At 41.6% G+C, this 64,823-nt stretch overlaps 2 protein-coding genes across 3 annotated transcripts; both read left to right on the top strand.

Moving 5' to 3' along the window:
- The first annotated feature begins 11,643 nt into the window (after nt 1–11,643).
- Nucleotides 11,644–21,419, top strand: RABGGTA (Rab geranylgeranyltransferase subunit alpha). 2 transcript variants are annotated; one of them, XM_031955097.1, is made up of 17 exons: nt 11,644–11,925; nt 12,324–12,375; nt 12,649–12,759; nt 12,855–12,979; nt 13,926–14,113; nt 14,292–14,495; nt 15,153–15,236; nt 15,346–15,428; nt 15,526–15,627; nt 15,755–15,854; nt 16,250–16,301; nt 16,490–16,578; nt 16,754–16,842; nt 16,970–17,086; nt 20,330–20,443; nt 20,664–20,751; nt 21,169–21,419. In XM_031955097.1, exons 2-17 carry the CDS (start codon nt 12,373–12,375, stop codon nt 21,315–21,317), a joined length of 1,698 nt encoding a protein of 565 aa, XP_031810957.1. In that variant the 5' UTR covers nt 11,644–11,925; nt 12,324–12,372; the 3' UTR covers nt 21,318–21,419. The 2 variants fall into 2 exon arrangements, with proteins under 2 accessions (XP_031810957.1, XP_023355362.2); XM_023499594.2 differs by lacking the exons at nt 11,644–11,925; nt 12,324–12,375 and having other exon boundaries at nt 12,492–12,759.
- A 2,754-nt stretch (nt 21,420–24,173) lies between these two features.
- On the top strand, nt 24,174–41,271 carry TGM1 (transglutaminase 1). Its single transcript, XM_003755897.4, has 15 exons — nt 24,174–24,604; nt 25,368–25,682; nt 26,212–26,400; nt 27,197–27,445; nt 28,156–28,274; nt 28,619–28,726; nt 29,133–29,307; nt 29,605–29,743; nt 29,917–30,020; nt 31,975–32,063; nt 33,968–34,121; nt 34,601–34,882; nt 35,678–35,838; nt 36,490–36,626; nt 40,855–41,271. Exons 2-15 carry the CDS (start codon nt 25,373–25,375, stop codon nt 41,078–41,080), a joined length of 2,442 nt encoding a protein of 813 aa, XP_003755945.1. The 5' UTR covers nt 24,174–24,604; nt 25,368–25,372; the 3' UTR covers nt 41,081–41,271.
- Nucleotides 41,272–64,823: the final 23,552 nt, after the last annotated feature.

The following is a 64,823-nucleotide window of genomic DNA, read 5'->3' as shown; positions in this document are numbered from 1 at the left end:
TAACAATGTTTCAGTGTCCCAGTTTTCCCACATTACCTCTAACATTCATCTTATCTTTTCCTGTCATCGTAGCCAATCTGAGAGTTGTATAGTGGTTATCTCAGAGTTCTCTTAATTTGCATTTTTCTGATCAATAGTGATTTAGAGCACCTTTTCATATGACTAGAAATGGTTTTAATTTCTTCATCTGAAAATGTCTGTTCATATCCTATGACCATTTATCAATTGGAGAATGGCTTGAATTCTTATACATTTGGTTCAATTCTCTCTATATATTAGAAATTAATAAGAAAACAAATGCTTTCAGAACCCTTAAATATAAAAATGTTTTCCCAATATATTGCTTCTCTTCTAATCTTGTCTGTATTAGTTTTGTTTGTACAAAAACTTTTTTAGCTTAATATAATCAAAATTATCTACCTGGTGTTCAATTACGAGTTCTAGTTCTTTGATAACAAATTCCTTCTTTCTCCACAGATCTGAATGTTAAACTATATTATGTTCTTCTAATTTGCTTATAATATCACTATGTTTAAATCATGAACCCATTTTGACTTTATGTTGGTATATGGTGTTAGATGTGGGTCAAGGCCTATAAACTCATTATTTTTCACACCAAAGTCTTTTTCCCCTTTCTGAACATCCCTATTACTCTTGTATCACCCTCCTCCCAATCACATAGACTCACCACTTAGGAGTCATCCTTGAATCCTCACTCTGTCTTACAAATCATATCCGAATTATTTCAAAGTCCTATAGATTTTACTTTCACAACAATTCTTTCATATAACCCCTTTTCGACTCTGAGAGTGCTATTACCTTGGTGCAGGCCTTCATCACATCAAATCTTGGACCATTACAATAGACTTTTGGTTGGTCTCCCTGAGTCACATCTCCCTCCATTCCAATTCATTCTTCACTGAGCTGTCAAATTAATCTTCCTAAAGTACAAGTCTCTGGTTCAAGTCAACTAAGTGACTCTCATTGCCTCCAGGATGAAATATAAAATCCTCTGTTTGACTTTTAAAGTTCTTCAGATCTTAGCCTCTTCCTTTCCAATCTTCTTATACCTTACTCCCTCTGACATTCTCTGGGATCCAGTGACACTGGTCTCTGCTGCTCTTCAAAAAAGACCAAGTCTTTTCCCAAGTCCCAAGCATTTTCACTGGCTCTCCAAGGTGCCTAAAATTCCCTCCCTCTTTATCTCTACCTCAAACAATTCCTGGTTTGCTTCAAATTCCAGCTAAAAAAATCCTACCTTCTACCAGAAGCCTTAACCACCTTAATCCTAGTGACTTTTTCTGATGATTTGTCTAATTTATTCAGATTATCTTATTTGTATATAGTTGTTTGCATGTTGTCTTCCCCATCAGACCATGAGCTTTTTTTTTTTTTACGTAGTCATCCAGTTTTTATTTGAATATCTTCAATCTCCACAACTCTCAGATTAAAATGATTATAGCCCAAGATAGGGAAAGGGGAGGGAGAAAGGAGATAAAGTAGCATAAACAAGAAAATATCAGTCATTAACACTTCAATATACATTATTAAAAGGAATCAAAAGATTACATTAATAACAGTATTTCTTGAAAGAATTTCTAAGAATTAAAAGAGATCTCAATAGTTATACCTAAATAAGAATCCCTCTACAGCCTACTCTATACATGGTTGTCCACTCATGATGAAAAATGCTATCTACCTCAAGTGAAAGAATAATGAATTCTGAATGTAAATTGAAGTATAACTTTTCACTTTATCATTCTTTTTTTTACAATATGATTAATGTGAAAATGTTTTGCATGATTTCACATACATGACTTATATTATCTTATCTGTTTACCTACTAGGTGGAAGAAGGACTAGAAGGGAGAGAATTTGGAACTCAAAAAAAAAAGTTTTGAAAGCATATTAGAAAATAAATAAATCATAAACTGCAGACAGTAAAGAGTTGGATTAGTCCCTGTTTTGTCACCAGGAGCCAAAAAGAATGAGTCTAGTCCCTTTTCCATGCAATAACATAGAAATACTTGAAGACAGCTCTTGAATGCCACCTGAATTTTTCTTCATTGAACTAGACTTTCTCAGTTTCTTTTTTAAAAATTAATTTATTTAATATTTTCCCCAGTTACATTCAAAACTTTTTTTTACATTTGTTTTTAAAATTTTTGAGTTCTAGGTTTTCTCCCTTATCCCCACCCACAATTAAGAAACCACATGTGAAATTATACAAAACATTTCCATAAAAGTCAAGTTGTGAAAGAAAACATAAATCTCCCATCTTAATGAAAATAAGAACTCTCAAAAAATTAAGTTAGAAATAGAGATAGAGAAATGAGGAATAGTTCGATCTATATTCAGGACACAATCAATTCCTTCTCTGGATGATCATGAACTCTTTGATAGCAACAAATGTCTTTTTACTTTTATCTGTATCCCCCAATTTAGCAAAATACCTGGCATATAGTTGGAGCTTAATATTTATGGCCTTGACTTAGCAATTCAGTCCTCAGAAAGCAGAAAATGAAGAGGCTCAAATATATGACCATGTGCTATAAGATAAACAGCCCTTTGTGGAAAAGAGAACTTGGATGGAAGAGAATGGGTCTTCTTGCTCAATTCATCTGTTCCTTTCTGTCCACTCACAAGGTCACCACCCTATGCCCTTCTCTTGTTCCTCAATCACTGTAACTTTCTCATTACTCTTTTGACATCCTCCACCAGTTTCCTGATTGTCAAGAATTAAACTTTCTCCTAATCCCTCAGCGTTCTCTCTTAAGGGCTCCTTTAAACACCGATTATGTGATCTTCTGGAAAATCAAAACCATCAGGTTGAAGCTCCCCAATTTGCTTCTTTTTCCATTTAGACATAAGCCTTCTTGCTGCCTCATCCTGTTTCCTAGAAATTTCAGAGAGGTCTCCTTTCTACTCTATCTCCCTACTCCTTTATCCCATAGCTCTATATATTTTTTTAATGTCCTGGTTTATAAAACACCATCTTACTTTTTGCCTCTCTGGCATCACCAACTCTTTTCTCTCTCTCTCTCTCTCTCTCTCTCTCTCTCTCTCTCTCTCTCTCTCTCTCTCTCTCTCTCTAAATATATCCAATTCTGAAGAAAGCATCATTTGACTCCATTGTTCCTATGGCCATGACTCAGGTTTCCTTCTAATGGAGGGGTTATTGACCTATTGGGGTCATGGATCCCTCTGCCAGTCTATTGAACTCTATGGACCCCCTTCCTTTGAGTAATGTTTTAAAATGCATAAAACAAATCACATAGGATGGTATAGAAATACATTATACTGAAATAATTAACAAAGTATTAAAAAAACAAGTTCAGGGACCCCAGCTTACAAACTCTTGCTCTGAATTTGCTGGCAGAAATGATAAGAGATTGGATTAGGGGACAGAACATAGCTAAGTTCAAATCCCCTTTACTATGTGACCATGGACAAGCTGATCTAATTTTCCTTAGTCTGAATTTTCTTATATGTAAAATGGGAATTATACTATTTATAGTACCTGCCTCTCCGTACTACTGTGAGGACTGAATGAAATAATGTATGTAAAATACTTTACACATTTAAAAGCAATTAATAATTAATAAACATTTATTAAGTGCCTACTATATGCCAGGCATTGTGTTAACAGCTAATGCCCTAATTATTACTAGCTGCCTCTTTGATTTCCTGGACCTAATATTGATCTATCCTTATCATGCCATTGCAATTTCTCTTGGAATGGTCACTTATGCTCTTTTCCTAGAAAAAATCTAGTTGCCCCTTCATATCCTTCTCTTTGTAGATCTTGGAGAGTAAGAAAAGTATAGTAGAGGAAAAGTGGCATGCTGAGAGTCAAGAAATCTGATCTGTAATCTCAGCTCTACTTCTGACTATCCTTTACACACAGTAGGCACCTAATAAATCCTTGTTCAATGTCTAAATAGATTGAATGAATGAATTAGCTAGAATGTGGCTAGTCATTTAGTTCTTCTGACACTCAATTTCCTTGGAGGAGAAAGTGGAATGGCTAAAGAAGCTAGGGTTGTTTAGTCCAGAAAACAGAAAAATCCTCTTTTCTACAGATGAGAAAATTTCATTTCATAGATGAAAATGTTTTTCTTTTTTCCAGTTGAGTACATTGTCTTCAAATATTTGAATGATTGTCATGTGAAAGAAGGATTAAATTTGTTTTGCTAGCTCATACTACTCTCACAATTCTTCATATGATCTGGGTTTAGAAATAGGTAGGGAAGTTATCATTTATAAACAACTCAGACAAAACTGACCACAGGGCAAGGATGAGTGTTGAAGGCAGTAGGGACTGAAACCCTGCCTAAAGCTCATCTCCAATGGCATTCTACAAGGAATGTTCAATCAGCCCAGAGTTCCCTGGGCTAGTGGGTGACTCAGATTTCTCAACATCAGTTCAGACCTGATATTACCACTCTCCATGCCAGGATTGTAAGCTCTGTGAAAGCAGGACCTATGTTATATCTGTCTTTGAATCCTCAGCACTTAGCAAAGGGCCCTGCACAGAGAATATCATTAATATTTGTTGAGCTGAATTAAATTTTACATATCTCCAGAGGATAAAACTAGGAACAATGGGTTGAATAATGGGGCAGATCTGATAAGTTATAATTTAAGAGGAATAAACGTTAACTTCTCTTATTAGTCAAAAGGAAAAAAAAAATTCATTAAACACAGGAGGGAAGAACTGCAGTTCATATGAAAGACATTCTGAGGATTTGCAAGGCCAATGAAAATCACCAATATGACAGAGAGGCTGAAAAAAGGTTAAACCATCTTAGGTTGCATTAATAGTGGGAAAATATCTAAATTATGGAGGGTTATTGTCCTACTTTGCTCTTGTTAGATTCCTCAGATAAGTAAGCATTTCATTCTGGAAGACTGTATTTTGGAAGTCATATTTTAGGAAGGGCACTGACAAATATCTAGAAAGAGGGAAATCAGGATCGTGAAGAATTTAAAACCATTTATTTACTAATTAATTGGGTTAAAGAAACAGTGTGTGTAAAGCCAAAAAAGCCTTAGCAAAGACAAAAGTAAACTTCAAGTATGCAAAAAGTTGTCAAATGTCTATATGTAAAAACAACTAGTTAGTGCAGTGCATAGAGTCTGAGACATGAAGTCTGGAAGACCTGGGCCCAAGCTCCACCTCAGACATTTACTTAGGCATATAACAATCGGCAAGTCATTTAACCTTTCTCATTTGTTAAACAGGGATTATAATAGCATCTATCCCCCAAGGGACCCAATGAGATAATATCTGTAAATATATAATCTCATAAAATCTGTAAATAAAATCTGCACACCTTAAGTTGTTATATAATTAATAGTATAATACATATATGATATATAATATTATTATATTATTTATGACATTATAGTGTTATATGTAATAATAGTTATATACTATAATAATAACTATTATCACTTGGAATAAGGATAAAATATGTTTTAATTGGCTCCAGAGGCCAGAGCTAGGATCAAGAGTTGGAAATTATTAAGGAAGGGGGAAATTTCAGATAAGCAAAGAACTTCTTAACAATTAGAATTGCACCAAAGGGAGATGGGATGCCTCAGGTAGGAGGGAGGCAGTTCCATCTGTGGAGATCACTAGGCAAAAGCTAGGAAGTACTTAACCAGGGATGTATGGAAAACATTCATGTACCAGATTAAAAGATGGCTGAGTTGGAGTCCTAGAACTCTAGTGTGAATCCTGGCTCTGCTACTTGTTACCCGTATGAATGTGACAAAGTTATTTCACCTCTGAAAATCTATTTCCTGTAAATGAGATGACCAGGCTAGGTGCCCTCTGAAGTCATTTTCATCTCGATACCTGTGATCCTATAACTTATAGACACTTCATGGCCTGAGATCTTTGGGATTCTAAGTTGCAGGACAGCCAATAAACAGCTCAAGAGAAGGAAGAACTTCCTAAAACTGAGAGCTATCAAAATCACAAAGGGCTGCCTAATGCTGGATTCGTCAGGGAGGAAATCCTATTACAGGGTAAATCCTATAATGGGGTAGGATGTGGGGTCCAATTAATTGTGGGTCCATTTCTAACTCCAGCTAGCTGTCGACAACTGTGGCTTCAGCTCTAAGATTCCCTGTCTTTGCTGCCTTTAATACGGATGACCAACCTCTTCTTTATGAACCTTTAGCTTTGGTGCCTGCTTCAAAGCATTTATGTAATTCTCACACTTACTCCCTACATACTCTGTTTATTTTTCTTGACATCTCTTTCCTTTATTCAGTGAGAAATCCCTATGGTTCAATACCATACTCTCTATCTCACAGATACATTTCCAGCTCTGACCTCTCAACTCTTTTCTCTAGACCTGGATTTCTTACCATCTCTAGGTTATCTTCCCTTAAAAGGAAATATGCCCAAACTGGCCCATTCTTCTACCCCTCCCCCCCCCAATGCTTGCTACTTTTGAAAGTCCCCATCAGGACCACCTTTTTTCCCCTCACCTGTGCAACCTGGCATTTATCTTCAAAGATTTCCTTTCCTTTGCTCTCATATCTGTTCTGTGATTTCTCCTCTGTAATATTCCTCAGATTAATTCTTTTCTCTTCATTTTATGAACAGAACTTCTGTCTAATCTTCCACCTTACATCTCAATTCAAAACCATGCTGGGTATATACCAATAAGATAAAAGTTGTCAAGTGCTCATAAAGTACCAAATACATATAAGCAATTATGAGGATTATTATTTCTATGTTCCTTCTTCCACCCCATAATCAATTCAATGATCATTCATTATTCTTGATCCAGTTTAGCTTCCCTGGCTCTCTGTTCCTTCACCATCTTCTCTCTATTCCTTTTAATCCAGCCCTCCCCCAGTCTCCCACATATCTCACTATCACAATAGCCAAAAATGTTTTATAACTGAGCAACTGAAAACTTGAGAAGAAAAAAATCTCAACAAGCAATTTATCCATGGTATATTAATGTTCTCCTCCAATACCTTATACCAATGGTATGGAATATGGGCTCTCAAATGCTAGGCCAGAGATAATACTGAATGGAAAACGCTTGGCAGGATTGGCCTGGAGAGATGGGTTCCAGGACCTTGGTTGAAGGGTAGGGATTCATCACCAAACGGACAGTAAAGTAGTGAGTTTTTCAGTCACAAGAACTCATGATAATTTCTCTGAAGTCAGGGAGGGGTTGTGATCTATGTCAGAGAAGGTAGAAGCTGAAGCCAATAAAACTACCCTGGGTCCTTAAAGTACTAGAGGAGTGGAAAGAGCTCTGGACTTGGGGGTGAGAGGACCTCAGTTTGGATGGATCCCGGCTACACAGCTTACTAATGTGTTGATCCTGGACCTGAAGAGATGGCTCTAAGATCCTTTCCAGCTTCAAATCCTAGGATCCTAATCATAGTCCTACAGCTTCGGAATTAGTTCTCTTTCCTCTTAACACACAACTGTGATCACATTGGCAATAAGTGAAACATAGCCCTCCTCCATGGGATTTCCTCAGGTTTCCTAAGGGACCTCAGTGCAACCTTTATCTTTCTCCCTCTTCTTCTTCTAATATACAACAGTACAGCTTATCAGCCTTATGCATTATTTTAATCACTGTATTCTTCAGAAGTCAGCATTAGATCCAAATTGGCTCATGCTGGACAATATTATTCCTGTTAACTCCTTTTGCCTTTAAGCAAATGATATGTCATGAATTCCACTCCTCCTGCCTCCCAGGACACCTGATTCAGTGATAAGCAGTTAAAACTTATTTTTGCCTTCTCTCGCCCACTTTCAAATCATAACATGCTTTGAATTCCCTTTCTACTGATCCTTTCCACACTATAAAACAAACTCTACCTCCTCTCCAACATTCACATTATCTCCGGAGCCTTCTCTGACTAAACCTTTCCAGTTACAATAATGCTAATTATTCCAAAAAATCAATGCCATTCATATTTGACATCCTTTTCTCTTTCACCATCCTTCATCACTCTAAGTGTGTGGCTCTTCAGAAGTATAGTCATGGGCATCTGTGTAAATATATATTTATTTATCTCTTTCCATTATGGGCAAGCAGCAGCATCTTCAGATAGGAGTAGTATAGTGAATAAATGAATGAATGAAAAAGCATTTAAGTGCTTATGATAGACCAAGCACTATGCCAAGTACTGAGGAAACAAATACAAAAACAGACAGTTCCTACCTTCAAGACATTTACATTGTAATGGGGAAAACGACACACAGAGGTTAAAGCACTTTGATTTAGAAAGTTACTGGGATGGTGAGACTCACAGGGGAGTAGACTGACACGCTTCATTCAGGGACAATAGCAGAGTTGATTTAATTCATGGTTCATGGTTCTAGAACTGAAAATTTGGTTGGGGGAGGGAAGGGAAGGTACAGAGCAAAGCAGTTGTAGAAACTTAGAGAAGACAGATGGCCACAGAATAAGGAGTAAAGAAAAATATAATGGTTTGGCCTTTCCTGAAATTATAGTCTGAAAGAGGCAGGAGTTTCTATTAGTTGATTTTACAGGATGTCAAGGTAGTTGACAAACTATCAAGAAAATGGCTGGAGTATAAGAAGCAGAGCAGCCCAACTACTGGATTTTGAGTTATAGGACCCAGGTTTGAAAGTCCCTGTTTTACTATTTACTTGTTATATGACTCTGGGCAAGTTAACTTCCCTGAGTCTCAGTCTCCCTATCTGCTCCCTATCTGTTGGAAGTGGGTACTTCCAACAACTATGTCATATGGCTGCTATGGAGATCAAATGACATTAGGTACATAAAGTGCTTTGTAAATTGTAAAAGCTGACGTGGATCTAGTGGTAGAGAATTGATGAGAGAATCCCCTCTGGTCAGAGAGACATAGGTCCAACGTGAAAGAATTCACAAACCCAAAAAGTATGAATAGCAAAAGGGATTTTTATTGGCACTGAGAAGCCAGCTTTGCTAGGAAGACAGACTCCTCAGTGGCAAAGTCCTGTCAGCAAAATAACGGTTATCACTGAGAAGAGAATGTCTTCACAGCGGGCAGAAGTCCTGGCAGGCAGCTGTGCCAAGAAGAGAGGTCCCTTGGCAAAGCACAATCCTGCTTTGGACTTCTGCAAAGATTTGGGGTTCAGAATTGTCCTTTATAGCAGTCTGAGGCTAGGACTTCCATTGAATGAGAGTTCTTCAATGTTGTCAATGGCCCCCAGGCCTAGTACTTATCTTAGAGTTTCAAGCCACTCCCCAGGCACAGATCTCTAACTGAATAAAATCATTTTGAAGGCTTTCTTTTTCCTCAGAATCTGGAATTTACTGAAGGGATCAGGCTACTCCCAAAAGATCAATGGAGGGTATCTCCAATTGAATGAAGCCACTTAACTTGTCTGAGAACATCTGCTTTCCCAGACTTTTCCCAAATCTCCTTTCTTTGGCAGATCAAAGGGGACAATTTCAGAGTTCAATATATGTGTAATTATTATTAGGACTCCTCAAGGTATCTAAAATAAGGTTACGTGATCTAGTGGTTGGATTCAAAGGAATAGATTGAACAGTAGTACTAGGATTTTGGGACACATTTCCAGTATATATATTTATACAGATACATATTATATGTATATGCATATAAACTTACATATACATTATATATGTCTTTGTTATATATTTGATGGTATTTGAAAGGCAGTCTACTCTGAGCAAAAATTTTTGACTAAAATGAATATATGAGAAAAATCTATGCGTATAGATCAGCCATACCCTGGTATCTCAGGGAATTTATACTCTGAAGTAGAGAAAATAGGCAAGCATTGGTAATAAACATGAAGACAGTGAATACATACCCAACAGTCATACAACATAAACTTGGTGAATCATAGTCACTCATAACAAAAGAATGTATATATATACACAAGTATGAAGGCTAATGAGGAACAGTGGAAATCAATCAACCAAAAAACATTTATTAAATGCCTACTATATGCCAAAAGGCTATTGTCCTTCATACTTGGAGAGGACCACATCCTCATACATGATGTCATGTCCCTCCATGATGACATCAGGGAGATAAGCCATGACATGTAAGTGAATTGAATTTAAGTGAGGAAGGACTGTGCAAGGTCACCTGCCTCATTTTCCTTCCAAAGACATCTGGGTCCGGTGGCCAGATATAGATCCAGCAGACTAGAAATGGCCCTGGATACAGTAGGAGACCTTGGCTTTTTTAAGCTACGGTCTTTAACAGGCCTCTGTTTGACTGAGGTTGGGCCCATTCAGTGATGAAGGCTAGGTATCATTTGAGGCAAAGAATCTCCTCTTTCACCTAATAAAAAAATTTTTTTTTTAAATCAGTCAATCAATCTGGGAAGGGAAGACCCTCAGGGTTTCTGGCCAAAGCAGAATATTCAATCTGAGTGGATCAGAACCCAAACAAAGACCAAATGGGATTTGGCCTAGGACCTCCTGGTAGCCAATCAATGAGAATCAGAGTGGTTTGGGTTCAAGACAAGGTTTTTAAGAAAGTCTTTGCTACTATGTGCCAAAAACTTTGCTAAGCACTGGCAATACAAAGAGTTCCCCCCAAGGGGGGGCTCACAATATGAAGAAACAAACACATATACAAACAAGCTATAGAGGAGAAACAAGAAATAATTAACAGAGGGAAGGTACCAGAATTAAAAAGGGTTAGGAAAAGCTTCCCATGGAAGATGAGATTTTAGTTGGCACTTAAGTAGGAGATGAGAAGTGAGGGCATTTCAGGTATTCAGGACAGACTAAAATCGTTTGGAGCCGAGAGATGAAATCTCTTTTGAATGGAACAGCAAGAAGATTGGGGACACTTGCCTTGGTGAAACATGTCACCTCATTTTATGCTGACAACAACCTTAATAGTTAAGGTACTATTATATGATTATATTAATTAATATTATTATAAGGTACTTTTGCAGGTGAAAGAAATTGAAGCTAGATTAAGTGCCTTACTGGGGTCCTACCTAATAATAAGGATCATAGTTGAGGAGGGACTTGGAACACATTGTGTTAGTGTTCCTGACTCTAGGTTGGGTGCTTTCACCAACTGTGTCACCCAACAACAGCTCATAAGATTAAGAATTGGAATGGGCGGATAAATGGGAAGAGCACAGAAAGACCTGAGTTCAAATCCCACCTCAAACCCTTACTCGTGGCATGACCTGAGCAACTCACTTAATCTCATAGTTTCCTATTCTGTAAAATGGGGGTAATAACAGCACCTATCTCCCAAGGTCAAATTTACTCATTGTAAAACGCTTACCACTCCGAAACCCCGACATAAATGTTAGCTGCTCTTAGGTTCACTTTACTGGTAGGGAACCAGAGGCGGGGGCGCGGAGGGAAGTGGTGTCCCCAACATCACAAAGCTATCAATAGCGCCAATATTCTTGGACCTTACGCTCGTCCACAATCCCCATGCCTGCGGTTCCAAGGATGGAGGGGGCGGGGGCGGGGGCGGGGGCCGCTCCAGCCGAAAGTGATCCCACAGGGCGGGAAGGGCTATAAAAAGGGGGGATGGAGGTGGATGGAGCCGACCTGGGGGCCCCGGTTCGAATCCAGACTCTGATGCTCGCTACAGGTCTTCGGCCGTGACCCCGAGCCTCCCCAAAGTGTCGGCGGGCACACAACGCCGGTGCTCCCGCAAGCCCTCCCCGGGTGTGGAGGGAAGCAGAAAATGCAGCCTTAGCATCTTGCTCCCGAGCCAAAAGGCCAACCGTCCGGCGCTACCCCTTTAAGAGATCCCCACCCGCTCCAAAAAGGAGGGGCGCCGTCCTACCGGCGGCTCCTCCCCTTCTCCTGGCGAGCTCCTCCCGGGCTCGTTCCGCCGCCGCCGCCGCCGCCGCCGCCGCCGCCGCCCCCTGCTGCCGGGCGTTGCCTGCGCCTCCCTGCGGACGCCCCACAGGTGGGTAACTTGGTCTCGCCCATGCACCTGCGTCCGAGGACCCCAGCCTCCCTCCCCTGGGGCTGGCTGTGGCTTCGCCCGGCGGAGCACGCTAGCTGCTGGGCTAGTCCATGTGACCCAGCCCCGGCGGGGGGGGGGGGGGGGGGGCGGGGATGGGCCGAGTTCGGGTGGGAGACCGGGGCGGCAGCACGATCGCCCTCTTCCCCCCACCCCCCTGGCACTGTGCTGAGGTCTGACCCAGCCAACCCTTTCCCTTCGCTCTCAGTCTCGTTCCTGCCTCCAGGCCCGAGCCACTTCCGGGAGAAGACCGGAGGGGGCGGGGAGGGGGAAACCTAGCCCAGGGGCGTGTCTGGACGATGGGACTGCACCTCCAGATGGTTGTCTCCTTTTGCACTCAGGTTTTACTTGGTCACCTGACCCTGAGCCCCACCCAGATCCCCGAGCATCATGGTGAGACTTGCCCCTCCCCATTTTCCCCTTCTTTCCCCTCCCTCTCCGATGGACCGCCCCCCTGACCTTTCCCCTGACCTCTGACCTTTAAGCCAACTTTCTTCTCTGACCCCTGACCTAAACCCCTCGGGCTTCTACTGAACGGCTGAAGCTCGGAGGGGAGCCTGAAGTCCCTGGGTCCAGCCCTGGCCATTTGGGACCATGGATGGCACGGGGGACCCGGGGGGCTTCAAGATCAGGGCTGTGCTATCACCCCCCTTCATTTATTTCCAGCACGGCCGCCTGAAGGTGAAGACTACGGAGGAGCAAGCTGAGGCCAAGCGGGCCGAGCGGGAGCAGAAGCTGAAGCTGTACCGAGAGGCCACCGAGGCCATCTTCCAGAAGGTGGAAGCGCCGCTGGGGCGGGGGCGCATCCGAGAGCGCGGCGGGGGGTGGGGGGCGCGGGACAGGGCCACTGAACCAGCTCCCCTTGGTTGCAGCGACAGGAGGGCCAGTTGGACGAATCGGTCTTGGAGCTGACCAGCCAGATCCTGGGGGCCAACCCCGACTTTGCCACCCTGTGGAATTGCCGGCGGGAAGTTCTGATGCGGCTGGAGACTCAGAAGTGCGTGCCTTGTCCCTGCCCGGGGACCCAGAGCGGGCGGCGCCAGGCGGCCAGGATGCTCGTGGAGGGAGGAGCACACCCGGGGGCAGCGCCAGGGGGCAGACGGGGACCCTACCTCCTGAGGGAGGAGCACACCCGGGGGCGGGGCAGCGCCAGGGGGCAGACGGGGACCCTACCTCCTGAGGGAGGAGCACACCCGGGGGCAGCGCCAGGGGGCAGACCGGAGGGGCTGTCCCTCCCGGAGCACACCCGGGGGCAGCGCCAGGGGGCAGACGGGGACCCTACCTCCTGAGGGAGGAGCACACCCGGGCGGGCAGCCAGGGGCAGACGGGACCCTACCTCCTGAGGGAGGAGCACACCAAGGGCAGCCAGGGGGCAGACGGGGACCCTACTCTCCTGAGGGAGGAGCACACCCGGGGGCAGCGCCAGGGGGCAGACGGGGACCCTACCTCCTGAGGGAGGAGCACACCCGGGGGCGGGGCAGCGCCAGGGGGCAGACGGGGACCCTACCTCCTGAGGGAGGAGCCCACCCGGGGGGGGCAGCGCCAGGGGGCAGACCGGAGGGGCTGTCCCTCCCGGAGCACACCCGGGGGCAGCGCCAGGGGCAGACGGGACCCTACCTCCTGAGGGAGGAGCACACCCGGGGGGCAGCCAGGGGCAGACGGGGACCCTACCTCCTGAGGGAGGAGCACACCCGGGCAGCGCCAGGGGCAGACCGGAGGGCTGTCCCTCCGGAGCAACCGGGGCAGCCAGGGGCAGACGGGGACCTACCTCCGGAGCACACCCGGGGGCAGGCGTGGGATGCTCGGGGACAGGAGACAGGGGGGGCGGTGGCGCCCGGAGCTGAAGTGCAGAACGGGGATTAGCGTTATCAGCAGCGGGGTCTCAGGATGGGGGATTTAGGGGGAAACTTGGCGTTCGCTGATTGTCACCCTTCCGGGCGTAGGCCCCCCGAGGAGTTTGCGGCCCTTGTGGCAGCTGAACTAGGGTTTTTGGAGAGCTGCTTACGGGTGAACCCCAAGTCCTACGGGACCTGGCACCATCGCTGCTGGCTGCTGGGCCGCCTGCCCGAACCCAACTGGGCCCGGGAGCTGGAGCTGTGCGCCAAGTTTCTGGAAGCGGACGAGCGGAATTGTACGTGCCCCACAAATCCCCCCCCTCCCTCAAACACGAGTTGGGTTGGAGCGCGCCAGCTGGTGGGGAAAAGATTCTCACTCCCTTAAGAGCAAGTGACGCGGCGCGGGGGACAGTTCTGGGAGCGAGGAGTAGGGCCGTCCCAGAGCCCGCATCTGACCCGCGTTGCCGTTCACAGTCCATTGCTGGGATTACCGGCGGTTTGTGGCCCAAAGAGCGGCGGTCCCTCCTGCAGAGGAACTGGCCTTCACGGACAGCCTCATTACTCGAAATTTCTCCAACTACTCCTCTTGGCACTACCGGTCTTGCCTCCTGCCCAAGCTGCAGCCCCTGCCGGATGCTCAGCCCCCAGGACGCCTTCCGGAAGATATCCTACTCCGTGGTGAGCAGGCCCGTGGGGGGCAGGGGGCTAAGAGTCGGATGGAAGGAAAGGAGGAGTAAAGAATGGTGGGTCCTAAGATGCAGGCCCTACTTCGACATCCTTTGGTTTATATTTAAGAGAAGTTATAGGTAACAGAGAAGGATAGACAGAAACCTGGAGTCTAGTGCTTCAGCGACTGCTGAATCAGCGCAGGGAAGAATGGAATTCTGAGGTAGGTCAGACAGTCAGTAGTTATTGATACCTGCTAGAAGATTTAGCAGTGGCTAAGTATTGGAGGGTGATAATGTGTAGGAACAGAAAAACTTTTTTTTTTAAATAGCTTTTTATTTACAAAATATCTTCATAGGTAATTTTTCAATATTGACCTTTGCAAAACCTTCGGAACAGAAAAACTCGTGAGATTACCATTTAACTTGAGAGAGAAAACCAACGTGAAATAATATTGAATGATCCCAAACAACATATATCTTAAGTGCTGAATGGTGTGATACAGACCCTAAAACTGTTAAAGGAAGAGGGAGGTCATTAACTCGATTCTCAAAGGCCAGTGAGCTAGATGAGGGAAGTTGGGGAGAAGAGCGGCAGTAGAACTATTAGGTGAATATAGTGAGACCCCTGGGTTTTAACTGAAGTTTCCTTTTCTTTTGTCCCCTGGAGAGCTGGAGCTGGTACAGAATGCCTTCTTCACGGATCCCAATGACCAGAGTGCCTGGTTCTATCACAGATGGCTCCTGGGTCGAGGTGAGGGTATGATACAGAGAAAGTTATGAACTATTTAGGCATCAAGGGAAGTGAGTTGGAACTAAGTGCTACTTCTTTACCTTCCTGCCTTTTTACCCCCTACCCACAGCTGACCCTCAGGATGCCATTCGCTGCCTCCATGTAAGCCGGAACGAGGCTTGTTTGACTGTCTGTTTCTCTCGGCCCATAATTGTGAGTCCTCAGTATATATATGAGGGAAGAGAGAAAGGTAAAAAGTGTGTGTGTCTAGGAGGGAGAGATGGAGCCCATCTTGTGTTTTCTCATATAGGTGGGCCCTGGCATAGAGACTGTGATGCTCTTAGTTGATGAGTCTCCCCTACCTGTGGAGTGGAGGACACCTGATGGCAAAAAGCGGCCCAACCATGTCTGGGTATCCCCTTTCTCCCCCTCCCCCCCAGCTGCAACACACACAAACACATCCATGAGGGTCTGGGATTGGGTTGGGGGCTGAAAAATTGTTGAATTGTACAGAATTTCCTTGACCTAGCTCATTCTAGCTGTGTGACCTGCCAGCTGATTCCTTTAATGACCAGGACTCTCAACATTCATTTTTCCTGATGTGGGGTGATGTCCAGAAGGAATGTGTGCTTTACAAAGGTGATGTAGATCTTCTTAGTCCCACTCTCCCTTCTCTTCCGCCATCATTTCTCCAAAACTTATTCTACCTGAAAAATAATTGAGTATTCTACAAAATAATCTTTCCCTCTACAGACTTTCCTGGAGCATTTTGTTTGACTCTCATTTGCCCATATTATACTCTCCCTCTTTTGTATCCGTCTTAATTCTTTACTCTCTTCCTATTATATTGTAAATTCCTTGAGACTGTGCTCTTTTTCATTTCCTTTTCTTATTTCTAGCTTCTAGGAAAATTCCCTGCATATGATGGATTTTTAATAAATGTGTAGCCACGTGTACTGCACCCCTACCAAATTCTTTCATTCTTTCAACCCCTTCCTCACAGATTCCCTTCTCTTGTCCAATCTATACCCCAGGTCGAAAAGAAAGTTGGTGTCGAGACTCTGCCACAGATGAACAACTGTTCAGGTGATGGGAGAGATTAAAAAGGGTCATGTCTGGGGGAATTTGTGTTCTGGAAGATAAAGCTAGAGTAAAGGCCTAAAAACTTTGGGGCTGACATCCTCTAGGATATTTGAGGTTCTGGGGTACAAGAAGGTAAGAAAAAAAAAGCAGGTTTATGGTCCTCATCCCTCACTACTCTGCCTGCCTATCAGAACGGAGCTATCAGTGGAGAAGTCAACTGTGTTACAGTCGGAGCTGGAGTCCTGTAAGGAGCTGCAGGACCTGGAACCAGACAACAAATGTGAGGTCCCTTTCTACCCCCAAGAGCCTGTCCCTTCAGGGAGCTCCCTCTCCTGGAGACCTTGCTTCTCCTGATCGATGGATCTTGGGCAGTGGGAAGAGTTAGACCGGAGGAGGAACTAGGGATAGACTATCTGCCCTATTCCCTCCCCCACCACCGCCATCCTCACTCTCAGGGTGTCTGTTGACCATCATCCTACTGATGCGGGCACTGGATCCCCTGGTGTATGAGAAGGATACTCTGAAATATTTTCAGACCCTCAAGGTAATAATACAAAAAAAGAAAGCCTGGGATTTAGGATTAGGGCTCATTTAGGGCCCTAAGACAGGACATGGAAGGGTGAGGAATAGGGGCAGTTAGTTGATCCCCATCCTTCCACCTCTCTGGCAAGGTAGCGGACCCAATGCGAGCTTCATATTTGGATGATCTTCGAAGCAAGTTCTTGATGGAGAACCACATCCTCAAGATGGAGTATGCTGAAGTGCGAGTGCTGGACCTATCTTACAAGGTACAACTGTCCCATCCCCAACAGTTTTACTCCTCCCTATTGCTCATGTTTCCTTTGGTATAGCCCCTGCTCTTGCTCTTACTGACTTAGTCCTCAATGACACTCAGAAAGCTCATGTATGCTTTCATATTTTCTTTTTTAAATTCTCTTTTTTTATTATGAATGAATTATTTAGCAGTCACTAACAAACACAAACGTCAATATACAAAGAATATAACGTAAAGTTAACAAATCATTCTTAAGCACCTAAGACCCTAAGGATTGCCTATGAAGCCATGAATCTCTTACTTTACTTTTTAAAAATAGATATTAACAAGTGAGTAACAAAATGATTCTGTTCAAGTTCCCTTTTGAACTTTTTTCCTGTGTGTATTCTTTCTTTCTCTCTTTTTCTTTTTTGTATTTGTCATTATCCACTAAATCACTCTTTCTTGTAAATACATTAGTGCAATTAAATCAATATATTGATCATATATGAAAATGTATGTGTCAGTTGGGGTCTCTAATCCAGCACTTCTTTGCTCAGAAAGGGGGGGTGGGGGGAGAGAGGGGAAGGATGCTTTATTCTCAGGTATCTGAAGTCATGATTAGTTTTACTGGATCTTCAAAGTTGTGAAGTATTTCAGAGTTGTTTTCCCTTAAGTTAATGTGGTCATTGTGGAAATTGTTTTCCTGGTTCTTCATATTTCACTCTTCATAAGTTCAAGTTTTCTCAAGATTCCCTGAATACTTCGTTTTGTTATTTCTATGATGTAGTAATATTCCATTATTTGCATAATACAGTTTTTTCAGCTACATCCCAATTGATGGGCACCTACTTTGTTTCTTGTTCTTTGCTACAACAAAAAGTACTGCTTTAATATTTTTGTATAAAGCTCTTTGCTTTTCTTCTAACCTCAATTGACCCTGGAATCAGAAGAACCAGAGTTCAAATATGATCTCAAACACTTGACACTAGCGTAGCCCTGGGCAAGTCACTTAACCCTGATTGCCTCCCTTTCCCCCCAAAAAAAATATCGGGGAAAGGACAGATGTAAGATAATTCAGAGTAAGACCTGACACAATCATTGGATGATTGAGAGGACTTTGTTTGTGAAGAGAGAATATAAGAGAGAGAGGAGTTAAAATGATGCTAAAATCTTAAAACTGGGCAGAAGAATAATCATTGACAGAAACAGGAAATTCAGGGGGGAAATGACTTGAGTAGAAAGATGATAAATTCACTCTTAGACTAATGAAAATGTCTAATCAGTAGTTACAGATTCATAATTAGAGCTCAGTCACCATCACACAAGCATTAAGTACTTACTTTGTGCTAGAGAAATTGCTGTTCTTTGAGGATACAAAGAAAAAGTAAAAATAGGCCCTTATCCTCAGAGAGCTTAAATATTAATCAGATGCCATCATGTATATAAGAGAATTCAGAAATAAAAAAGTACTCTATCTACTGAGCTACTTAACTGCTTCCTTCCCCTATCATTAAAACTTTCATTCAGACCCTTTTTGCCTAGATTATAGTAATAACCTCTTAACTGCTCTCTTAGGGTCCTCCCCATCAGAAGTGTCATATTCACAGCAGAAAGGCAGCAAAACTGCTGTGTATGCTTAAATCAGATTAAAATGTAATCTGAAGATATCTAACAAAATATGTACAAATTCAGTATAGTATAGATAATGTTAATTTGTGATTATCATAGGCCTAGCAGAATCTGAGTTTGATTCCATTGCTCCACATTACTGCTGGATTAACCTCCTGAAAATGCTGTTTTAATCATGTTACTTTGTGGTTATTCAAACCTGTTATTTCATAAGTGTTATTTAGCAAGTTATTAATTAAATGTGGGATGCTGGAGATACAAGCACCATGAATGAAACAATCTCTGTTTTAAGGAGCTTCTATTTTAGTGAAGAGATAACAAGAATGAATATATAGATATATATAGAATTGATATAAAGAGAATAAATGCAAAGTAGTTCCATTGAAGGTGGTTTGAGAGGTGGGAGGGCCCCAGGAAAGGTTTCAGGGGAATGCAGTGCCTGAGCTGTGTCTTAAAGGAAGAGGAGGAGGTAGCACATTCCAGGTATGAGGAACATACAGAGACAGCGGTGAGACAGGAACTAACAAGGCCGGCTTGACTGATTACAGAGTGTAGAAGCTTGGAAAGAGGCATTTCACGTTTGTGAAAGACATGCAAGCTAAAGAGAGGAGGAAGTGTTTTATTGCAGAGGCAGTTAGAGCCACTGGAGTTAGAAAGTGTTGTGGTCAGATGTGTACTTCAGGAAAATCTCTTGGGCATCCCTGTGGAGGATGGACTAGCGGTGGAGAGCCTTGAGACAGGGAGGCTGGGAGCAAGCCATTGCCGCAAGCTTAGGGGGAGGGGGATGAAAGTCTGAACTAGTCTGGGAGGGTGTGTGGGTAGAGAAAAGGGATGGGATTCAAGAAATGTGGAGGAAGAAGTGACATCCTTTGCAGCTGTTTTGATTGACTTGGGGGAAGAGGAGGAAGAAGTGTGTAGTTGAGAATAATACCAGAGTTATGAAACTTAAGAGACAGGGAAGAGTGTTGGAAGAGACAGAAATAGACAAATATTGGAGTGGAGTGGCGATTTTTTTGGATGGAGGGAAGATGATGACTTGTTTTTTGAATGTCCAGTTAGTGAAATCTACATGCCATATGTAATTTCAAAGTTTCCCCATTACTTATAAGGTGAAGTTTGTGCTGCCTTTCTTGGCGTTTAAGATTTGCCCAGCCTACATTTCCAACTTTTATCTGCAGCTAATTCCCAATATGAACCTTTTGCTCCAACCAAACCAGTCTTCTCACCATTCTTCAAACCCATACTGGGCCTGTTATAGCTACTGTACAATTTTGGTTTTGATGTTTTCCCTGCTTACAATTCCTTCCTCCTCTCTTCTCCACCTGTCTAAATCTCACCTCCTCCAGCTAATCCAACCTTCCTACCCTTGAATTTCTTGTATCACTTGAATTGTATCACTGTCTGAGCATTGAACATGCACTGCCTTGTATTGTTTAAATGAGTGTGCAGGTGGCCTTCTGATAGCCTCCCTCTACTTGGCTTCATATCACTTTCAGTCTTTGGTATAGTTCTATGTATCTAGTATATTGATAAAATTCTGAAAGAATGACCCAGAAATCAGGCCTTCCCATCTTGGAACACTCTCCACTAAGGTCTTCCTGGGTGATACTTCCTATCTGTCCTCTAGCTTCACTTCTCTCCTTAGGATTTGACTGTGCTGTGCCACCTGGACCAGCTGCTGTTGGTCACTCATCTTAACCTCTCCCACAATCTGCTCAGAAGTTTGCCTCCTGCCTTGGCTATGCTGCGCTGCCTTGAGGTAAGAGATATTCTGCTCACTCCTTTGCCTTTTTCTCCTTTGCTTCTTCTGAGGAATCTCCTCTAACTCTTTGGCCTCCCCTGCTGACCCCAGTGGTCCCCTATCTCTCTAATGCCCCAACTGAAGCTTGCTTTCTGGTCAACAGGAACTCCCTTGCTATGGCCCTCACAAATGCCACAATAAAGCTGTGTTTGCTTATATCCATTTCCTCTCTTTCTAGGTCTTGCAGGCAGATGGAAATGCCATAGAGACTGTGGAGGGTGTTGTGAATTTGCCCAGACTACGAGAGCTTTCCCTGTGTGATAATTGTATCCTAACCCCATGGTACTGAAGTCAGAAAGTGGAGGAGGGTTGGCACAAAGAAGGGATCCACAATGGATAAAATAGAGTATGTTGTGACTTTCTGGGAGTATTCTTCCCAAAGAACAAAGCAGGAGTTAAATGGGTGGCCTGGAGAATTAATTATACAGATGTTAGAAATGGTTTTACTTTATATGTACATTATTTTCATTGATTTGGTCAAGTCATATCTTCATGTGAAAGTAGTTATATTAAGCCCAGTTCCCCCACCGCAGACAAGAGACAAAGGGAAGGGTGTGAAAGAGGTCACTGGAGTTACCTCTGTGACATCCCTCCCTTTGTCTCTGAAATCTGTATCACACAATTGATTCTGATCACATGCAAGTGTCCAGCCATCTCCGTTTTCCTTGACTTTTCCACTTTAGGTCTTCAACATCCCTCGGTGCTTCAGCCTCTGGCCTCTTGTCCGAAGCTGTCCCTCCTCAGCCTGGAGCGCAACCCCCTCTGCCAGCTAGAGGCAGCTCCAGAAGAGCTGAGGGTCCTGCTGCCTGATGTAGACAGAATCCTGACTTAAGGGACTCTCCTAGTACATACCCTGCGTACCCTTTCCACCCTTGACCTTTAATTTATTTGAACTGAATAAAGAACCGAAAAGCCTCCATTTGGGCTGATAAGATGTGGCTGCCACCACTGCTGCCATCCTTCAGTTTCTGGAGGAATGCAAAAAAGAGGGGAGGGATTGGCCTAAAATGTTATCTGGGCTAAAGAAGAAGTGAAAATGGGGGGAAAGGATGATGACACGTGTCTGTCTCCCTGTCCCTTGAAACCAGCCTCCCTCTGTTTGTGTCAGTGCCCCTATCTCACCCACCTTCATTTCTCGTTTGGCTTTTCTTTGCTTACTACTAGAGGCAGTGAGGAGTTTCCTCATCTATAAAGTGTTGATACTACTTCCATCCATTTCCCAGAGTTGTGAGGATGAAATAAGTAACTGTATTTGGAACTCTTAGAAAACTTTTAAAGTGCTACACAATATCCCTAATTGTTGGTGGAAGTGAACCCCAGTCACCGGAACTACATTTGAAGATAGCTCATCTCTACCCCAGCTTCACTGTGGTGTAGAGGTCCCAACTGGGGCTGGGTATTTCTCTATTTCTGTTCCTCTCCACATACATACCCTTCTTTTCTCTTTATCTTCTCTCTGGACATACTTTTTTTTTTCCTTAATAGTATTTTATTTCTTCAATTACATCAATCTTACAAGTATGAATGTTGAAAACTATCTAAGATTGTGAGTTCCAATTTTTTTCTTTCTCCCCTCTCTCTTCCTCTTCTTCAAGACAGCAAGCAATTTGCCTACTTTCTACTTGTGACTGTCATGTCCCCTTATCCACAACCTCTTCAGGGTGGAATGACATGATCTCTAATATCTGGTCCACTTCTAAAATTATATGATTTAATCCAGAATGACTTCAGAAGGAGAGAGAGGAGGAACTCAGGCCAGAGCTCTAAGTTCAAACTTGTCATAGAGTAACAAAAAAAAAAAATAATAAATTCATTGAAATGGGTGGGAAGACTGAAAGACTAATAAAGCCTGCTAACCTGGGAAATGTCCCTGAGCTCACCTGCATACACGCCCTGATGCTCACTGACACTGCCCAGCCTCTTCCTGTCTCCATGGCATTGTACAAACACCTACCCTTGCTATGCTCAATGCAGGTCTAGTGCTTCTGACCCTTGCTTATCTTTCCAGTACCATATCTTCTCCAGCCCCAGTCTATGACCAGCAGTTAAGAGTTATAGGGACCAGCAATTATCTGCTTGTGGTCCGAGTTGAGTTGTCTCACTTCTTAGGGTCCCAGTTTTATGCTGGGGATGTGGGAACTGGTTGGACAGATGATTTCTGGCTGGTCCACAAAAACATGACAACACATCCCCATTCTTTTTGGATTTTTTCTGCTTGCTGCCAGGATCCGTTGCCCCCTGCCTTTCTGGGTTCTTAGTCATTGACCTTAGGGCTTCATCCCAGGGGAAGTGGAATGAGGCAATTAGCCAAGAAAATGAAGAACTTTCACCAAAAGTATCTACATAATTATGTAGAGCATCTCTGAGTCTCACAGGAAATATCTAGCCTTGCTTTCTGTCTCTTCCTCTGCCTTCAGGTCTTGGGGAGGGAGAATTGGGTGCATATATAGGCAGGTGTCTGGAGCTGGTTGGTCAGCATTCCCTGGAAGAATTCCAAAGACTAGGAAAGGAACAGCCCTCATAGCCAATCTTTCAAATCTTATCTTTAAAAAAAAAAAACCCAAAGAACCTTTTGTTTAACTTTGGAGTAAAAGCTAAAAGGAATCAACATCGATAATCCTGTAACCTCTTTCAGGTTTTAACAATTGTGGGTGTCTGTGCATAGATAACTGTCCCTGTTATATTTATGTTATTTATGTTATATTTTACCAGAATTGAATCCAGTGTTTAACCACTTTTGTCATGGGGGAAGAGCAGGGTGTATAATGTATCCTGTTGAGGAAGAACTAGCTGTTACTCAAGACAGTCGCTCAGGAAAACATCCACACACCCTTTCTTGGTCTGGAGACACTATAGAAATGCTTCTTCCCATTCCATGACTAGACCTGGGGAAGAAAGGGCGAAGACCTCACCAACCAAGAGGGTGAAACAGGTGTGGCTGGTGTGAGTAGAACAGTTTTGGGGCCCAGCAGGCCGGGTGGAAGACAGCTGAGCTGGTGGAACAGGGCAAGGAAGAAGGATAGCCGGTGTAGCCAGTCTGAGTGTTAGGCCTATGATGTCACCTAGCCCGCACATTTGGGACTCCTGAGACGTGGCAATGCAAACTCCACCCCAGACCTGCCAAATTGAATCTTTTCAGTGAAACATTTTCATCTTTTCCTGCCTCAATCCCTCATTTTTCTTATTAGTCAAAAGTTCTTAGGATAGAGGGAAATATACATAGAGAGAAGATGTCTAAGGATATTGGAGGAAATAGGAGAGGAGTGGCCCACTAGAGTTGCATATAATTGCTCAGGAAAATGAAAGATATCAACTTACCTGATTACAAGTGTGAGGGGTTCTGGACTCGAATTCATGGCCCCCTCCTTTAAGGGCATTAGACTTCACATATCCTACCCACCATGTCCCAAATCGAAGCCCTTATGCATCTCCAAAGAGTTGAAGGCCACTGCTGTTAGTGATCCCCGCATTTGCTTTGGTTTCTGCCATAATATCTTAATGTGGGTTTCAGGTGAGAGCTATGAATGTAAGGGATCAGGAGAGCACTAGGGAGAGGGGAACAGATTAATAAAAAGTGCTACTTTTTTGTGACATTCTCATTTAGGACTGAGAAATCCTTTAGAGTCGAGGATTACAGTTCAAGATCCAAACTAAAAGGTTCCTGGTACTGTCTTGTTGGGGGCAGGGGGGGGGGGGTCCTAGGTCTTAGGATCCCTTGCCCAGATGCAAAAAAGGGACAGACACTGCGGCCCCTGAGAACATCATGGACTTCGCTGGACCCTGACTCCCCTTTTCTAACTCTTGCCCTCACCCTTCACATTCCATATCCAGATGCTGCTCCTGTATTTCCCAGAAAAGGTAGAGCCAGAGGTGAGGGGGCCCGTGCCCCTTCTTCCTTTCCCTCTTAGGCACCCTGCATTACTCAAGTATTTTGGTTTCCTCTTCCCAGCAGCCCCGCCCCTCTCTACTGCCGGCCACCCCGCCCCAAGCTTTAAACAGGAGCTGTCCGTCCCGTCGGTCCGTAGGTCCCTATCTGGTCCCGTGTCCGGGACTCAGCGCTAGCGCTGCTGCTGCTGCTGCTGCTGCCGCCGCCGCCGCCGCCGCCACCGCCACCGCCAGGTGAGACTGAGGGTTGGAAGCCTGCGCCGACCCAGGCATCGGGACGGGAGGGAGTTTTTGCCCCCTCCTCAATTAAGGTCCAGGACTTTCTCCATAATCTCCAGAGGCTGCGCTTTGCCTCAGACCGTACTTTTTTCTCCAGCCCATTACCCCCCTGTTCTCCCCTGCGGCATCCCAGTTCCAGCTCCCTCCCCTTTTGCCTCCCTGAAATTCACCTCACTACACCTTCCAGGCATTTTAGACAACTTGTGTGAAAATGGACAGGAAATAAATGGGCGCTCTGTCCCGAACAACCCAGCTCCCCGCCGACCACAGCCCACCTTGCCTCCTTGGGAAAGGGGGAGAGTGTCTTAAGGATTATTTTAGAAATAAGGCAAATCTTTAATTTATTATCTGGGCGCCTCACAGGAGAAGAGGAATAGGCAGATATTAAGAAAGGCAGCTTCTCAGAATGGATTTGTCCTTTAGGGGTCTACGTGGAGTGGAGTGTCTTTTGGACCGGGGAGGAAATTATGGACATTATTGAATATTAGGGTCCCTGGATGTATCTGGTGAGAGGGAAGTTCCAGGACTCCAATTGGGGTCTGGATCTAAAGTAGGATCTCTGAAGAGGTTTAGCTATAAGGAAGCGATTCCTAGGTAGCTCTGATTGGAGTGGGGGTGGAGGCTGGGGGTCAGTCTCCTCGGAGTCTTGGTTCTTGGGAAGGTCAGATTAGGAGATACTTGACTGTTTTTACCATAATTTATCCCTGCTTCTTGGCAGCCACTATGACTGACGGGTCACGATCGGATGTGGGGCGATGGGGTGGGAGCTCCTGGCAGCCCAGCGTCACACCTTCTCCTGAGCCAGAACCAGATACTCGCTCCCGGGGGTCAGGTCGCTCTTTCTGGGCCCGATGCTGCAGCTGTTGTTCCTGCCGAGGTGGAGCTGATGATGACTGGGGCCCAGAACCTGCAGGCCCCCGAGGTTCAGGTTCTCGGGGTTCGGGTCGCCCCGGATCCCGAGGATCTCGGGGTTCCGGTCGTCCTGGCTCCAGAGGCAGTGGGGTCAATGCAGCAGGCGATGGTGTTGTCCGAGGTGAGCTTTCAAACATGTCTCATTCAAGAAGGGGAATTCTCAGGAACCCCTTGACCTTTAACATGTAGAGGGGGGAAGAATGGGTTTGCCCTTTGCCATTAGACATTCAGGTCCCATTAAGATGCAACTGCCATTCTAAGACTCCTGAGGTCATCCAAAGGGCTAGGTTTAGGATTCTGGGATCCTTTGAGCAGGGAAGGGGAACAAAATAAGCATTTGTTAAGGGCCAATGTATGCCAGTCTCGGTGCTAAGCACTGTAGGATTATTATCTCACTTGATCCTTACATCCACCCTGCAAAGCAGGTCCTATTATTTATTATCCCCATTTTACAATTGGGAAAACAGAAGCAGAGAGAAAGAGAGGTTAAGGTCCAAGCTGACCACCAGCTAAGTAAATATCTGAGACTGGGTCAGCTGACTCCAGGGTCAATCCTTTCCAGTGGATCACCCAGCTGTCTCAGGGGCCTTGGGTTCTTTGGCCTGAGCCAGAGTGGGGCTCTGAACTGTAACCAACGGTGGTCCTTCCAGATGGCATGCTGGTAGTGACTGGAGTGGATCTGATGAGCGGGCGCTCTGATCAGAACCGGCGGGAGCATCACACAGAGGACTATGAATATGATGACCTCATCATTCGCCGAGGACAACCTTTCCTCGTCACGGTCAGCCTGTCTCGGCCCTACTCCTCTTCAGACCGCATGGCCCTGGAGCTGCTTATCGGTCAGTGCCGAGGGACAGGAACCGAGAGAAAGAGGGAAGCCCTCCTCAGTCTCCCAGCTGTGCTCCTCTGCAGCATTAGGACCAATGATAGCATCCTCTCCATCTTGCCTGTGTCCTCTCACTGAGGTCCCAGGTGTTTGTGCACATTTCTACCTGAGCTTCTCTCCAGTCCTGTCCCTTTCTCGGGATGCTCTCTCCTAAATGCTGAGTGTCTGTCCCTTGTCAACAGGTGGATGATGGGTGTGTCTTTCCGTGTTTCTCTTTCTGGACTTTTTTCCCCCGAGCGTGTGGGTGTCTCTGACTCTCCTCTTGACTCTACATGCCTCAGTGTCTCTGTCCCTTCTGCCTGGGGCTGGGTGCGTTGTTCTTTGGCTGCTAAGGCCAGTCATTATGCAGCTACTGGGGGCGGAAGACTCCTTGTAGCCTCTGATTAGAGCCTCACTTGCCCACCTCGGCCTCTAATTTCCTGGGCCCTCTCCTGGGTGTCCTGGATTCTGTTGCAAGCCTGGGGAACTGATGAGGTGAAGGCTTGGGGTCAGGCTGATCCTTCCTCTCGGTGAGCAGTGACCTTAGGGACTCTCCTGGCCTCATTCTGGCTGAGTGGCAGGGGGCAGAACAAGGGCTTTGCCCCAATGCACAGACCTCTAGAGCCAGTTGAGATGGGAATAGTCATTGATTAAAATTACCAGAATAAAACTGAAAAGGGACTACAAATGCCCAGGGATGCCACCCAGTTTGGATCTTTGCCACCCAGATCTCACCTCTTTAACTCCCTTTCTTCATCTGCTCCCATTAGGTGCAAACCCTGAAATAGGCAAGGGGACCCATGTGATCATTCCTGTGGGCAAGGGAGGGAGTGGGGGCTGGAAGGCCCAGGTGATCAAGTCGAACGGGCAGCACGTGGACCTAAAAGTCCACGTCTCCGCCAACGCCATCGTGGGCAAGTTCCGCTTTACCGTCCGAACACGAACTGACGCAGGAGAGTTCCAGTTGCCTTTTGATCCCCGAAATGAAATCTACATCCTCTTCAACCCTTGGTGTTCTGGTGAGCCTGTGGTTGGTAAGGGTTGGATGGTAGGGCAGGAAGGCTGAGAGATAAGGGAACAGAATGATCACCACAAGTCAAATTGAGTAGATTCCCATGGGAATCCCATTACAGATGTTAGGATTTTGTGAGGTCTAAATTGTGAAACACTTTATAGGGCCTCTCATCCAACTCCTTTCTTTTACATATGAGGAAACTCAAATTCAGAGAAGTCACTCAGCTAAAAAAAAAAAATTCAGAATTTGTACTTGTCTTCAGACCCCAAATCTACTTGTCTTTCCATTTCCCCAGTCTCTTTGTCTGTTCCATTTCCCCATGTCCTTCACCCCCTGGCTCCCCTCTGCTTCAAACCAATGGTAGAGGGAAATGTTGGACCACCTAATGGAGACCCTGACCTGGCAGCAAGCTGTGATGGCTCAATGGCAACGCTTTCTGGTTGCTAACATCCACACCCCTTTCCCAGCCTTGATATTTATATTGAGATCGGGTTGTGCTGTCCACCACATGGCTTTTTTAAGCTGCTTATGCCCACGCCCCAGAGCAAGATTTGCCCCACTACTTTTACCCTGACCTACAGCTCAACTATAAACTCCACAGGCCTAGTCTCCAATAGAAAAGCAGAGTGTTTGGGGAAGGGTAGAGAACATCAGGATTGGGAGACCCAGGCTATGCCCCTGACAGGCCTATATGTTTATCCTGGGGGCTGACAGATGATCCTGTGTATGTGGAACATGAAAGCTGGCGTCAAGAATATGTACTCAATGAGTCTGGTCGAATTTACTATGGCACAGAGGCACAGATCGGAGAGCGAACCTGGAACTATGGCCAAGTATGGGGCAAGGAAAGAGAACAGGACGAGAATATGAAGGGAGAACTGGGCAGGAGAGAGTAGCTGAGAGGGGACATGGAAGTCAGGAAGACAGGGGCAGGGGGAGATGAGGGAGAGGGGAGGGCTGGGGCAGGGGGAGATGAGTGAGAAGGAAGATTTAGGGCAGGGAGAGATAAGGGGAAAAAAATTGGAGGGGAGAAATCAGAAGAGATGAATGGTATTAGAAATAGAATGGGAGGAGAGAGCTTGAGTCAAGGGATACTGGGAAGGAAGGGAAGCCTGGAGAGCGTGTGAGGAGGAGAGATCTCTGAGGTAATCAGGAGCGGTGTTCTCTCCCCTCCCAGTTTGACCACGGTGTCCTGGATGCCTGTCTCTACATCTTGGACCGGCGGGGAATGCCATACGCAGGGCGGGGGGACCCTGTCAGTGTCTCCCGTGTCATCTCTGCTATGGTATGCTCCCCACACACCCCATCACGAGCCAAGGGGCTTCTCCTGCTTCCCACCAGATCTGACTTCTCAAGCTGCCTTCACTTCTCGTCCCCCGCCCCTTTCCTGTTTCCCTCCACACCTTCTTTGGGCAAAGAAACCCTCTGCCCCCTCCCAGCTTCTGGTATACCCCCATACACACCCATCCTGGCTCCTGTTCCAACTCTTCTGGAATGTGTAGCCAAACCCAAAACTTGGCACACCCAGGAATTACATTGCTATGTCAAAACTTGGGTGGTAAAGGGTGGAGGGGCAGCTGAGCCTTGGGGGGGAGGAAGAGCCAGCAGAGAGACACATGGAGGGGGGAGGCTGTGCACTCTGGACAGGAAGGGGCTGAGGGGACAGCCCTCAGCCTTCCCCCTCCCCCCAGGTGAATTCTCTAGATGACAATGGGGTTCTGATCGGAAACTGGTCGGGAGATTACTCCAGAGGCACGAACCCTTCAGCTTGGGTGGGCAGCGTGGAGATCCTCCTGAGCTACCTTCGAACAGGCTACTCGGTTCCCTATGGCCAGTGCTGGGTTTTTGCTGGTGTCACCACCACAGGTAAGGGAGGACAGTCCAACTCTGACCCCACAGGAGGCCATGACCTCTAAATTCTCAGATCCAGGGATCCCCTGTATCCCCGCCCTAGATTCCTTTAACCCCACGACTCCACAACACCTGTGGCACCAGGGCAGGGCTTAGGCGGGGGTGCCCTGGCAGGCTGGCATTAATTATTCGTAATTAGCCTTAACAAGGGAAGTGGGGGTAGGAAGAGGGGAAGGGCAGGGAGCCGAGGCAGGCAGGGGGCCTGACCTCCGGGCCCTCGCCCCCCCCATGCACTGACTCTTCCTCCCCCAGTGCTCCGGTGCCTCGGGATCGCCACCAGGACCGTCACCAACTATAACTCGGCCCACGACACGGATACTTCACTCACCATGGACATTTATTTTGATGAGAACATGAAGCCGCTGGAGCACCTGAACCGTGATTCTGTGTGGTGAGGAAGGAGGGAGTGGAGGGGGCAGGTCGCAGCCTTCTGTACGGGGTGACGGAGGGTGCGGTGGGAAAGCCCGGCCCGCTCCTTTTCTGACCCCGCCCTGCCAGAAGCGGGGAGTTGGTGGGTGAAAGGAGGGGTAGAATCAGTGAAGGGGAGTACTCTCTGTGTCCCAGGAACTTCCACGTCTGGAACGACTGTTGGATGAGGCGGTCAGATCTGCAGTCGGGTTTTGACGGCTGGCAGGTGGTGGATGCCACCCCCCAAGAAACCAGTAGTGGTAAGGGAGCCCCAATTCCACATTTCTTCTTCCCGGCCCATCTACTCCCACCTCTTGCCAAGAGGATACTCTTGCTTGCCTCTCAGCTCTATTCCCTTCCAGCCCTTTTTTTGCTACTGATCCTATGTCTTTCAGCTCTTGGGATCTCCTTCCTTTTCCCATCCTGAATTTCAGAAAGGACTTCCATATTTCTAATCTAACCATCTTGTCCAAACTATTCTGAAAAAGAATCTTTACTAAAATTAAACCAAAATATAACATATATACATAATATATATACACGGGTGTATAAGGTTAAACCTAGCCTTTGCCTAAAGATCTCCAGGGAAGGGGAAACAACTACCTTCTCAAAGCAGTCCATTCAACTTCTTGGTATTTTTAATTATTAGGTAGGTGTCAAAAAAAGCTATTTAAATTTGTCTCTTTGCAACGTCTACGTATAATTCCTAATTCTGCCCTCTAATTTTCCTCCTTCCCCATCCTTTCTGCTCTTTCCCCCTATTATTCTATCCAGTCTGTGGATTATTTCTCTCTGTCTCTAGACAAACCTCCTTTCAATGTTCCATCTGGTTTCCTACTCCACCATCCTGCATCCTTTAACAACCCCATTTCTGGATGCTCATTTGTCAACCCCTACCTTCACCCCAGTTCCTTCAAGTAATCTGGATTTCAGCAGAATTAGAACCAAGAGACTTAGCTTGAAGTTCTTCTCCTCTCAGGGTTTTTATTTCCTCATGCACAAAAAGAGAGGATGTTGATCAAATCATCTCCAGGGTCCCTTTGGCCCCCCAACTTTTCTTTGATTTTTGTGGAGGTACAGCCAATCTTTTACCTCTGTTGCAGGATCTTCTTGTGATCTTTCCTGCCCAAAACCTGATGGGTTATTTTGTTTGGAGAAATAACATCATGGTTCTAGTGGTCAGAGAGCATCTGACCCTTGTAAGGTAGAAGCACAATTTCAGCCAATCAAATTAGAATACACAAATGACCTAGATATCATCTATCCTTCCCAGTAGGAGATTCATCCTAAACCCCAAATCAGAAGAATGGAAACAATAGGAAAATCCATGAGTTCTCTCAAAAACACATAGAATCCACTACACCACACCTTTCTGGCTTTTTTTTCCCCAGTGTTTCTTTTGGATGGGACCCCATGTCTTGTTTGGGGGGAATCCTTAATTTGTTATTAAAAGACAGGCACAAATTTCCTCTATCATTATATAGTGGGGCTAGGGAAGAAGGAGAGAATGGTTGAATAAATATGTGACGGGTTGTCAGTTTAGCTCTTACACTAAAATCTCAATATAACATATGTGACTGTGAACAGGTCGGTCTATTTTTCCATCTATGGACAAATCAGTCAGTTTCTTCATCTATAAAAGGGTATTATAATACCCCTAATAATGCCATTTATAATAAGGCTTATGGTGAGGAAAGTATTTTTGTAAACTGTGAAACATTCAACAAACAAATAATTTTTATCATTATTATTATTTGCTACCCTGAGATTTCTGAGAGTTTCTTCAGTGATTGTGGCTGAGCCATAGTCACAGTCTACTCCAGAGAAGAACCAGAAAGATTACTGTTCATCCAGAGATGTGCTGGAGCCAGCTTGTACTGGCATGAGAGCTGGTTGTTAAATTGTTAGCATACATAATCAAGCAAATGCTACAAACCATGGCTTGATTTCTTGTTTTATTGGTTTTTTAGACTTAAGAAAGTGATAGAGAAAATGTTAATAATATAGAATAAGCTTTAAAGTGTGTTGTGTATTTTTTTCTCTCAGAGAGCTAGTCATTAAACATTTACAAGCACATTCTATGCTCAAATTTGTCTCTTTACAATGTCTACCTATGATTCCTAATCCTGCCCTCTAAGATCCTCCTTCCCCATCCTCTCTGCTCCCTGCATCCCAGGGAACAAAACACCTTACCAGTATTCCATGATTCTCCAGGCATCTTCTGTTGTGGTCCCTGCTCAGTGGAGTCTATTAAGAATGGCCTGGTCTATATGAAGTATGATACACCCTTCATCTTTGCTGAGGTAAAAGAACTTCATCGGAATAGATGCATTTGTTTATATTTCATGCCCTGATCCATTCCCTTTATTATCAAATTGTATTGAAATGTAGACCACCTCTTATCCCCTATTGCATCTCTGGCCCCATCCTGTGTAATGGGAGTGATCCCATTGGAGCATGAATTATGGGTGTATGGGGGATGAGACACGGGGTTCAGTCTCTGCTAAAGAACAAGAACAACTAGAAGCTTCTGGTTGGACCCTCTGTGCCTCCTCCCAGTCCTGTGATGAGGCACAGCATCAGAGGGAAAGAGCTACCCACTAAAGAAATGATAAAGGGAGAAACAACTTATGTTCTTACATTCTTCTTCCTCTTTTACAAATCTTTGAACTTTCTATGAAAGTATGGTAGGGGCTTCCTTCTCCCAGGTAGGGATGGTCATTGCTCACATATAGCAACTGGAGAATGTGCTCAGACAGACTGGATATCAGAAGTCTTTCACCCAGCATAGCTGACCAAAAAGTGATCCTGAGATAGAAATCATTTCTCTAAAGTCTACAGAGGGTGCTTGCTGCTCATTGGCCAGACTTTACCATAAGTCATGGAGAAAAGGGCTGTGGTTTTATTTTTTAATAGTATTTTTTTTCTAAATGCATGTAAAGATTGTTTTCAGCATTCACTCTTACAAAATCTTGTGTTCCATATTTTTCTCCCTCTCCCCTCTCCCCTTCCCAAGATAACAAGCAATCCAATATAGGTTAAATGTGCATATTCTTTAGCAAGAGACCAAATCCTCATCCCATCATCCCACATTGCCAAAGCACATAGCCCAGGGGGCTCTTTGTCACAGGTACCTAATTGGGTTGGCCCAAATTCAGCAAACAACAAATTATGCAACTACTAGGTTCTGGGAATACAAAGATTAAAAAAAAAAAAAAAAAGCCACAGATTATGTCTGCAGGTTTACAATTTAATAGCAGAGTTAAGGCATATACTTGGGGACAGTGGAAAAGTGAATACAGAGCTGACCCAGAATGAGGAAGGTCTGGATTCAAGTCCGGACTCTGACTCATACTGCCTGCAGAAGTCACCATCCTGATACCCCAAACGACTATAAGCTATAATATAAGGCTATTACAAATTTCATTGATAGGGGAAATTTTCTCATTGGAACTTCCTACATCAATGAAATCATAGTTCTAGACCAAAAAAAAAAAATTACATAAATAAGTATCATACAAAAAAGACTGTAAGGGGAAGGGGAAAGGAATAGTCTTGATTATAAGGGATATAAGATATAGTATTTAGGGATAAGGAGATATAAGAAATAGGAATAAAAAATCACTCAGAGTGAGGTGTCAGGAAAGGCTTAAGAGAAAATTGTTGTTGGTTAGTTGTTTTAATCATGTCCAATTTTTCAAGACCCCATTTGGGGCTTTCTTGGCAAAGATATTAGAATGGTTTGTCATTTCATTTCCCATTTCCATTTCCATTTACAGATGAACTGAGGCAAATAAGGTTAAATGACTTGCCCAGAGTCACACAGCTAGTAAGTGTCTGAAGTAGGATATGAACTCAGAAGATGAGTCTTCCTGACTCCAGATCCTTATTCTATTTATTGTACCCCCAAGCTGCCCTCATAAGACTGATAGGTTTTTTAAGGAAGAGAAGAATTTTAATTGTAGAAGAAGTACACCCCAGGCATAGACTGGAGAACAGCCTGTGTTATAAGAATATATGCAAGAAAAGATTGACAGAATAACTTACTAGTAGTTCAAGGTGGTTGAACATAAATGCCTTAAAAGGAGTACTAATGAAATGAAGTTGGAAAGGTAGGTTGGAAGCAAGTTGTGTAGTATAGGTCTGTTCTCCACAATATCACAGAAGGTCTTACTCACTAACTCCTTACCTCCTTCACCATTCCCAGGTCAACAGTGACAAGGTCTACTGGCAACGGCAGGATGACGGCAGCTTCAAGATTGTCTATGTGGAGGAGAAAGCAATTGGGACCCTCATCTGCACCAAAGCTGTTGGCTCTAACATGAGGGAGGATATTACTCATATCTATAAACACCCTGAAGGTACCTGCTCTGGGTGCTGGAAAATTCTTTCTCTTCGGGACTATCCATTTGAGCACCTCCCTGACTCTGTGGCTCCATGCTTTATCTCTGAGGTCCCGCTGCATGGTTTCCTGAACTTGCACTATTCAGCTTACATTTGTCAGGCATCTATCACATGCAAAGCCCCATGATCTTTGGCTGCCCAGAATATATAATCTAGTAGAAGAGATAAAAACTTCTACTCAACTATAAAACCAGATATGATACGTACATTTGGGGTGCAAAGTGCCTTGGGAATTCAGATGAGGAAGAGGTCTCTTCCAACTTGGAACACTCAGGGAAGGCTTAATGGGATGGCAGCTTTTGGACCCGATCTTTAAAAAGAGATGATATTTCAATAAGCATCATTAGGATGGAGGACTCTTTTCCTGGCCTTCTCTTGTAAGCATGGCCTCTGGCACCATCTTTTCCCATTTGTACCCTCTCCTGCTGGTCAACAGGGTCTGATGCAGAGAGGAAGGCAGTAGAGACGGCAGCAGCCCACGGCAGCAAACCCAACATATACTCAAACCGGGATTCAGCCGAAGATGTGTCGGTTCAGGTGGAAGCCCAGGATGCAGTGATGGGACAAGACCTAGTAGTCAACGTGGTGCTGACCAACCGTGGAAGCAGTCGGCGTACTGTAAAATTACACCTCTACCTCTCCGTCACCTTCTACACTGGGGTCACTGGCCCCGTCTTCAAAGACAGCAAGAAGGAGGTGGCATTGTCCCCTGGAAGCTGTAAGACCTCCTTCTTCTCTAGCTTTTGCTACTCCCGGCCATTTGGGTATAGTCTCTTTATTCATGCTCCCACCCCTGGTTAGGCCCTTGTCCCCTACTGACTGAACCATCTGCCTATCTCAAGTCTTTCCTTTCTCCACACAGACACCAAATGATTTTCCTAAAGCACAGGTATGACCGTGTCTCACTGCCCTGCTCAATAAAACTCAGTGGCTCTCTATTCCCTCCAGGATCAAATACAAATTTCTCTGTTTGAAACTTAAAGCCTTTTATAACCCGATTCAGGTAACTTCTCCATCTTAAATATACATTATTCATCTTCATGTACTATAGTTTCCAGGCAAATTGGACTTCTCTATCTCCAATCTGCGTGTCTTTTCACAAGCTGTCCCCACGTTTCCAGCACATTTTTTCCCCCCATCTCTCTGGTTTCTGGCAAAATTCAGCTCAAAGACCACCTTCTACAGGAGACCTTTTCTGATTTCCACCTACCTCTAGCTGCAAGTATTTCCACTATAAAAATGACCTTGTATTTATGCTGTATGTATTTAGTATATTTTTATACATGTACATGTTTTCCCCAACAAACTATAAATTCCCAGAGGGTAGGAATTGTTTCATTTTTGTCTCTGCATCTCCAGCATCTGGCACATTGTTTGGTGAATGTTTGAGTGCTTGATTATCCCCTTTTGGCCAGCCAGGAGAAAGCTTAGAACCAGACGGGCAGAAGCAGGGGGAGGGGCGTGGTTAAGGATGCACATGCTCTCTCTGATACCTCTCCTTCTCCCACTCCAGCTGAGCGAGTGGCTCTGCCTGTGGCCTACTCAGAGTACCGGCCACATCTGGTGGATCAGGGAGCTATGCTGCTGAACGTGTCAGGTCACGTCAAAGAGAATGGGCAGGTGATCGCCAAGCAACACACCTTCCGCCTTCGGACCCCTGACCTCTCCCTCACGGTATGGGCAATAGAAACTAACCTTACATGGGGAGAAAGGGGAGCTGGTCAGAAGAGACAGCTGAGGGGTGTTAAGGACCATGCCTAAGTGTGAAGGGGCAGGTCAGTTCTCCAAGAGCCACCACAGCTGAATCACAATACCCCTGAAGGAATTGCAAACCAGCCTTTCCTGACTCAGATGCTGCTTGTGAACTGGGAATGCAATAAATCAGAGGCAAGAGGAGAGAGGTCAGAATGCACCTGCCTCTCAGCCTCCTTGTATCATTTCTTCCTCTCACACGAAGGGACCTATTCTGCTGGCCAGAATTAGATCCCCAGCAGCCACTGGCAGGTTGTTCCCGAAACACAAGGGCAACACAGAACAGGAGGAACAGGGACCCCAAAGGGTTAGCCTGAATTCTAACAAGAAATCTAAGAGGGAAGGGTTGGACTTGAAAGTCATTAGGTTAGAGCTGAAAGAGACCCTATCTGGATGGCCAGGGGCAGCTTGGTAGCATCCCTCTGTCTCTGCTGGTTGGAAAGTCTTGGGTGATGAGATCTTTATGGAGGGTAGGATCATTGCTGAGTCTCTAACTCGGCAAAGTTATCTTAGATGGTGGTAAAGAAGTCATTACATGCAATCAGAAAGTCCTCATTTTTTCCTTTGTCTCAGGTGCTGGGGGCAGCTGTAGTCGGCCAGGAGACAGAAGTACAGATTATCTTCAGGAACCCACTGCCTGTCACTCTCACCAAAGTGGTCTTCCGACTGGAGGGCTCTGGGCTCCAGAGGCCCAAGGTTCTCAATGTTGGGTGAGTCTCACCCCGTTGCTCTGACTCTCCTTTCCCTCACTCCAGGTTTGTTAAGTAGGGAGACATTTAAACAACTCAGGAAGGAACTCGACATCCTCGCCATTCAATTCGTGTTTCCTGAGGCCAAATGTGTGCAGAGAAGTCTATATGGAACATGCTCTTCTTTGAGACCTTCATAGGGAGATCAGACATAAACATTAAGCCGTTAGAGAAAAATCCAAGACAGGCTGCAGCTTAGTGGCTCATTTAAGCATTACAGGAGCTCAGAGAAGGGAGCCAGTGTAGGCTAGAAAGGCTTAAGGAGCTCATGTAGAGGCTTAGGTTGAGAGCTGGAAGGGACGTTGAAGTTCCTCATCTGGGGCCCACTGTCACAGAGGGTCTGATGGTTCAAACCTTTTACTAAAAATATTCCAGTGTACCCAGGCAGAAGCAGATTCCAAGGCAGAGGTTAGGAAAATAAAAGTACTGGCAAAGAGGTTAAAAAGGCTAAGCAAAGAAGTCCTTGGTCCCAAGTTCTCCACTAGCATCCTGACAGCCATCTTTCTTACACAGGGCCCACAGTTAGTTCCCAGATCAATGCACCCCATGGCAAAGTTAACACGAACTCTTCCTTCATCTGCCTTACAACTTCCTTGCTTGCAACAGTCCTGGCTGTATTATGAGGAAGGGAATATTGTCTTATTTCCCCAAATCCCAGTATCTTGACTCACAACACTTGGAGGACATACTAGTCAAACCTCATTATTTCACAGATGGGGAAATCAAGTCCAGAGAAATTTAATGATCTTCCAAAGATAATACAGGACAGCGAGTTGCAGAGGAGAATTGGAACTCAATTCTTCTGACCCCAAATCCATTGCCCACCATTGCATCGTATCATACTGCCTGTATTAATATACCATAGCTTGTTCTAAGGTTCTCCATGTGATGGACCCCTGTTTTGTTTCCAGTTCAGTCTAACTCTTCATGTCCATAATCTCTAAGAGATTGGTTGTTTGGGGTTTTTTTTGGCAAAAATATTGAAGTGGTTTGCCTGTTCCTTCTCCAGTGAACTGAGGCAAACAGATTAAATGACTTTTCAGACTCACACAGCTCATATTTGAGGGCAGATTGGAATTCAGGTCTTTCTGACTCCAGTCCCAGGGCTCTATCCACTAAGCGACCTAGCTGCTCCTTCTTTATCATCACTCAAAAAATACTATTATGGATATTTTGATATAAATTATAGACTTTGGTTTTCTCACAGTATATTCCCAGTATTGACCTTACGGGGCCAAAGGATATAAAGACTTTGGTCACTTTTCTCAATAATATGGCTAGCCTGTTGGTCTTAAAGTCAGAAGCACCTGAGTTTGAATAAAGCCTCTTCAGACTCTGGTAAGCTCCCTAAGTGTTGGTTTTCACCTGTGTAAAATGAACCTTCCTTCAAGGGTTATAATGAGAATCATGGAAGATGATATCAGTCACAATGATAATCATGGTGATTTGGAGGAGGCTGGGCGTGAGCTGGATACTGTCCCATCATCATCACATCTATGTGGCAGAAACTAGCTGGTGTGGTGAATAAAGTGTTGCACTTTATTCAGGAAGACCTGATCAGCACTTAGCTATGTGATTCTACTCAGGTCACTTACCTTCCTCTACTTCAATTTCTTCCTGTGTAAAATCAAGATAATAACAGCACCTATCTCATAGGGTTGTTGTGAGGCTCAATGAGTTCACATATGTAGAGAGCTTTGTGAACCTGATGACACTAGGATTGGACTCCCTGCTCTCTGTGGTGTTAGAGATGTTTCCTATCCCCAAGATATAAATGTGACCTCCACTCTGATCCTGGATCCTATCTCTAGCCTTAGAACTACTGAGGTTTAACTCTAAAGACTGCTCTCTGCCTGGACTGTAATGAGAATGACTTAGCTCACAGGGAGGCAAGTTACATTCTCAGAGGGACGCTTGGGCTCACCCTTCCCTTAGTCATCTCACTCATCCCCATTTCTTGGCAGTCCCTTCTCTTACTCATAATAGTTGGGGAGGAGGAATGCCTTTTATTCCTAAATCTCTAAATCCCATAACCTCAATTTCTTCAACTCTCCTTTCTTCTACTTCTTTCTCTTTCCTTTCGCCCCCTCTAAATTTGCGCCCACCCCCTCTAACCCGAATGGGTTTAGCCTATAGCCCCTCCCTGTATTCACTTCCTCCCTTGGGAATTTCCATGTCTGATTATGTATCTAATGTAGTCCAGAGTATAGAGCCTGGAAGAAAAAGCCCCTCAGCTACTGACTCAGAAAAATTAGAATCCAATATACACCCTACTCTCTCAATTGCATATAAAAATACTTGTATTATATTGTAAACGTTTGAAGAAGTAACAACTGATTAATTTTTTTAATGGCAGCATCCAAACGAGTACTGTCCCTTTTAATTTTAGGATAGTGCAAACTTATTGCAATGATTCGCCATTACTCAAAACATTTTTTTTGAATGCCACTTTTGGAAGTACTTATAAATGTCTCATATGGTAGCAGTCTATTAACCTTTGAGGGTGTACTTGACTTTGGTAAATAGCCAATAGTCATTTGGAGCCACATCTAGCACATAAGGCAGTTGATTAAGTTGAGCAATATCATTCTGGGTCAACAAGTAGGTATGACTGACAGGGTTTTGAGACAGATTTTCTTGTGTGAGTCCAATTAGCTCTAGTGGTAATTTCAAAAGGTATGCCCCTAAGCTCTGTAGTAATGGCAGTATGAATGGAATAAGTGTGGGGTCTCCCAGGGGCTACTTTAAAGGGACAATATTCTTTTAAATGGACAAATTCTGATGTGTTTATTGAGTAATGATATAATCTAATCAAAATCATTTTAGCCACATCATGTAATCTAAGGCAGATCCCTATTTAGAAATACCTGAATTACAAATTATAATCAGTATGTACACACCTATTTCCTCTTAAAGCCCTGATATAGCTACTATGAGAAATCACAGCTGAATCCAAAGGAAGTCCCATAGAAACCGTGTTTTCAATGAAGGTACTTCGGTACAGTGGAAAAAACATGGGAATGAGAGGCTCTGAGTTCAAATTTTACCTCTGCTAGTTCCTCTTTCTGTGACCTTGAGGAAAATGACCTTAGCCGCTTTTGATACATTAGTTATCTCTAAAGTGAGAGGATTGGATTCAGTGATCTATTTCTAAGGCCCTTTCAAGTATGATCCTATTATGTTGGCAATATAATTAAGTAATAGTAAAAACTTTAAAGCTTTATATGAGTTATTACTAGTTAGGAAAACATTTAAGGACTAGTCTTGGCATCTCACTAGCCCTCAAAACATTGTTTCTATGGGAAAGTACAAACTTTTTAAATAGCATTCTTAGTCTGAGTCTTGCATCACAATTTCTAAATGCACAGAACACCTCAACAGTCCCTTGAAACCTTCCATCAAAAAATCTTAGCACTAGAAGGGATCTTAAAGATTGTCTAATCCAGCCCCTTTATTTTTATAAATCAGGAAACTAAGGCTCAAAAAGATGTTCAGGGAATTCTTATTACATCAATATCCAAGTCAAATGCTATTTCCCAAAGTTACAGCGGGGAATAGTTTTAGAAAAAGAAAATATTCTCCAGGAGCTTTGGAATCAACCTATTTTTCCTTAAGATAATATTTGCGTCTTTGGAAATGAACTCTATTAAGAGTGTATTTCTCCAAGAAGGCTCTAGTTTTGGATAGAGATGAGATAATACACCCAGCAGCAGGAAGGATCTGGTTTAAGGTGAAAGTTGGATCAAGAGAAGAAAATAGAATATGCTTAATAGAAAGATCATTAGGGAAAAGGCATTGGTAGGTGGTAAACTGATAGAAAAGATAGAAAAGCATAGGAGCTGAGAGATGAGAAGGGAAAGACTGGAAAGGAAAGGAACCTAAACCAGAAAAAAGAAATGCTATTATAGGATAAGACCATCCTTGGAAGGCCACAAGCTCCTAGCTCTTCTTTCACCAGGATATGATCCAGAAAGACTTTCATTGACATAGGGCATCTGCCATTTCCTGGTGCGTCCAGGTGTCCAGACTTAGCTGGAAAAATTGCTGGTGAAGTTCTACCTCAAATTGTGCCTGAGACCTTATGCTCGGCTTCCTGCCTTTCTCTAGGCAGTGTCTTTACCCCAGTCTTTACCCTTCTCTGGTGTAGCTCTTCCAAACCTCATCTCTTGGTCCTAATCTTTCCCTACAGAGACATTGGAGGAAATGAAACAGTGACACTACGTCAAACATTTGTGCCTGTGCGGCCAGGTCGACGGCAGCTCATTGCCAGCTTGGACAGCCCTCAGCTCTCCCAGGTGCATGGAGTCATCGAGGTAGACGTGGCCCCGGCTTCTGGTGGGAACTTTTTCTCCGGTAACCGAGGTAGCAGTCGCTCTGGAGAGAATGTCCCTATGGCACTCCGAGGAGAAGCCTAAACTTAATATAAGTATGGGACAGAAGCGATAGAAGCATGGACACTTCACTGAAGCAAAGGGCTGGCACAAAAAAAGGACACCTTGAGGCCTAGGAAGGAAGGCCCGGGAGACCTGGGGTGGGATCCAACTTTCATACACATTGCATGGCACTGAAGGTAATAAAGATTGTTTTTGTTTTGTTTTTTAGTGAAGCTTTTGGCTTTGTCCATCTGTTTGCCCATGCCCACCTAAGGAAAGTGGGTTCATAAGCCTTTTGATTTCTATACCACATTTGTATACCTAAAGATTTTGTATACCTGGTTCTGAGATCCCAGATGTTCTAGTCACTATTTGGTCAAATCAGAGAATATTAGAACTGGAAGAGTCTTTAGAGATCATCTAGTTCAACCCTATGATTTAACAAATGAAGGTACTGAAGGTTAGGGAGATTTAGAGATTTTCCTAAGATTATATAGTGAATGGAAGAACCAGAGCTCAATTCTAGATCTTCTGACTCCAAGCCTGGAACCTTTGTCACCACATTCTATCGTGGGCTTCCTAGACTGAACCAATCTGGCCTCTAAGGACTAAAGTTTCTCAAATCTTTTTCACACCCTTTCACTCCAATGAGATTTTAATGAGAAAATCACCTGTGCGCTTAATTCCAAATCTAAATCTAGGAGTATCTGTTGGGATTGGACAAGTCTTGGGGGCCTGGTGACAGGAGTAGCTAGCTATTTGATTTGATTCACTGCCTTGATCTTGTCATCAAAGTGTTTTCTCCTTGTACAATCATCAACTGAACAGTGTTAATAGAACCCAGTCTAATTCTAGATAGTCTTAAAAGGGAATGATCTAGGATGGCAGGAAGTAAGATCATAGGATAATAAATTGATAGTTGAAAGGAACCCTAGAAGTCTCTAAGTATAACCCCTTTGTTTTACAGATGAAGAAAGAGAGGCAGGTTAAATGAATTGATTAGGATCATGCAGTAGAAAATATTATATCCTGAGATAGGATTAGAACACAATTTATCCTGATTTTAAATTTACTTTCTTATCCCCTATGTGATACAACTTTTGAAGCAAGAGGTTTAGAGGCAAGCTGATGTATCCTCTAATATGTGATAGAAAAGTATGATCCTAGGAATCAAGTCAAGCTAACAAGCATTTATCCTGCTGCCCAATGCTTCATACCAGGCACTGTGCTAAGCATGGGGAGTTCAAAGAAAGGCAGAAATAGTGCCTGCCTTCAAGGAGCTCAAAATCTAATGAAGGAGACACCATGCAAACAACTAGATATAAACAAGATGCATACAATAGAAGCTGGAGATTACAGAGGGGAAGCATTAGCATTAAGGGGAATGGGGAAAGGCTTCTCAGAGAAGGTGGGATTTTAGTTGACACTTGAAAGAAGTGAAGAGAGAGAGATAAGGAGGGAGAGAACTTCAGGCAGGGGGGGACAATCAAAAAATGCATGGATTTAGAAAATGAAGTCTTGTGAGAAAAATGGGATTGGCAAGGAGTGCAATGTCTCTGAATCATAGAGTACATGAAGAGGAATAAGGTGTAAGCAGACTGGAAAGATAGAAAAGACCAATTGTAAAGATATTTAAAAATCAAGGGATTTTTATGAATGGGACCCCAAAACTCAAACTCCTTGAAGGACAAATTCTTCTTGAACCCTGCCACTGTGAGGACCCCACCCCAGGACAAGCAGCTTCATTCTGTTGTCAAGAGGAGTTGGAGATACCAATCCCATTGAATTGGAGAAACATCCTATTCAACTGAAGATTTTCTATTCAATTCCAACTCCACCCACCAGCCTCATTGGGAGGGGAAGCTGGCTTTGAGCTTTTAGCCAAAGACTTCCTCATAAAAACTGCAATTTTAAACTCATTTCTTTGCAGAGGACCTGACATGCCATGCCATGCTAGGCTATGCCATGCTATGTCAAGGAAACTTCTGCCAGCTGGAATAATATTCTCTTCCAGCACTACCTATTTCCCAAACAAGACTTTATGTCTGCCAGGATTTCTCTAAACTTTATTTCCCTGTCTGGACTTTGCCACTAAGGAATTCAGCCTTTATATTCTTGCATAGCAAAGGCTGACTTCCCAATGCCATTAATAAACCTCTTTTATCAATCTACGTTTTCAGGTTCATAAATTCCTTTACGAAGAAAACCTCTGCACCACCAGAAGGGGGTTCCCAAAACTCCTTACCCATGCGTCGAATCCCAAGGAGGTGTAGGGGAGCCAAACCTCTCCATTTGGTTCCCTGAACCCTGAACCTGTCACTAGACCTCATCATTTAACTCCCTGACCACCAGGAACCCTAATCTCATTTTGGTTCCCTAAATCTAGACCTCATCATTTGGTTCCCTGACAGAAGGGAACCCCAAACTTAAATCTCATCATATTTTGGTTCCCTGACCGAATGGAACCCCGGAAATCTGGACATCATTTGATGACCAAATGGAACCCCAGAAATCTGGACAAGGTAAAAAAGCCTTCCTTGTTGTTGCCTTTTTTCTAGCTTGAAGAATCCCTTTATGGAGATTCCTGTGGTCTCTCTAGACTTGTTGTCTATTCTATAGCTAGGACACTCAAACTTTGAGTCGTCAGTCTGATAATTCTCCCTTGCTCAGGGAGCATTTTTGTCTCTCCTTCTCTAGAGAAGGACAAGGAGCTGTAGAATCAGGGACACTGTCTAGGATCAGGTGAGGAGCTATTAAATCAAATCAAGGAATTCAGTCTTTCTAGTGAAGGCTGACTTCCCATTTGGTGACCATTCACGAGGTGTTTTCTAGCTCAGGTAAGCCACCACCCCACCCTTTCTATAGTGGGGGGACAGCTCAACTTCCCAGGGAATGATCAAGTTTCCCAGGCACCACTTGCCTGTTTTTTGCCTGAGTTTTTGAGGACGCTCATGGCACAAAACTCCTGCACATTGACAAAAAATAGTTTTTGTCATATCTCTCTCTCTCTCTCTCTCTCTCTCTCTCTCTCTCTCTCTCTCTCTCTCGGACACCTATAGAACAAAAAAGCTATAGAATTGGGAAAGCTTGGGGCTTGAGGCCTGTTCCTCTATCCCTAAAGACTCACCTTTAGACTGTCTCTTAAAAAAAGCAGAGACATTTGGTTTGAGAAAAACCTCAAAATTTGAAAGCTTATCAGCTTAAAGGGAATCAGTCTCCCTCCACCCACCTGCATCTCAATGTACTCCTAACGTGCCTCTTTTTTCCTTTCAAATCCTGGGACTGATTCTGACTTCTGCTCTTATCCAGAACTGCTGGCCAAGACACTCCTAGTGGAAGTGTCTCCTCTGAAGCTGAAACTCCTCCCAGCCTAAGGAGAAATCTAGCTACTAGAAAACTCTCAGAGGAGCCAATTTTGAGCCCTCGATGTTTCTCCCACTCTGCTGTTACAAACAGCTGTTGGTTTTTAAACTCTTTCACCTGAACTAAAACCTGAGACTCCCAGGTTTTTTCTTCTCCTCAGGGAGAAAGACACGCAGAGCAGAGATGCCTTTTTAATGCAAATCCCTCCCAGACTTAGACCGGGAACCCCAGAGGTTCATGCTGTAGGTGTCATGGAAACTGTCTGAGGAGGCTCCCTAGTCCCTGTTCTGAGTTCAAGCAAGAGGAGCACTGGAGTGACTGCCTTTCCAGCACGACAGTCAACACCTAGTGGATGGTACAGGGGTCGAGCCGTCGCCTCCCAACGTCCTGCTTTCTGGCAGGAATTTGGGGTTTGGTCCAGTTCTCTCTTACTCTGCCACGAAGCCCAAACACCTGGCCGGTAAGATGGGTGGGGCTTTTATTTAGCTCTCGCTCTGGCCCTCTGATCTCTCCCACCCCTCCCCCATAAAGAGTGGGGATAACATTCTTGATTTGCAGCCCTGGCCAAGCAGGGTCACTCCTATCCCCTAGACCAGTGGTTCTCAAACTTTTATTTTCAGTATCTTTATCCCATTAAAAACGCTCCAAAGCGTTTTTTGTTTATCAGGATTATATTTTTAGACATTTACCATATTGGAAATAGAAACTATTTTTGAATTTGTAGATCCTCTAAAAGGGTTTCAGAGATCCCCAGGATTCTCTAGACCAGGGGTCCTCAAACTACAGCCTACGGGCCAGATGCAGCAGCTGAGGATGTTTATCCCCCTCACCCAGGGCTATGAAGTTTCTTTATTTAAAGGCCCACAAAACAAAGTTTTTGTTTTTATTATAGTCCGGCCCTCCAACAGTCTGAGGGACAGTGAACTGGCCCCCTATTTAAAAAGTTTGAGGACCCCTGCGTCTAGATCATACTTTGAGAACCACTGCCCTAGACCCTGCCTCACAACAAAGAGCAGTGGCTGCTTTTAATTGAAAAAGCTTCTTAATTGAATAGGCCCTCTTAACTGAAGAGGTCTTAATTAACCCTGGGATAGCCATTAACCCCCGGGGTTCAGAGCATTTTTTTAAAAAAAGCCAGTGGACATCAGTGGCTTAGTAAACCTAATAGATATCAAGCCTCCTACCTGGCCTGACTCCCTGAGTCTGTCGCACTCTTACTCCCTGCCACCCTGACCCCACCCCAAGAGAAATTAGCTTTCCTGGAAATCGGAGTGAAAGGGTGGTATACATCCTAGACTCTAGGCTACTTAATACTTTTACTATAGATGAGAAATTGTTGCTCCTAGCATTTTCTCTTCTACTTTTTTTTGGCATTCTATACCCCTGCCAACAATTAGCTCCTTAACTACCTTCAGCTGAGGAGCTCTGTGGGTAGTGGGGGCATTCAGTATTGTTAGATGGGCTATCGGCATACTTAAAGGCAGCCCACAGATGGGACCTGATGCATTCCCTGCAAAAGATCCCAAAAGTCACCATCTCAACCCTGGAGGACACCCCACTTTTAATCTGCTCCTGAGATCTGTTTTCGCTAGGCTTCAAGCTTTGGATTTTCAACTGCCCTTCAGCCTGGAGAACTTGGGACGACTGACTGGGACAAACACCCCTTAGGTGCCCTGCTGCTGTTTTCAGACTTCAGACCTCACTCCTCACCTCCTGGCATGAACCCTTGACTACAACCCTTGACAGCTCGAAGCAGTTACTCAAAAAGAGACCTCCCCTCTTTTATCCCAAATGAATTTGGGTGCGACTGCTTGAGGGGGAATGAAGGGACCCCGAAACTCTAAAACTCCTTGAAGGACAAGTTCTTCTTGAACCCTGGCACTGTGGGGACCCCACCCGAGGACAAGCAGCTTCATTCTGTTGTCTGGGTAGGGCTAGCTGAGTCCAGAGGGAGTTGGAGATACCAATTCCATTGAACTGGAGAAATATCCCATTCAATTGAAGATTTTCTATTCAATTCCCACCAGCCTCATCAGGTGGGGAAGCAGGCCTTGGCTTGTAACCAAAGACTTCCTTATAAAAACTGCAATTTTAAACTTATTTCTTTGCAGAGGACCTGCCATGCCATGCCATGACAAGGAAATCTCTGCCAGCTGGAATAATATTCTCCTCCAGTACTATCTATTTCCCTAACGAGATTTTATGCCTCCCTGTCGGGATTTCTCTAAACTTTACTTCTCTGTCAGACTTTGCCACTAAGGGAGTCAGCCTTTCTATTCTTGCATAATAAAGGCTGACTTCCCAATGCCAATAATAAACCTCTTTTATCAATCTAGGTTTTCAGGTTCATAAATTCATTTACAAAGAATCTCTGCACCGCCAGAAGGGGGTTCCCCCAAACTCCCTACCCATGTGTCAAATCCCAAAGGGGTGCAGGGGAGCCAAACCTCTCCATTTGGTTCCCTGAACCTGCCACTAGACCTTATCATTTAACTCCCTGACTACTAGGAATCCTAATCTCATTTTGGTTCCCTAAATCTAGACCTCATCATTTGGTTCCCTGACAGAAGGGAACCCCAAAACCTAAACCTCATCAATATGACTTTTTTTTTTATTAGATCATAGCAATAATATGGAGTTTATAGAATCAAAGGACAACACGGCCAGATCTGTGTTTTAGAAAGATCACGTTGATACCTAAGTGGAAGATGAACTGGAGTGGGGAGAGACTTGAGGAAGAGGAACCAATCAGGCAGTAGTCTAGGTTTGAAGTAGTGAGTCAGTATGGGAGGAAGGAGGTTTGTATCAAAATGTTACAAAGATAGAAGTTAAAGGACTTGGCAATATAACTTATATAGGAAAATGAGAAGTCTAGGATGACAATTAGGTTATGAGCCTGAGTGACTAGAAGGATAGTGGTCCCCCTTACAGTAATAGGGAAACAGTTAAGGGAAAGATGAGTGCAATTTGGGAAATATTGAGTTTAATATGTCTTTAGGACATTCACAAATTGTGACCAGACAACCAGAGCAACATTTTGAGATGTAGCTGCCATTGTAGCAATGGGCAAAGCATTTCTCTATTTAATAGAATAAGCTGAGACTCAGAACCAGAGCAGAGATGTAATCTGTCTATGAAAACTCCAAGGAGACAACATTGCTGGGGTGAGTGAAGTCTGGATCCAAGATGGATTGTAGGGTGTCTCATCTACCCACTTTTTTTTTCCCTCAGAGTTTAAATTTTTTTTTTTAATTATAGTAACTTTTTATTGACAGAACCCATGCCAGGGTAATTTTTTTTACAACATTATCCTTTGCACTCACTTCTGTTCCGATTTTTCCCTCCTACCCTCCACCCCCTCCCCTAGATGACAAGCAGTCCTATATATGTTGAATTTGTCGTAGTATATCCTAGATACAATGTATGTATGCAGATCCAAACAGTTTTCTTGTTGCACAGGGAGAATTGGATTCAGGGTAAAATAACCCGAAGAAAAAAAAAATGCTAACAGTTTACATTCATTTCCCATGTTTTTTTTCTTTGGGTGTAGCTCTTCGTCCATCATTGATCAATTGAAACTGAGCTAGGTCTTTTCAAAGAAATCCACTTCCATCAGATTATTCTTCATACAGTATTGTTGTTACGATATAATGATTCTTGGTTCTGCTCATTTACTTAGCATCAGTTCAAATTCTCCAAGCCTTCTCTTTTTTCATCCTGTGGTCATTTCTTACAGAACAATAATATTCCATAACACTTATACCACAATTTACCCAACCATTCTCCCAATTGATGGGCATCCATTCATTTTCCAGTTTCTACCATACAAACAGGGCTGCCACAAAATTTTGGACATACAGGTCCCTTTCCTTTTTAGTATCTCCTTGGGGTATAAGCCTAGTAGAAACACTCCAAAGGGTATGAAAGTTTATAACTTTTTTGGGGATAATTCCAGATTCTCTCAGAATGGTTGGATTCGTTACAGCTCCACCAACAATGTATCAGTGTCCCAGTTTTCCTGCATCCCTGCAAAATATCATTATTTTTCGTCATCTTAGCCAATCTGAAGGTGTGTAGGGTTTATCTCAGAGTTGTCTTAATTTGCATTTTCTGATTAATAAGATTTGGAACACCCCTTTCGTATGAGTGGTAATAATTTCAATTTACATCTGAAAATTGTCTGTTCTATCCTTTGACTATTTGTCAATTGGAAGGTTGATTTTTATAAATTAGAGTCAGTTCTTATATTTTGGAAATGAGGCCTTTACAGAACCTTTAACTGTGAAGATGTTTTCCAGTTTGTTGTTCCTTCTTCTTGTTTGGATTAGTTTTTTTGAAGAAGCTTTTTAATTTGATGTAATCAAAAATTTTTCATTTTGTGATCAATAATGGTCTCTGGTTTCTTTCGTCAAAATTTTTTCTCCTTCACAAGTCTGAGAATAAACTATCCTATGTTCCTCCATTTTTTATGATCTCGTTTTTAGCAAATCATGGACCCATTTTGATCTTATTTCGTATCAGTGTTAAGGTTCCTAATTTCTGCTATACTAATTTCCAGTTATAGCAGTTTTGTCAAATAATGAATTTTATTAAAAGTTAGAATCTTTGGGTTTGTCAAACACTAGATTGCTAAGTTGACTATTCGGCTTGTGAACCTAACCTGTTCCATGATCAACTAATCTTTTCTTAGCCAATCAAATGGTTTTGGTGACTGCTGTTTATAAATGTTTTAGATCAGGAATAGCCATCTTCATTCGATTTTTTTTTTTTAATTTTTTGAGATTCTTGACCTTTATTATTCCATATGAATTTTGTTGTTATTTTTTCAGATAATTAAAATTTTTCTTGGGAAGTCTGATTGGTATAACTAAATAAATAGATTAGTTTAGGGAGTATTGTATCTTTATTATATCCTTACCTATCCAGGAGCATTTGATATTTTTTTCCAATTGTTTAAGTTGACTTTATTTTTGGAAAGTTTTTTGTAATTTTTATATAATTCTGACTTTCCTTTTGGATAGATTCCCAAATTTTTATGCTGTCGACAGTTATTTGAATGGAATTTTCTTGTATCTCTTGCGTTGGATTTTGTTGGTGATGTATAAAATGTTGAGGATTTATGGGGATTTATTTTAAATTTGAACTTTTTGCTAAAGTTATGGATTATTTCAATAGCTTTTAGAGAATTCTGGGGTTTCTAAGATACCATCATTATCTGAAAGGTGATAGTTTGTTTTCCTACTGCCTATTCTGATTCCTTTAATCTCTTTCTAATTTTATTGCCAGGGTAGTGTTTCTAATACAATATTGAATAATTGGTGACAGGGGCAACCTTGTTCCTCCAGGTCTTACTGGGAAAAGTTCCAGTTTTTCCCCATTACATTGATGCTTACTGATGGTTTTAAATATATGTCCTGACTATTTTAAGAAAAAGTCCATTTATTCCTATACTCTCAAGTGTTTTTATTAGGAATGGATGTTGGATTTTATCAAATGCTTTTTCTGCATTTATTGAGATGATGATTATATGGTTTTTGTTAGTTTGCTTTTTGATATAGTCAATTATGCTAATAGTTTTCCTAATATTGAACCAGCCCTGCATTCCTGGTATAAATTCTACTATCATCTACCCACTTTTGAAAACCATGATCAACCAGTGATATAGAAAGGGCACAAACTCATCCTTCCTACAATGTTTCTTTGCACCACTTAACAGTTTCCTGAAAATGCACACCAGTTATGTGGTACATGTGTATCTTGTCTCTGAACCTTTTGTCACAGAGGAAAACAGGAAAAGGCAAAATGGAATTACCTTCTCATTTTGGGAAATGGTTGGGAAGATGCGTCACAGACAGTCAGAATGAAGGAATAGCTTATAACACAAGCCTTATTCATTTTCTTTGTCCAATAAAAACATATTGTTACCATATGGATTGCTTGTGAAGTAAGATCAAATTTAGGCAGGTGATCAGATTGAGTGAAGGTTTCCTAAATTTAGGGTGGAAGTTCTAAAATGATATGTCAAATTCAAAATAGAAATGGGGTCCATTTATCTGTACATTTGGACTAGGTAACATGTGGATTAAAAAAAAACATATCTATGTTATCTAGGTTCTATTTTATTTTTATTTTGTTAAATATTTCCTCATTAAGCAGCATAGATCCCATATTTGAGAACACTGCTCTAAAGTTAGTCAATTAACAATCATTTATTAAATACTTGTTATGTGTTAGGCAATGTGCCTTTACACTAAGGAGATATTTATTATCTATTTACTAATTGTTTTTTTTTAATGTGGTAACTTTTGTTTTTTACATCAAATTCATTCCTAGTTATATTCTTTCCTTCTCTCCTACCCAGGGATCTATTTCTTGCCACAAAAATGAAAAGAAATGGGGGAAGAGTTAGTTTGACAAATCAACCAGCACTACATTGATAACATGTACAATATTTCACATCCATGATCTTTACCTTTACAATGAAGACAGAGGTGCACTTTTCTCCTCTTTTTTTCCAAAATCAAACTTGGTCATTATGAAATGTTCAGTTTTGCTTTATTATTCCCTCCATTTACATTGTTGTAGTCATTGTGTAAATTGTTTTCCTGATTCTGCTTGCCTTGCTCTGTATCAGTTCATATAAGTTTTCCCATGTTTCCTAGTTTACTTAGCTATTTCTTAATCCTTGGGCACTTTGTTTATAGTTTTTTTGTTTTAATTTTTTGCTACCACAAAAAGTATTAATAGGAATATTTTAGTTTTTATGAGACCTTCCTTTGTATCTTTTACCTTTTGGAGATATATGCCTAGCAGTAGGATTTTGAGTGTGAAAAGGTATGGATGTTTTAGTCACTTTGGGGGCATAATTTAAAATGTTTTTTCCCAAATAATTGGTACAACTTATAGTTTTTCCAGTGGTTTATTGATGAGCTTATTTTCCCATATATGTGAATATATAAGTAGTTTGCAAATTTCCTAAGGGTGATGTGAAACTACAATTATTTTGATTGACATCTCTCTTAGTGTGAATAATTTGAGGCAATCTTTCATATGGTTGCTAATAGTGATTCTTTTGAGAAAGCTTTTTTTTTTTTTTTTTTTTTTTTTTGGCTGAGGCAATTGGAGTTAAATAATTTGACCAATATTACACGACTAGGAAGTGTTAAGTGTCTGAGATCAGATTTGAACTTAGTTCCTCCTGACTTCAGAGCTGGTGTTTGATCCACTGCACCATCTAAATGCCCCCAAAATCTTTATTCATATCTTCTGACCACTTATATGCTGGGGAAAGATTCTTAGTTTTACATGTTTGTATTGTTCAAATTTTTAGTTATGTCTGACTTTTTATGACCTCCATGGACCATACTGTTCATATGATTTTCTTGGCAAAAATAATGGAGATACTATAGTGGTTTCCCTTTTTTTTTTTTTCCTCCAGTGGATTATGGCAAATAGAAGTTAACTAACTTGCCCAAGGTCATGCTTTTAGTAAGTGGTCTGAACTCAGATCTTTCTGACTCCAGGAATGGCATACTATCCACTAAACTGCCTAGCTGTCAAGGTATTTGTGTTAAATTTCTTGTATTTCTTATGAATCAGATCTCAAATAAGATATTTGGTATAAATGTTTTCCCAATCAATAAGTGCTGATCTTAACTGCATTGATTTTGACTGTGCAAAAGTTTTTCAATTTCACTTAACTGAAATTATTTTCACTTTTGTGATCTACTTTATCCCTTATTTTTAAGATTTCTCTGCTTAGTCATAATTGTGAAAGATTCCCTTATATATTTTTCTCCAACTTTTTTTAATATTTTGACCAAATTTTATATTAAGTTGAATATCAACTTGGAACTTTTTGTGGAATATGGGATAGAATGCTGGTTAAAACTATTTATTTTTACCAAGTTTTTTTCAATTTTTCCAATGGTTTTAATCAAATAAGGAGTTCTTCCCCAATAGTTTTTGATTTCTCAAATACCAATTTATTGAACTGGTTATCTCTGCTTCTCACTTATGTATTTTTATTTTAGTTGTCTTAGAATATATTCCATATCATGATTATATAGTTTATTGAATTCACGTAACACAAGCAGTGGAACTCCAGGTAATGAGAATACTCAAAGAATTTCTAGGCTGAGTATCCTTTAGTGAACCAGGGGATACTGAGGACTTTGGGAAAACAAGTTTATGTGTAATAAATAATCTCTAATGAAGTAATTGGCTAATAGCCTGAGGTTATTGCCACTTAGTGGCTAAATTATATATTACACTCCCTTGCTAGTAACATTTGTCAGCCAGTTTTTTCATACGTTGCAAAAAAAACAGAGGAGTAGTCAGGCATGAATTGTTAGTTTTTGCAGCACCACCAAACATTCCTAATCTATGCCAACTGTTACAGCATTTTATCCTAGAGGAGATTAGGAAGATGCTGATTTTTTAAAGTGTGGGAATGATCAACCTTAGCAGTTGTATGGAGGATCGATTGGGAAGAGAAAGAGAACAGAAACAGAACACCAATAAAGGCATGATGAAGACTGGAACAAAAGTGGTGGCTATGTGAGTGAAAGAAGAGTAGAAGTATAAGAGTTATTATTGAGGTAGGCTCATCAACTGATTGAATGGGGGTAGGGAAGTAGTGAGGATTATTCAGATTTGCAAATTTAGGAGTATGTTGCCCTCAATAGAAACAGGGAAAGTTGGAAGAAGAGCAAATTTAGGAGGAAAGATGATGAATTCTGATTTTGAAATGTTGACTGAGATAATTAAAAAACAAAGGATTCAACAAGCACTTGACAACTTGAGACAGACATTCTGGAGAAAAACTAGAGTGAGATATACAGATTTTTGAACCATACACATAATAATCAAATATAATAATAATTGAGTTCACAAAAATAGACAAGATCATCAAGGAAAAGAATATATTGAAAGAAGAAAAGCAACTCAGAACAAAATTTGTAGACAGATAATATGTTTTTGAGTACGAGGGATGACTGATAATAAAACAAAGTAGAGTGAGAAAGCAATCAGATAAGTAGGAGGAAAACCAGAAAAAGAGTGGAGAAAGAATTCAGTGATCCTGAATGTTATATACAGAAAGGACAAAGAGGATGAACACTGAAAAAATTATCACCAAATTTAGCAATTAACAAGCAATTGATAACTTTTTATAGAGATGAAAATTTTCATCTGGTTTCATATTCCATATATTGCAAGGTTTCAAGAAGTCAATAGGTAATGAAGAAGTAGCAACAGCTAAAGTAGACCATTCTTTCCAGAACTTAGATAGTGAAAGTGGGTCTTTCCTTCTTGAAAAGTGGTTGAATCTTTTAAAGGAATGGTTTTTATGTGTTTGGGTTTTTGTTGTTTGTTTTTTTTTTTTTGTTTGTTTTGTTTTGTTGCTAGAGTTTTTTTGATGGAGAAAATGAATTTCATTGCAGATAACTGGGAAGAAACTGATAAAAAAAAAGAAGAGATTACAGATGAGAGATGGGAGAGGGAGGTTATTAAAGGAAAAGACCTTCAGAGAAGGTGGAAGGGAATGGCATCAAGGACACAAATAGACAGGTTAGCTTTGGCAAGGAGAGGAATGACCTTGAGAATTGGAGCAACAGAGGAGAGAATGGTTGAAGATGTAGAAATACTTCAATTCATGGAATTTGAGAATTGAGATTACTCTTGATTGCTCTCAATTTTTGTCAGCAAAGTAGGAAGCAAAGTAATCTAGGGATAAAAGTACCTTTGAAGGCTTAAAGAAAGGCATTTTGAACATTACTTTGTGATAGAAACTCAATCAAAGAAGTATAAAAAGATGGCCATGCAATGGTAATGGCTCAGTTGAGAACAAATACCATGTGTTTATAGTGGATCTACTCTTCATCATTCATAGAATAATAGATCTAGAGTTGAAGAGAACCTCAGCTACCATCTAATATAAATCTTGCATTATAGTTGAAGAAACTGAAACCTAAAGAAGTTAAATGACTAACTTTAGATCATACAGGGAATAACCATAAGAGGTAGAGACAGAATTTAAGCCTTCTGACTCCAGGAGCAGTATGACTTCTTCCAGCAACAATCAAAAACATGCTAATAGAAGCAAAGAAAATGTAACAAGGGAGTAAGGAATTAAGGAGAGGAAGATAATGCTATTTGGGACTAGTTACAGAGTTGTGGGGCCCAGCAGCAGAGAAATGGACAGAAAAGACAGAGAACAATAAAAGAACTAGACTTCTCAGAGGGAACAAAAAAATTGTCTTACAATCGGTGAAGAAAAGGAAAAGATAGAAAAAATGACAAGAGATCAAGAGTTAAAGGTCATGAAGATGGTACCATTTTGGATGACAGGTTATAGGGTGTAAGCACTGCTGAGGCTTGCTAAAGTAGATCGAAGATGTAGGTCATGGGAGTTGAGGAACCTATGATTTTTACTCTTCTAACTACACTCTAAAATAATGATAGCTTACATTTATATAATGTTTTACAATTTATAGTGTGCTTTCTTCATTACAACCTTGTGAGGCAGTGCAAGTGTTATTATCTTCATTTTACAAGTGAGGAAACTGAGCTCAATGAGACTTGAATGACTTGCTGAACGTAAGAGTTGGGACATGAAGTGAGGTCTCATAGAATCATAGATTTAGAGATGGGAGAGACCTCTAATAGCATCTAGTCCAATTCCCTCATAGTAAATGAAGATTTTGGGACCCAGAAAATTTAAATGACTCAATCAATTAACAAGAATTTATTAAATGCATACTACATGCCAGATACTATGCTGTATGATGGAGGTATAAAATGAGGTAGTGCTCACCCCACCATTAAGTATCTCAGTCATCATTCCTGTTGAGTTGACCACATGGAAGCTTTGGAGAGGGCCATATATGACTCATTGCTAAGTGGTTCCGTGGCAGAGACAAGGTAGAAGATTAGGAGCAGTCACCCAGCTGAATTCTCCCAACATTCTCCTCTAAAGAACTTTAAAATAACATCTCAAATCAAATTTTGGAACATCAGAACCAACAAGAAGTCAGAGTGAGACATTTTTCCAGCCTAAGAAAACTTAAGAGGAAAAATCTGATACTGGAGTGGAAACCTGTCTATAGTCCAACAGTTTTCACATCAGTCTCAGGAGTTCTCAGCCCAAAGATGGTAAGAAGGTCAGACAATTTGTCAGAAAAAGAACTGGGTAATATTTGCTGGTACTGAATACAGATGATACTAATAGATAACTATTGCTTATACTCAGTTCTGGATCACAGCTCCAAAATGGAGGGGAGCACTGAGGATAGGTCACAAAGGAGCAGGAGCATTGGTTGAAGTTCCAAGGCAAAGAGAATTCTGACTGAAGGGACTAGGGGTCCTTCCTAGCTAAAAATCAGAACAGTTACCATACTTCTCTCAGGATCATACCACCCTAGAAGCACCAAAAACTTAAAGATCCCACTGCCTGCTCCAAACTAGCTCTGAAAAGAATAGCATGAAAAAGTCTAAAGTTTGAAACATTGCCTGCCCACCTCTAAGTGAGCAGAACCCAATTTTAACATAAAGTTCAAAGTCAAAAGATAGACTGGAAAAGTTTGCAAACAACAACAAAAAAGAATTTGACCAAAACAAGTTACTACAGTGGCAGACCAAGACATAAATTCAGAAGACAACAATGGGAAAAAATATATATAAATAATATATATAAAAAATCCTCAAAGAAAATTCTAATTGGATCCAAATCCAACAAAAATTCTTGGAAAACTTAAAGAAAGAGATAAGAACGATAGAAGAAAAATTGGGGAAAGATTAAAATAATGCAAGAAAATTATGAAAAGAAAATTAATGAGTTGGCAAAAGAGGCATTAAAAATACAGAAGAAAATAACACCTTAAACAACAGAATTGCCCAAATGGTAAAGTGGCAAAACATTCAATGAAGAAAAGAATTTCTTAAAAATTAGAATTGGGCAAGTATAAATTAAGAATTTCATGAGACATCAAAAGACAATAAAGCAAAATCAAAAGAATGAAAAAATAGAAGAAAAAAATTTGCTCATCCAAAAGAACAACTGATCTGGAAGACATAGCAAAAAAAGACTATTTGCATAGTATTGGACTGCCTGAAAACCATGAGAGAACCTAGACATCATATTTCAAAAAAATATCAAGGAAAATTGCCCCAATATCTTAAATGCAGAGGGTAAAATGAAAACTGAAAGACTATATCAATCTCTTGAAAGAGATCCCAATATGAAAAGTCCTCAAAATATTAAAAGCAAATTCTAGAGCTCCCAGGTCAAAGGGAAAATACTTCAAGCAGCCAGAAAGAAACAATTCAAATATTGTGGAGCCAAAATTAGGATCACACAAGATTTAGTGGCTTCCATGTTAAAGGAGCAAAGAACTTATAATATAATATTCCAGAAGGCAAAGGAGTTGGGATTATATATACAAGAATCACCTACCCAACAAAACTAAGTGTAATTCTTTAGGGGTAAAATAGATATTTAATGAAATAGCAGACTTACAAGCATTCTTAATGAAAAGACCAAAACTGACATTCAAACATAAGATTCAAGAGAAGCATAAAAACATAAAACATGAAAAAGTAATCTTAAGGGATTTAGATTAAACTGTTTATATTCCTGTATGGGAAAATGATACATGTGACTCCTAGAAACAAGATTATTTTGGAGTTAATTATTTTAGCTCCAAATATTTATATTTCTGAGGGGAAAAAATGAAGGGGTGAGAAAGAGAAATATACTGGGAGAAAGGGGAAGTGGGACATAGAATAAGGAAAATTTTCTTACATAAAAGAGGTGCTAAACAGAACTTTTTATAAAGAAGAAAAAAATGAGGGAGAAGAGGTAGGCAATGTTTCAATCTCACTCTTATTAGAATTAGTTCACAGAGGGAAGATTACATCTAAACATTCAGTTGTGTATACATATGTAACTTACCCAATAGGAAAATAGAGAGAAAAAAGGTGATAAAAGGGAGAGCAAATTAAAAGAGGCAGTGGTTAGAATCCAAATAAAACTGTTGAGGAGGGACAGGAGAGAGAGGGAGGGGGAAGGGGAGGGAGAGGGGGAGAGGATAATGGAAATGGGATGGAGGAAAACACACCCAGTAATCAAAATTGTGAATGGTATGAGCGCACCCATAAAAGGGAAGTAAATAGCGGAATGTATTAGAAACTAGAATTCAACAATATGTTGTTTACAAGAGATATACCTGAAAGAGAAGTTAAACACAGAGAGTTAAAATAAAGAACTGAAATAGAATCTAATATGTTTTAGCTGAAGTAAAAATTCAGGAGTAGCAATCATGTCTCAGGCAAAACAGCAACAACAATACATTTAATTAAAAGAGATAATCAGGAAAATTGCATTCTGCTAAAAAAAAAATACTATGGACAATGAAGTGATATCAAACATATTTACATCAAGTTTTTCTGATAAAGGCCTCATTTCTCAAATATATATTGAATAAAGAGCCATTCCTCAATTGATAAACGATTAAAGAAATAATTCAAACAGTTTTTAGGAGAAGTAATCAAAGCTATCTGTAGGCATATGAAAAAAACACTGTAAATCATTATTATTAGAGAAATACAAATTAAAACAATTCTATTAGAAATCACAGATGGTAGAGGAGATGAGAGAAAAATAGGTACACCAGAGGTTTCTCTGGTGAAGTAGTGAACTTGTCCAATCATTGTAGAGAATAATTTGGAACTATGGCCAAAGAATCGTATAAAGTACTAGATCTGTACAGCAAAGAGATCAAAGGAAAAGGAAAAATACAAAAATATTTACAGTGGGTCTTTTTGTCATGGCAAAGAATTGAAAATTGAAGGGATGCTCATCAATTGGGGAATGTCTGAACAGATTATAGAATGTCATTGTGATGGAGTAATATTGTGTTATAAGAAATGATGGGGTTGTTTCAAAAAAAATTGCAAGACATATATGGATTGATACAAAGTTAAGTGAGAAGAATTGGGAGATCATTTTGCACAGTAATAGCAATGTTGTAATGATGATTAACTGAAAGACTTGGCTGTTCTGATCAATACAATGATCCAAAACAATTCCAAAAATCATGATTTTAAAAATGCTACCTACCTCCAGAGAGAGAACTGGTATATTTTGAGTGCAAATTGAAGTATAATTTTCTCAACTTCTTTATTTTTCTTGCTTGCTAATATGGAAATTGATTTTGCATTATTTCAAATGTATAATTGATATCATACTGCTTGCCTTCTCAGTGGATAGGAGGAGGGGTAGGAAATAAGGAGAGAATTGGGAAATCAAAATTTAAAAAGAAAGAAAGGAAAGAAGAGAGTAAAAAACAACAACAACAACAACAAAAAAGACGTAGATGCTCCCAGAACTGAAGTCAATCCAAACTATATGTCTAGCGACAGATTAGGTACAAGATAGATATGGTATCTCAGCCTCTGTAGTTAGAAAAAATAGTAATGAAACATTCATGCCCTCACAGAGATTATATTCAACTAAGGGAAACAAATTATATGTGTAGAAAGACAAATTATATACAATGTAAATACATGGTAACTTTTATGGGGAATGGAAGAGGAGAGGAATAAGGAAAAGCCTCATGAGGAAGGTGACACTTAAGCTGAAGTTTGAAGAAAGATAGGAATTCTAAGTAGAAAACGTAAAAAGGAAGGCTCTTCCAGGATATAAACAGATTGGGCAGTCAATGCAAAGTGAGTATCATGACCAGACAAGAGATTTTGGAATTTAGGTTTAATACTGGAGAAGAGAAAGACTTGGGGCAATGAGACCAATTAGGAGATTATTTCAAAACTCCAGGAAAGAAGCGAGAAGAGTCTGAACTAGGGTGGTGGCCTTTTGAGCAGAAGAAAGGAGTTGGGTGTGAGAGAAGTTGTGGAGGTAAAATTGCCAAGACTTGGCAATTGACTGGCTATCTGCAGTGAACTAGTGAGTGACTAATTGAGTAGATGTTAAGGTTGCTAATCTGGGTGACTGAGTCCAAAATTATATATGTAATACAGATGATGGTAATCTTGTCAGAATGAAAAAGGTCAGAAGGAATAAATTTGGAGAGAAACAGAATAAATTCTGCTTTGGACATTTTGAGCTTGCTATGTATATGTAATATCCAATCTGAAATATCAATTAGGCAGGTGGTTATGTTGATATCAGTATTTACTGGTGCTGTCTTGAAATTGAGAACTAAATTTAATTTCCATCACTATCATTATATAATGGCATTTTTGGGTCAAAACCATTTCTGATCTGAAAATTATTAAATGCTTTTTATAAGCAAGTCATTGTGCTAAGGATTAGGGATACAAAGATAAAGCTTCCCAAAAGAGTCTTTGTCCTTAAGGAGAATACATTCTAATAGAAATAATATTTGCATTACCTGCTTTATAGAATTGTTGTGAAGATCATCTAAAAAAGTTCTCTGTAAATCACTTAAGCAATATTTACATTAAAAAGGACTTTCTCAAAGGCCTGTATAATTTTTAACATTTTTATTCTATTGATAATTATATTAAAGCCCCCAAATATCAGGAATATATCCAATAAGATAGACTGGATTCTGTTACCCTAATCCTAGACAAAAAGGTCTTCAACTATTGTTATTAGTGTCTTCTGTGTTGCTTGACAGAATGGACCATAGAATCTCTCTCCTTTAAGTCAATGAGTGAATTCAGTTTTTTCCAGTTAATGGCCCTGCTTCTGACTACTTTTCCTTTGCCCTTCCCAGCTATGCCCTTCCCTTAAACCCCATCTCAGTGTCCTTGGCCTATCCCCTTCTTAAGTCAGGAGTAAGGTGGGCACATCTTTGCTTGAGTCAATTAAGAAAGGATTTATTGTTCAGTCATTTTTTAATTTTGTCCAATTCTTTGTGACCCCATTTAGGGTTTTCTTAATAAAGATACTGGAATGATTTGCCATTTTCTTCTCTAGCTCATTTACAATAACTGAGACAAACAGAATTAACCCAGGATCACATAACTAGTCAGTGTGTGAGACTAAATTTGAATTCAGGAAAATGAGTCTTCCTGACTCCAGACCCAGTACTCCAAAATGTCACTATGTATTAGTAGTAGTAATGGAAAGTAAATTTAATTCTCACTTTCAGGGTAGCATCAATAAGCCTCATATTAACACCCCACTTGCCTATTCAATATTTCAAACTGGATGCCACATATATACCTCAAACCAACACATCTGATCAGATGTGACCACTACTATATGACTAATAGGCTTTCTATAAAACAGAACTAATAAAATGTATACTCACTTCACAAAGATGATACAAAGACAGTACTTTTATATATTTATACTTTTTTGTACTTTTATAACTGTGATTTATTTTGTTGTTATTGGCTGACTGTAGCCTTGCCAAAGGGCAGCTGGGTAGTAGTTCCTCATCTACAAAATGCTAGAAAAGGAAATGGCAAATCATTCTAGTATTTCTGGCAAGAAAATCCCAAATGGCGTCATGGAGAGTTGGACACGATTGAAAAATGACTTGACAACCAAAACAAATTGTCAAAAGGGGCAACGAGATGATATAGTAGATGGAGTAATGTGTTTGGAATCAGTTAAGACTTATTTTCTTGAGTTTAGGTCTGACCTCAAACACTTACTAGCTGTGTGATCCTGGACAAGTCACTTAACCTTGTTTGCCTCAGTTTTCTGATCTATAAAGTGAATTAGAGAAGAAAATGGCAAACTACTCCAATATCTTTGCAAGAAAATCCCAAATGGGGTCACAAAAATTGGACATAACTGAAAAATGATTAAACAATAACAACTTGTCAAAATCTAGATTGGAATTCAAATATTATGGCTTCAAGTCCAGCTTTTTTTCATTATGAAATGCTAAATATAAACCGGGGTCAAAAAATTGGAGCAGCATGGTAGGACAGAAAGAACATGGGATTTAGAACCAGTTGACTTGAATTTAAATCTTGACTCTGCCATTTACTACTTTTGTGTGACTTTGGACAATCACTTAATCTCTCCTAGCCTCATCTTCCTAATCTATAGGCACAGGACAAGGTATTCTCAAAGGTTACTTTCAGTTCTTAAATTTATGCTTCTTTGAATCCTGGATTACCTTGATACTTAGAGATTTCATTGAGAAATATAGTGTTTTTCGCATCATTTTAACTGAAATTCCAAAACTATACTCTATGTTTCTTCTATATATGAAAGGCAGAGGTTGTCATCAGAGAATCTGGATTTGAATTATGACTATGGTACTTAACCTCATATATGACTTTGAAGAAGTTATTCTACTTCTTTGGGTCTGAGTTTCCTTGTCTGCTCTAGATCAGAACACCTTTCCCCTTTTTTGTATCATGGACCCCTTTGACAATCTGATGAAACCTATGAATTCCTCAGAATATTTTTAATAATTGAAGGAAATGTTAAATTTCAGTTATAGGGTGAAAACAAATATGTAATTTTTCCATCAAATTCATAGACCTGCTGAAATCCAAAAATGGATCTAATATATGCCATGTCTTTAAAAATCCCTATTTTATCTAGCTATTTGTTGTTTTTGTTCAGATATTTTTCAATTTTACCTGATTGTTTATGACCCCATTTTACAGATGAGGAAACTGAGGCAAATGGGTTGAGTGACTTACCCCAGTAGTAAGTATGTGAGGTTGGACTTGAACTCAAGAAGATGGGTCTTCTTGACTTCAGGTCCAGCACTTTATCCATTCCGCCATCTATCTCTAGCTATTTCATCTTCTAAAGCCTATGTTCTAATATAAATTTATAAAGTAGATTTGCATTTTTATTACTATAATATGTTCCTGTTGGAATTATTTTCCCTGAGCTCCCAGAAGTGATTCACAAAACCAGATGCTGGCAAAACAGTTTCTGATGATCCTGACACAAGAAGGCAGTTACCCCTTCCTCCTTCCTACCTGAGTCCTTGAGTTCTCAGTGAACATTTCTTTGTACTAGGGCATGTCATTTATTTATTTATTTAATAGCCTTTTATTTACAGGATATATGCATGGGTAACTTTACAGCATTAACAATTGCCAAACCTCTTGTTCCAATTTTTCACCTCTTACCCCCCACCCCCTCCCCCAGATGGCAGGATGACCAGTAGATGTTAAATACATTAAAATATAAATTAGATACACAATAAGTATACATGACCAAAACGTTATTTTGCTGTACAAAAAGAATCAGACTCTGAAATATTGTACAATTAGCTTGTGAAGGAAATCAAAAATGCAGGTGGGCAAAAATATAGGGATTGGGAATTCTATGTAATGGTTCATAGTCATCTCCCAGAGTTCTTTCTCTGGGGGTAGCTGATTCAATTCATTACTGCTCTATTGGAGCTGATTTGGTTCATCTCATTGCTGAGGATGGCCAGGTCCATCAGAACTGGTCATCATATAGTATTGTTGTTGAAGTATATAATGATCTCCTGGTCCTGCTCATTTCACTCAGCATCAGTTCGTGTAAGTCTCTCCAGGCCTTTCTGAAATCATCCTGTTGGTCATTTCTTACAGAACAGTAATATTCCATAATATTCATATACCACAATTTATTCAGCCATTCTCCAACTGATGGACATCCACTCAGTTTCCAGTTTCTGGCCACTACAAAAAGGGCTGCCACAAACATTCGTGCACATACAGGTCTCTTTCCCTTCTTTATAATCTCTTTGGGATATAAGCCCAGTAGTAACATTGCTGGATCTAAGGGTATGCACAGTTTGATAACTTTTTGAGCATAGTTCCAAACTACTCTCCAGAATGGTTGGATTCGTTCACAACTCCACCAACAAAGGGCATGTCATTTAATAAGGTATATTTGTTGTGGGGCATCTAGGTGGCACAGTGGACAGAGCATCAGCTCTGGAGTCAGGAGGACCTGAATTCAAACTTGACCTTAGACTCTTGATATTTACTAACTCTGTCATCCTGGGTAAGTCACTTAACTCCAATTGCATTACAAAAAAAAAAAAAAAAAAGCTATATATATTGGGGGAGGGAGAATCTTCTTTTCCCTGCCTTTTTTTCTTTTGACTTTGTCACTTGGACCTCCAGAGACTGACAAGAATACCTGCCAATAAAAGGACCACTGGCAGGAATATTTGCCAATAAAAAGACCATGGAAAGGCATGATCAGTGCCACTAGAAACTGAGGCCCCATGAAGGGAGCTGGGGCAATGACAGTAACCATAGAGGAAGATAGTAGAGCTGAGAGGAGGAAAGATCCAGACTTGCTGAGACTTGTAGCTGTTGAGAATCTTTTTGTTCATGTAACTCAAAAAAAAAAAAAAAAGAGGGGGGGGAGTTTCTGGTCTAAAAGAACTGGCCAAATCACTATTCTTTTAAATAACCTATTGACTTGTTAGTAAAATAATTAAATTGCTACCCCCAAAAAAAGAAAGAAAAGAAAGCCACTAATCTACACACAAAGATCCGTTATTGGTCACATATGGAATTAGTTCTGAAATGTAATATTATCCATGTTTTACTCAGACCCTTTGATCCAGCAGTGTCATTACTGAGTCTATATCTCAAAGAGGTCTTAAAAGAGGGGAAAGGACCCACATGAGCAAAAATGTAGTAGCAAACTTTTTTTTTTTTTAGTAGTTTAGTAGTTTGTAGTTGTTTTTATAATGGCAAGGAATTGAAAATTGAGTGAATATCCATCAATTGAGGAATAACTGAATAAGTTATGGTATGTGAATATGATGGAATATTATTATTCTATAAGAAATGATGAGCAGGCTGATTTCAAAAAGCCTAGAAAGACTTTCATGAACTGATGCCGAGTGAAATGAGCAGAACCAGGAAGATATTGTACACAATAACAACAACATTATGTGATGATGAACTACAGTGGACTTAGTTCTTCTGAGCAGTGCAGTAGTCCAAGACAATTCCAATAGACTTGGGATGGAAAATGCCATCCACATCCAGAGAGAGAACTATAAAGACTGAATGTGGATCAAAGCATAGTAATTCTGCTTTGTTTATGTTTGTTTACTTTTTATTTCATGTGCTTTTTTCCTCTTTTGATCTGATTTTTCTTCCACATCATGACAAATACAGAAATATATTCAAGAGTATTGTACATATATAACCTGTAACAGGTTGCTTGCTGTCTTGGAGCAGGAGGAGATAAGTGAAGGAGAGAAAAAAAAATTGGAACACAAAATTTCCAAAAATGAATGTTGAAAACTATCGTTACATGTATTTGGAAAAATAAAATATTATTTTTATAAAGCATTTTATTTTCAAAACATATATATAGATAGTTTTCAACATTCATTCTTGCAAAACCTTGTGTTCTAATTTTTTTTCTCCCTCCCTTCCTCTCCCTCCTCCCCTGAATAGCAACTAATCCAATATTTGTTAACATGTGCAATTCTTC

Source organism: Sarcophilus harrisii, chromosome 2 (genome assembly GCF_902635505.1).
Source record: "Sarcophilus harrisii chromosome 2, mSarHar1.11, whole genome shotgun sequence".
Lineage (NCBI taxonomy): Eukaryota > Metazoa > Chordata > Mammalia > Dasyuromorphia > Dasyuridae > Sarcophilus > Sarcophilus harrisii.
The sequence above is the reverse complement of the archived record's forward strand: the minus strand, read 5'-3'. Positions and strand labels throughout refer to the sequence as shown.

Bases quoted from the DNA above. Each gene is read 5' to 3' on its own strand.
- RABGGTA (XM_023499594.2), top strand. From the start codon at position 12,577: ATGGATGGCACGGGGGACCCGGGGGGCTTCAAGATCAGGGCTGTGCTA. The intron at 15,429-15,525 runs GTGAGTCCTCAG...TTTCTCATATAG, and splicing joins GTTTCTCTCGGCCCATAATT to GTGGGCCCTGGCATAGAGAC. The intron at 17,087-20,329 runs GTACAACTGTCC...TTCTCTCCTTAG, and splicing joins TGCTGGACCTATCTTACAAG to GATTTGACTGTGCTGTGCCA.
- TGM1 (XM_003755897.4), top strand. From the start codon at position 25,373: ATGACTGACGGGTCACGATCGGATGTGGGGCGATGGGGTGGGAGCTCC. The intron at 25,683-26,211 runs GTGAGCTTTCAA...TGGTCCTTCCAG, and splicing joins AGGCGATGGTGTTGTCCGAG to ATGGCATGCTGGTAGTGACT. The intron at 28,275-28,618 runs GTATGGGGCAAG...CTCCCCTCCCAG, and splicing joins GAACCTGGAACTATGGCCAA to TTTGACCACGGTGTCCTGGA.